Raw genomic sequence first — 72089 nt, 5'->3', positions numbered from 1 at the left:
AAAGGCCTTATAAGGAGGCAGGTTCCAGGCCGAGTATGCGACAGGGGCGCCAACATTCGATACCTTGCCTCTGAGTATCATTTCAAGCCGGTTCACCAAGTCTACAGCAGGAATTCTTCTGTTGGCAACCCGGGTTGAGTCAGCTAGACCTCGGTACAGGTAGGCCGGGTATGCCCTATCCTTCAACGACTGAATGTTCTTGAAAACAAAATCAGCAACCACAGCCTCTGCAGTCAGACCCCTCTCCTTCAGCAGTCCAACCTCAGCCAGCAAAGCCCCTGCCTCAGCCACCTCCTGGTCCGTGGGAGACTCGGTCCAACTCGGAGTACGAACATCCGGCTGTCTCCCTGACCATGGGGGAGAGAATTTCCGTGGTTCTCAACAATAAACCACTCCAAGCGCCATCCTTTGATACTATCCTTGAGTGGGATTTCAAGATAGTCAGTCTTCCTCCCACGGCGCATCTCCAAACTCGCACCCCCCACCAGCTGATGCTGCCCCCTGGCCATCCCAGGGCGACAGTGATACAAGTACTTCCACAGTCCAAAATGTGGCAGGACGCCAAGAAAAGCTTCGCATAAATGAACGTAAATGGAAATTTGCAGAATGGAATTGGGATTCAGATGGGTCAAATTAAGGCGATAGAAATCAAGGAGACCGCAGAAAAAGGGAGAAATAGGAAGAGCGAGACCGCGGAGAAGAAAAGGAACATAAATCACAGATTCGTGGGTATCCTCTGTTGGAACAGTGACCCCGTGGCAAATCCACCAAGAACAGAGCTCCTTCGGAGGAAGGACCCCGATGGACACGAGATGGAGAAGGTCAGGCTCAGAAACAACAGACATATGGTTACCTGCGAAAGACAACTGGCTGTTGGGGTCGATAGGGGGAATCACCGCAGCGGATGAACTCGAGGCCTTTCGCTTGGGCGCCATCTCAACTCCACCGGCGAACAGAGCGAAAGCCGAATTGCAAAAGGACAGAGAGGATCTGGAGGCAGGAAAGCAAGAACTAGGGCACGGAAAGCAAAGGCGGCTGAAAGCGCAGTACATATGGGATCTTCCCGGGTCGGATACCGTTTCCAAAAAGCACCTAGTCATCACCCGGTGGTTACTTCTAAAACACCGGCGTGCCATGTCATCACCCGACGGTTACTTCTAAAGCACCGGTGTGCCACATCATCACTCGGCTATTACCTTCAAAGTGGCCGACGCAACCCGTTCTAACTTGGATGTTATTTCTAAAATGTCGACGTTACCATCATTCACTCGGCAGTTATCTCTAAAATGCCGACGTCGTCTTCAGTCACTCGGCAGTTATCTCTAAAACGTCGACGTCGTCATAAGTCACTCGGTTGTTACCTCTAAAAGCGTCGACGTGGTCATCAGTCATTCCAACGTTGATATGGCTTCGTCATCATTTGGACGCTACTTCAGAAGCGTAAATGTTGACAATAATAACTTGGCCATCACCCCTAAAAGCGATGATATAATGCCCGAGTTACTCAGCTACTATTCCAGAGGAATCGACTTCACAGATAAGGCAAACGGAGGAATGATTCGAAAACTCCAAGTTACGATACAAGCATAACAGATAGAGAACATCACGGACAATAAATATCGCGACAATCATCAACTGACTATGAAGCAAAATGATCAACACAGGAGGAGACGAAATCATTCTTCATTAAGGGAAGTTACAGAACTTACAAATCAACTCGTTATGAGTTGATACTTCCCTACTACTACTACTACTACTACTACTACTACTACTACTACTACTACTACTACTACTACTACTACTACTACTACTACTACTACTACTACTACTACTACTACTACTACTACTACACTACACTACACTCTACTACTCTACACTACTAACTACTACTACATTATTTCATTATACTACTTCTAATCTATACTAACATCTAAAAACCAGTGGCATCTAGCCACTGGCCTTGTTGCTGCCCTTGCTGCTGCCGCCGCCGTCACTGCCCCTGCTGCCGCCACCGTTGCTGCCCCTGCTGCCGCCACCGTTGCCGCCCTTGCTGCCGCCGTCACCGCCCCTGCCGCTGTCGCTGTCGTCACCGTCGCCTCCGTCGTCGTCGTCTCCGCCATCACCGCCGCCGCCCTCCTCGGACGAGTCTGAAGAGTCCTCCTCGTCCGAGGAGTACTCCGACTCATCCGAGCCCTCGAGCCCGGAGCGCTCGACGGCCCGGATGTAAGTCCAGACCTCTGCGGCAATCCTCTGGGAGTCGTCTGAAATGTCAGACGACACCGGGGGAGAGACAGGAGCCAGAGACCCCTCGGACTCGGAGGAGAACTCCTCCTCCGAGTATTCCGAGTCGCCAAAGTCCTCCGATGGAGGAGTCGGCTCGCGCTTGCGTTTGTTACTCTTGCCCATGGTGGAAATGAAGGGAGAAGAAGAAAGCAAGCAGCAGAGAACAACAAGAGATGTGAAAAAACCGGAGAGGCAAAGGCACTATTTATAGAAGAAGAAGGCAACCGCTCACCTCCTACCACGGTCACTGAACAGTCGCAAAATATTCAATATACGCTTCAACCCGTCTGAAGATACGTCAGGCGGCTGACGCCGTTTCACGCAACGCAACACCCATTGGGACTCCAGTCAACTGCGCGGGTGATATGATTACACCCGCCGTCACATCACATTACTACTCAGAAGCAGCCGGCTAAAACACTCAGCGTACCAAGCCGTCCCTTGCCCACACCCATTGGGGGGGACGCCCAGGAATTATCAGTATATTTTTCAAAACTGTCACATCCATGCAGGGCATGCAATGAATACCTCAAGACAAAAATGAGATATCAGTAAGGATCAAAGAAAAGCCAAATATAGCAGGTGAAGTACAAAGTCTGACCGACAGAAGCGACATGAAGACTAGCCAGGGGACGTCCATCGAACGTCCAATCAGTCGCAGATCAAATAAATTGCACCACCTAGCAAGATATGGGTAGATCACGAACTCGGCCTCAAAGACAAAATACATGCTGACCTCTAAAGCATAATATCGATGACATAATGCTGACCTCTAAGGCATTCGGAAAAAGAAAGGATGACTCTCAGCAAAAGGACACGAAATGAAGACCTTCGAGTGGATTATTTTCAAAAATCCACTCGAAGCTCGGGGGCTACACCCATTGGGTGCACCTCCGGTGCACCCCATGAATCGCCATTTCAAGTCAAGATAATGCTAACTTCTAAAGCATATGGCAAGATCAAAGGCAAGGCTGACCTCCAACAAAGTGCAAACGGAAAATAAAAATGATTTCTGATGAAGACCTTCGAGTGGATTATTTTCAAAAATCCGCTCGAAGCTCGGGGGCTACACCCATTGGGTGCACCTCCGGTGCACCCAATGAAGTTCAGGGTCCTACAGTACGAAATGCTGATCTCCAAGGCACGAGTGTGAGACAGAGCACCAGTTTTCGAGTGATCAAAGCAGAAGGAGACAGTAAGAAATCGTTTTTACCAAACTATCCGGAAAGCATTTCTTGTCATAAACGAAGACCGCAAGCTGGACCTAGGATCTTTGGGCCGATTATCTCAAAATCAACCCAAAGATCGGGGGCTTGTGGAGGACAGATATCCCCCGGGTCTACTGGAAGGATAAAAGACCTCACGAAAGGCCCAAGGGCCCAATAAATCATAAGGTCATCCCTTTATGGGCCTGGGGAAGAACAACCAGTGAAGCAGATTGACATAAGGCCGGATCGGTGCGAGCCCGGATGGCCCAACAACGTTGAGCAAGCAACCACAATAGAGACCCGACTTTCCCGCGCTGGAGCCCCGTACAACGGAACCAGGCGAGGATAAGTCGGCAGAACTATAGGAAGATAGACTCAATCAGTTCACTATCTCTTAGATGTGCATTGTTATCACATCCACATGTATTGCCTCACGATCGAATATATAAGGCCTAGGGGGCACCCCTTCAGAACGATCGATCTCACTACTCAGCCATCCACCCCAACTCTCTACGTTCTAGCTTTAGAGAGCTCCCTTGTAATCCACCACATAAAGCATACTCACCAGGACGTAGGGTGTTACGCATCTCAAAGCGGCCCGAACCTGTAAACATTGTCCATTGTTCCTCGTGCATCCGGCACGAACCATTTAGCTACAGTCGGCGACACCGTCCTACTCCTAAAAACACCTTGAGGGGCAACCCCGGGTGTGCGGTCGGACCCAAAACACCGACAGAGGGCCCACGCTAACCTCGGTTGGATCCCCTGGTCACACAATGCTATATAAAATGATTAAGGGATCGAAGGAAAAGCTAACGCTAGTACTCGCCCAAAACCCTAATCCACATAGAGGACCCATCGCCTAGGCGTCAGATTAACTGGAAGCGCGACAATCAACAACGACCTAGCTCTCGGTACCTGTTGTTCCTCTACAAGGCAATGGAGGTGACGCCGGCGGCAGCCACACTCCACCAACACCAAGCCAGGACGCATCAACACACCAACAACAAAGGTATGTTCCCCAATTTCTCTTATTTGAATAGATCTGTCGGGGACCATAATTAGGGGTACCCTCAAGGCTCCTAATTCTCAGCTGGTAACCCCCATCAGCACAAAGCTGCAAAGGCCTGATGGGTGCGACTAAGTCAAGGATCGGTCCATTCGAGGGACCCGATCACGCCTCGCCCGAGCCCAGCTTCGGGCAAGGGCAGCCGACCCCGGAGGATCTACGTCTCGCCCGAGGCCCCCTCCAGCAACGGACATACTTTCGGCTCGTCCGAGGCCCAGCCTTCACCAAGAAGCAACCTTGGCCAAATCGCCACGCCAACCGACCAAATCGCAGGAGCATTTAATGCAAAGGTGGCCTGACACCTTTATCCTGACGCGCGCCCTCCGGTCGACAGAGCCGAAGTGACCGCAGTCACTTCGCCGCTCCATTGACCGGTCTGACAAGAGGACAGCGCCGACTGCGCCGCTCCGACTGCTGTGCCACTCGACAGAGTGAGGGTGACAGCAGCCAAGTCCGGCCCTAGGCGCCATGGGAAACTCTGCTCCGCCCGACCCCAGGGCTCGGACTCGGGCTCAGCCCCGGAAGACGACGAACTCCGCTCCACCCGACCCCAGGGCTCGGACTCGGGCTCAGCCCTAGAAGACGACGAACTCCGCTCCGCCCAACCCCAGGGCTCGGACTCGGGCTCAGCCCCGGAAGACGACGAACTCCGCTCCGCCCGACCCCAGGGCTCGGACTCGGGCTCAGCCCCGGAAGACGACGAACTCCGCTTCGCCCGACCCCAGGGCTTGGACTCGGGCTCAGCCCCGGAAGACGACGAACTCCGCTTCGCCCGACCCCAGGGCTCGGACTCAGCCCTGGCCTCAGCCGACGGTCTCCGCCTCGCCCGACCTAGGGGCTTGGACTCGACCTCGGCCTCGGAAGACAGACTCGACCTCGACCTCGGAGGAGCCTCCACATCGCCCAACCCAGGGCACAGACCGACCGCGTCAACAGGAGGCGCCATCATTACCCTACCCCAAGCTGACTCAGGCTACGGGGAACAAGACCGGCGTCCCATCTGGCTCGCTCCGCCAGACAAGTAATGATGGCACCCGGCACGCTCTATGACGACGGCGGCTCTCAGCCCCCTTACGGAAGCAAGAGGACGTCAGCAAGGACTCGACAGCCCCGACAGCTGTCCTTCCACCAGGCTCCAGCGCTCCTCCGACGGCCACGACACCACACGAACCGGGTGCCAAAACCTCTCCGGCTGCCACGATGGCATGTACTTAGGGCGCTAGCTCTCCTCAGCTAGACACGTTAGCACACTGCTACACCCCCCATTGTACACCTGGATCCTTTCCTTGCGCCTATAAAAGGAAGGACCAAGGCCCTCTTATAGAGGGTTGGCCGCGCGGGGAAAGGACGGGACAGGCGCTCGCATGAGGCCGCTCGCTCCCTCCCGCGTGGACGCTTGTAACGCCCTACTGCAAGCGCACCCGACCTGGGCGCGGGACAAACACGAAGGCCGCAGGATTTCCACCTCTCACGCCCGTCTCCTCTCCGGCTGCCTTCTCCCCTTCGCGCTCCGTCTCGCGCCGACCCATCTGGGCTGGGGCACGCGGCGACAATTTACTCGTCGGTCCAGGGACCCCCGGTCTCGAAACGCCGACAGTTGGCGCGCCAGGTAGGGGCCTGCTGCGTGTTGACAAACAGCTTCCCGTCAAGCTCCAGATGGGCAGTCTCCAGCAACCTTTCCAGCCCGGGACGGTGCTCCGTTTCGGGAGTCTTGAGTTCATGTCCCTCGACGACAGCCACGACATGATATTCCTTCCCTCGCCGTGCGACAACGACAATGGCGGCCGACAGCCCGCCCGCCGGCGGCGGAATCGACGACGTCTTCCCCGCGTGGTGGAAGAACAACATTCGAGCTCACCCCGTCCCCTCCCCCGCCGATGGAGGAGGAGGCGGGGCAACCAAGGCCAAGCAGGAGGTGGCACCTCGTCGGCTGTCGAGCGAGTCGACGGCGCCGGCGCCCCAACGGGGGGCACGTCGGGCATCGACCTCGCGTCTGAGACAAAGACGAGCGCCGTCTCCCCGCAACACGCCAATCCCAAGCAAACGGACAACGCCAGCACGCTCGCGAAAGGCTTGCTGGGCGTCACCCTTGTACCTGAGACGACGGTGCAGTCAGTCCCTGACGTGACTTCGTCACCGCCCGTCGACCAAGAGGTACCCACCGATTCCCATCTCACGCCTTTTGGATTCAGCCTCGACCCGCCAAGCGACTTCGCTTTGGCGAACGCTCTCGTAGAGGCGAGTCCAAACCCTCTGGGGTATCGTATGCGGTCACCCTGGGACCGGCTGACGGACGTCTCGACCTACAGGCCCTCGGGGTCCGAGGAAGATGACGAGCCCGACTTCTGTTGGGATTTCTCCGGACTTGGTAACCCCAGTGCCATGCGGGACTTCATGACCGCATGCGACTACTGCCTTTCTGACTGTTCTGACGGTAGCCGCAGCCTCGGCGACGAGGACTGCGACCCAAGTCATGAATGTTTCCACGTCGATCTAGGGGGTCCCTCCGAAGGCAACCATCTTGGTATGCCGGAGAACGGCGATATCCCTAGGCCTGTGCCTCGTGTTGACATCCTACGGGAGCTAGTTGTGGTCCCCGTTCCGGCGGGGGGTCATGACCCACAGCTCGAGCAAATCCGCGGGGTGCAGGCCAGGCTCGACGAGGGAGCAGGAACACTTGAGCCGATCCGCCGGGACGTCGGGCAGGAATGGGCGGGCCAACCTCCGGCCGGAGAAGTGCGTCATCTACCCCAGGGTATCCAGCACCGCATCGCCGACGATGTCAGGGTAAGGCCACCACCCACTTCCAGTGGAGTCGGCCAGAACCTGGCTGCAGCGGCAATGCTCCTCCGCGTGATGCCGGAGCCATCAACCACTGAGGGGCGGCAAATTCAGGGAGAGCTCAAGAATCTCCTGGAGGGTGCCGCGGTCCGACGGGCCGAAAGCTCCGCCTCCCGAAGGCAGGGGTACCCCTCGGAACATCGCGCCGCGACTTCCCGATTCATGCGGGAAGCCTCGGTCCACACCGGGCGCACGCGCAACACAGCGCCTACGGCCTCGGGTCGCCTCGGCAACGAGCACCATCACCGCAACCGTCGGGCCCACCTCGACGAGAGGGTGCGCCGAGGCTACCACCCCAGGCGTGGGGGACGCTACGACAGCGGGGAGGATCGGAGTCCCTCGCCCGAACCACCCGGTTCGCAGGCTTTCAGCCGCGCCATACGACGGGCGCCGTTCCCGACCCGGTTCCGAACCCCAACTACTATCACAAAGTACTCGGGGGAGACGAGACCGGAACTGTGGCTCGCGGACTACCGGCTGGCCTGCCAACTGGGTGGAACGGACGATGATAACCTCATCATCCGCAACCTCCCCCTGTTCCTCTCCGACACCGCTCGCGCCTGGTTGGAGCACCTGCCTCCGGGGCAGATCTCCAACTGGGACGACCTGGTCCAAGCCTTTGTCGGCAATTTCCAGGGCACGTACGTGCGCCCTGGAAACTCCTGGGATCTCCGAAGCTGCCGACAGCAGCCGGGAGAGTCTCTCCGGGACTACATCCGGCGATTCTCGAAGCAGCGCACCGAGCTGCCCAACATCACCGATTCGGATGTCATCGGCGCGTTCCTCGCCGGCACCACCTGCCGCGACCTGGTGAGCAAGCTGGGTCGCAAGACCCCCACCAGGGCAAGCGAGCTGATGGACATCGCCACCAAGTTCGCCTCTGGCCAGGAGGCGGTTGAGGCTATCTTCCGGAAGGACAAGCAGCCCCAGGGCCGCCCACCGGAAGATGCCCCCGAGGCGTCAACTCAGCGCGGCGCCAAGAAGAAAGGCAAGAAGAAGTCGCAAGCGAAACGCGACGCCGCCGACGCGGACCTTGTCGCCGCCGCCGAGTACAAGAACCCTCGGAAACCCCCCGGAGGTGCCAACCTCTTCGACAAGATGCTCAAGGAGTCGTGCCCCTATCATCAGGGGCCCGTTAAGCACACCCTTGAGGAGTGCACCATGCTTCGGCGTCACTTCCACAGGGTCGGGCCACTCGCGGAGGGTGGCAGGGCTCGCGACGATGACAAGAAGGAAGATCACCAGGCAGGAGAGTTCCCCAAGGTCCGCGACTGCTTCATGATCTATGGAGGGCAAGCGGCGAACGCCTCGGCTCGGCACCGCAAGCAAGAGCGTCGGGAGGTCTGTTCGGCAAAGGTGGCGGCGCCAGTCTACCTAGACTGGTCCGACAAGCCCATCACCTTCGACCAAGCCGACCACCCCGACCGCGTGCCGAGCCCGGGGAAATACCCGCTCGTCGTCGACCCCGTCATCGGCGATGTCAGGCTCACCAAGGTCCTCATGGACGGAGGCAGCAGCCTCAACATCATCTACGCCGAGACCCTCGGGCTCCTGCGTGTTGATCTGTCCTCGGTCCGAGCAGGCGCTGCGCCTTTCCACGGGATCATCCCCGGGAAACGCGTCCAGCCCCTCGGACAACTCGATCTTCCCGTCTGCTTCGGGACACCCTCCAACTTCCGAAGGGAGACCCTCACGTTCGAGGTGGTCGGGTTCCGAGGAACCTACCACGCAGTACTGGGGAGGCCATGCTACGCGAAGTTCATGGCCGTCCCCAACTACACCTACCTCAAGCTCAAGATGTCGGGCCCCAACGGGGTCATCACCGTCGGTCCCACGTACCGACACGCGTTCGAATGCGACGTGGAGTGCGTGGAGTACGCCGAGGCCCTCGCCGAGTCCGAGGCCCTCATCGCCGACCTGGAGAGCCTCTCTAAGGAGGTGCCAGACGTGAAGCGCCACGCCGACAACTTTGAGCCAGCGGAGACGGTTAAATCCGTCCCCCTCGACCCCAACAGCGACGCCTCCAAGCAGATCCGGATCGGCTCCGAGCTCGATCCCAAATAGGAAGCAGTGCTCGTCGACTTTCTCCGCGCAAACGCCGACATTTTCGCGTGGAGTCCCTCGGACATGCCCGGCATACCGAGGGATGTCGCCGAGCACTCGCTGGACATCCGAGCTGGAGCCCGACCCGTGAAGCAGCCTCTGCGCCGATTCGACGAAGAAAAGCGCAGAGCCATAGGCGAGGAGATCCACAAGCTAATGGCGGCAAGGTTCATCAAAGAGGTATTCCATCCCGAATGGCTTGCCAACCCTATGCTTGTGAGAAAGAAAGGAGGGAAATGGCGGATGTGTGTAGACTACACTGGTCTAAACAAAGCATGTCCGAAGGTTCCCTACCCTCTGCCTCGCATCGACCAAATTGTGGACTCCACTGCTGGGTGCGAAACCCTGTCTTTCCTCGATGCCTACTCAGGGTATCACCAAATCAGGATGAAAGAGTCCGACCAGCTCGCGACTTCTTTCATCACACCCTTCGGCATGTACTGCTATGTCACCATGCCGTTCGGCTTGAGGAATGCGGGTGCAACGTACCAACGGTGCATGAACCATGTGTTCGGCGAACACATTGGCCGAACGGTCGAGGCCTACGTCGATGACATCGTAGTCAAGATGAGGAAAGCCTCCGACCTCCTTTCCGACCTTGAAGTGACATTCCGATGTCTCAAGGCGAAAGGCGTGAAGCTCAATCCCGAGAAGTGTGTCTTCGGGGTTCCCCGAGGCATGCTCTTGGGGTTCATCGTCTCCGAGCGGGGCATCGAGGCCAACCCGGAGAAAATCGCGGCCATCACCAGCATGGGGCCCATCAAGGACTTGAAAGGCGTACAGAGAGTCACGGGATGCCTTGCGGCTCTGAGCCGCTTCATCTCGCGCCTCGGCGAAAGAGGCCTGCCTCTGTACCGCCTCTTAAGGAAGGCCGAGTGCTTCACTTGGACCCCCGAGGCCGAGGAAGCCCTCGGGAACCTGAAGGCACTCCTCACGAACGTGCCCATCTCGGTGCCCCTCACTGCCGGAGAAGCCCTCTTGATCTACGTCGCTGCGACCACTCAGGTGGTTAGCGCCGCGATTGTGGTTGAGAGATGAGAAGAGGGGCATGCATTGCCCGTCCAGAGGCCGGTCTACTTCATCAGCGAGGTACTGCCCGAGACCAAGATCCGCTACCCACAAGTTCAGAAGCTGCTATACGCGGTGATCCTGACGCGGCGGAAGTTGCGACACTACTTCGAGTCTCATCCGGTAACTGTGGTGTCATCCTTCCCCCTGGGGGAGATCATCCAATGCCGAGAGGCCTCGGGTAGAATTGCAAAGTGGGCGGTGGAAATCATGGGCGAAGCGATCTCGTTCGCCCCTCAAAAGGCCATCAAGTCCTAGGTCTTGGCGGACTTCGTGGCTGAATGGGTCGACACCCAGCTCCCAACAGATCCGATCCAACCGGAACTCTGGACCATGTTCTTCGATGGGTCGCTGATGAAGACAGGAGCAGGCGCGGGCCTGCTCTTCATCTCGCCCCTCGGAAAGCACCTGTGCTACGTGCTACGCCTCCACTTCCCGGCGTCCAACAATGTGGCTGAGTATGAGGCTCTGGTCAACGGTTTGCGCATCACCATCGAGCTAGGGGTCCAACGCCTCGACGCTCGCGGTGACTCGCAGCTCGTCATCGACCAAGTCATGAAGAACTCCCACTGCCGCGACCCGAAGATGGAAGCCTACTACGATGAGGTTCAGCGCCTGGAAGACAAGTTCTACGGGCTCAAGCTCAACCACATCGCCCGACGCTACAACGAGACCGCGGACGAGTTGGCTAAAATAGCCTCGGGGCGAACAACGGTTCCCCCGGACGTCCTCTCCCGAGACCTACATCAACCCTCCGTCAAGACCGACGACATGCCCAAGCCCGAGGAGGCCTCGGCTCAGTCCGAGGTACCCTCGGCTCAGTCCGAGGTACCTTCGGCACAGTACGAGGTACCCTCGGCTCGGCCCGAGGTACCCTCGGCCCCCGAGGGTGAAGCACTGCGCATCGAGGAGGAGCGAAGCGAGGTCACGCCTAATCGAAACTGGCAGACCCCGTACCTGCAATATCTCCACCGAGGAGAGCTACCCCTCGACCGAGCCGAAGCTCGGCGGTTGGCGCGGTGCGCCAAGTCGTTCGTCTTGCTGGGAGATGGGAAGGAGCTCTACCACCGCAGCCCCTTAGGCATCCTCCAGCGATGCATTTCCATCGCTGAAGGCCAGGAGCTCCTACAAGAGATACACTCGGGGGCTTGCGGCCATCACGTAGCACCTCGAGCCCTTGTCGGAAACGCCTTCCGGCAAGGTTTCTACTGGCCGACGGTGGTGGCCGACGCCACTAGAATTGTCCGCACCTGCGAAGGGTGTCAGTTCTACGCAAGGCAGACCCACCTGCCCGCTCAGGCCCTGCAGACGATACCCATCACCTGGCCTTTTGCTGTGTGGGGTCTGGACCTCGTCGGCCCCTTGCAGAAGGCACCCGGGGGCTACACGCACCTGTTGGTCGCCATCGACAAATTCTCCAAGTGGATCGAGGTCCGACCCCTAAACAGCATCAGGTCCGAACAGGCGGTGGCGTTCTTCACCAACATCATCCATCGCTTTGGGGTCCTGAACTCCATCATCACCGACAACGGCACCCAGTTTATCGGCAGAAAGTTCCTGGACTTCTGCGAGGATCACCACATCCGGGTGGACTGGGCCGCCGTGGCTCACCCCATGACGAATGGGCAAGTAGAGTGTGCCAACGGCATGATTCTACAAGGACTCAAGCCTCGGATCTACAACGACCTCAACAAGTTTGGCAAGCGATGGATGAAGGAAGTCCCCTCGGTGGTCTGGAGTCTGAGGACAACGCCGAGCCGAGCCACGGGCTTCACGCCGTTCTTTCTAGTCTATGGGGCCGAGGCCATCTTGCCCACAGACTTAGAACACGGTTCCCCGAGGATGAGGGCCTATGCCGACCAAAGCAACCAAGCTAATCGAGAAGACTCGCTGGACCAGCTGGAAGAGGCTCGGGACATGGCCTTACTACACTCGGCGCGGTACCAGCAGTCCCTGCGACGCTACCACGCCCGAGGGGTCCGGTCCCGAGACCTCCAGGTGGGCGACCTGGTGCTTCGGCTGCGACAAGACGCCCGAGGGCGGCACAAACTCACGCCTCCCTGGGAAGGGCCGTTCGTCGTCGCCAAAGTTCTGAAGCCCGGAACGTACAAGCTGGCCAACAGTCAAGGTGAGGTCTACAACAACGCTTGGAACATCCAACAGCTACGTCGCTTCTACCCTTAAGATGCTTTCAAGTTGTTCGTATACCTCGTTCCCACATAAAGTTTAGTCATCAAGGAAGGGTCAGTCTTGCCTCGGCAAAGCCCGACCCTCCCTCGGGGGCTAAAAGGGGGGAACCCCCTCTGCGTCGAAATTTTCCTCGAAAAAAGATCCTTTCTGCCAGAATGTCTTTCGTGCTTTTCGACTACTTCGAAAGTGGATCCTGAAAACGACGGAGTACACGTAAGCAGCCAAGGCTGACCGAGCCGAGGGACTCCTACGCCTCTGGGATATGGATACCTCACTCATCACCTTCTGCGATAAGTAACTCGTGTTCGGATAAGTGATTTCGCGGACCGGACAAGTCTTCACGCTCAAAAGCTCCTCTGCCGAAGCGATTCTTCGGGCCTTCTTGACTGCGTCGGTGACAGAACCCTATGGACGGGCAAGAGTGCGCGTAAGCGGCAAGGCCGACCGAGCCGAGGGATTCCTACGCCTCCGGGATACGGATACCTCATTCATCACCTTCCATGAAAAGCAACTCTCGCTCGCACAGACAATTCTGTTACCGACGAAAAAGTCTAGATACTCGAAACAAGAGGAAAAGAAGCGCAGCTTTACAACACGACGATGGTGTGTTTGGGCCTCGGCGGCCGCGGAAAACACACGCTACAAGATAATCCGATCCTGCAGACTCGGATCTTGACAGTTGAAGGGAGCAGCAGCACCCTCGGCGTCAACTACACCTTCGGCGAGGTCCGACCTAGCCTCGGACGGCGACGTGGTCCGAGGATCTCCACTCTGAAGGACGACATCATCACCATGCCCAGGCCTTCGCCGCCAGGGTCTTCTCTAGGAATCCGGCTCGAGCAGACGGCTCGGCCGGCTGTCCCCCGAAGACATCAGCCCGAGGCCTCGGCAACTCAATTCCGGCGTCGGTCCCGCCAGTGGACGACCCGGCCAGGCTCCGGCCGACCGAGTCTTCTTTTCGAGCCAACTCTGCCTCTGTTCGAGCTGACACCGCTACCCCTGGCTTTGGCTCATCGAAGAGCGACCGAGGGGTTCCTTTAACTAAGCAAGAGAAGCCTCGGACAGCACGGCCGACCGAGCCGAGGGACTCCTACGCCTCCGGGATACGGATACCTCACTCGTCACCTTTGCACGGGGCGACTCACGCTTGGTGAAGCGGTTCAGATAACCAACAGGCGAGTCTTAGTGCTCGAGAATGAGGAAAAAACACGGCTCCGCGCCAAAAATACATACATGTTCAGGCCCCGACAGCCATAATGAACAAAAGACCGGCATTCAAGATGCCATTACAAACGGAACCCTGGTTCCACCTCCGCAGGTACAAACAACCCCACACGATTGGGGGGCCTGCGGAGCAACAGAAGACCGACAAACGGCTTGCCGTCGCCCGCTCCAGCAGCGGCGGCGACGACGACTTCTGCTCTGGGGGCCGAACAGCAGCAGCGATGACCTCAGGGCGGATGCTGCTGCAATGAGGCCCTCGCCCATGCCCTCACTCGAGAGGCAGGGACGGGCAGAAGGTCGTAGAGCTGAGGTCAGTCCGTGGACGGCACCGGCTATCTCGTCGGCAGAAGAACCTCTTCCAGCTGCCGTGGCAGAAGGTGGCGCCGGGAGCGGCTCCGGAGCCACTCGGGACAGAGAGCCAGGCACGCGGCAGCTGCCGGCGCCACGGACGGCGAACGCCCTTCCCCCCGATCACTGAGGGAAGGAGCGGGCCGCCGCCCGCGTAGGGACCGACCCCAACTCGGCACACTCCCCTCCCCATCACTGATGATGAAAATCCTTGAAGCTGAGGGAGGGGCAGAGGCCGTAGCCCGGCTCGCTTTTCCCCGCCATCGAACTGGAGGTCACCGTCTTGGGTGACCGCCGGCGAGGGGGTGCAGCCGGGCTGCATGATGAAAATCCTTGAAGCCGAACGATGGCTGAAAGGTACCAACTTCCACGAAGTTGCGTTCCTCCAACGACAAGGCGGAAGGATTGCGGGTGTCCCCCATCCGGGGGCTCGGAAGGTGGAAAGACACGATGCATAAGGGAGCACGAAGACATGGTCGCCTTTCAAGGGGGTCACCCTCCTTTTAAAGGCGACTCTCCCTACTTGCGTCCCCAGCCGTCGTGGGCTGAGTCTTCTCCAACACGCTCCAAGGTCCTCCCCCTACGACGCGGGGGCTGGGTTCCACGCGTCATGCAAACTGGCCCAGGGCAGAAGAAGCCAAACCGCCGCGCGCGGTGCATGCAACCGCCCAGCAGTTACAAGCATTCCTCCACTTTCGCCCAGACCAGCGGGTGAAAGGGCGGGCAACCATGCAGGCGACATGCAACCGCGCCAAGTGGGCGCACCCCCTCCGACTTCCAACGCACCCAGCATGGAGGCCCAGGCCCACGCGTCATGCAACCGGCGCGCCGATTGCTACGCGCGAGCAACTGCACCGCCACTCGCGCCACTACCACGCCTCCTCGACTGCGGATTCAGTACCGCGACTCGAGGCAACCCTGCGTACGACCCAGCAGTGCCAGCCAGGCGCGACGGTCAATACGGCCAAAAATGGGCCGGCAGTAATGGCGGTGGCAGGCGGGCAGGAGCAGCGGTCACGTCGTCAGCCAAGCTCACGTCCCATCCAGGGACAGCGAGAGAAACCTCTCTCACGGCGTGAAGAAGGCGCGCCCGTGTTCCGTTCCTCGAACGGCTCGCGCACGCGCAACGGCCGCCTCGCGAACCACTCGCCCCGTCGCATTAACTCCGCGGCGGGACAGGCGGCGCCTCTGGCAGGGGAAGCGAGCGACGCTTCGCCTTCGCCATAATGACCGCGTCAAAAAAGGTACGCCACGTCATTTGATTTCGTATCCTTTTCCTTTTCCTCTTTCTCTCTCTTACAACAGGGACCGGGAAAGGGGGATACCTCGAAAAGGATCCTTCTCCGTGAAGGAAACAGGCCCCGAGCCTCCCTACTGATCAGAGGTTCAAAGGCTGGCCCCTCGGAGGGGTTTAACAGCCGCCTCAGAGCGCGTGGGCTCCACACCCACTACTGGTCAGAGGTTCGAAGGCCAGCCCCTCGGAAGGGTTCAACAGCCGCCTCAGGCCACTCGGGCTCCGCGCCCACTACTGATTAGGGGTTCGTAGGCTGGCCCTCGAAGGGTTCACAGCCGCCCCAGACATAGAGCGAGGGATGACCCTGGGTACGTTCGATACATAACCAAGGCTCGGGCTACGCTCCTGAGGTACCCTAGGACATTTCCGAGACCAGCGGGAACGATCTTGTAACGGAATCCCATCAGAGGGAGGCATCGAGCCCTCGGACCCCGTCGACAGGGGACCAGGTCCGAAGATCACCCGCAGGTACTTTTGAACGCGCCTCCGGGCCTCTAGCCGACCCCTAACAAATGGGGCACGGGCGTCCACTCGGATTACCCGCCAGCAGCTCACCGGAGACACCATGTTCGACGCCCTCCGAGGGCAACATGGCGCTTTCCCCCCTCCTCCTTGCGGAAAGGCGACACATGGGCGTATGTAAAAAAGTCGAGTCTGCCCTTGACCGTCCTCTCGCCCTGTGCAGAGGCTCGGGGGCTGCTCTCGCAAACCCGGCTCCGGCCAAACCGTTGACAGCGTCAACATACCAGCTCGAGAACTTGGGACCCGACCGTGCACCCGGGCTACGGCCAGCTCGCATGAGGGAACAACCAGACCAGCCGAAGCATTGCGCGAGGCATTAAGACCTCAGAGGAGTCAAACCACTCCTCCGAGGCCTTGGGGGCTACACCCGGCGGGTGCGCTCGCGCGCACCCACCGGAACAAAACACAACCGAGAAAGGCTGGTCCCCTTGCAAAAAAGTGCGACGAAAGCCTCCAAGCGAGTATTAACACTCCCTTCGAGGCTCGGGGGCTACTGTCGGGGACCATAATTAGGGGTACCCTCAAGGCTCCTAATTCTCAGCTGGTAACCCCCATCAGCACAAAGCTGCAAAGGCCTGATGGGTGCGACTAAGTCAAGGATCGCTCCATTCGAGGGACCCGATCACGCCTCGCCCGAGCCCAGCTTCGGGCAAGGGCAGCCGACCCCGGAGGATCTACGTCTCGCCCGAGGCCCCCTCCAGCAACGGACATACTTTTGGCTCGTCCGAGGCCCAGCCTTCACCAAGAAGCAACCTTGGCCAAATCGCCACGCCAACCGACCAAATCGCAGGAGCATTTAATGCAAAGGTGGCCTGACACCTTTATCCTGACGCGCGCCCTCCGGTCGACAGAGCCGAAGTGACCGCAGTCACTTCGCCGCTCCACTGACCGGTCTGACAAGAGGACAGCGCCGCCTGCGCCGCTCCGACTGTTGTGTCACTCGACAGAGTGAGGCTGACAGCAGCCAAGTCCGGCCCTAGGCGCCATGGGAAACTCCGCTCCGCCCGACCCAGGGCTCGGACTCGGGCTCAGCCCCGGAAGACGACGAACTCCGCTCCGCCCTACCCCAGGGCTCAGACTCGGGCTCAGCCCCGGAAGACGACGAACTCTGCTCCGCCCGACCCCAGGGCTCGGACTCGGGCTCAGCCCCGGAAGACGACGAACTCCGCTCCGCCCGACCCTAGGGCTCGGACTTGGGCTCAGCCCCGGAAGACGACGAACTCCGCTCCGCCCGACCCCAGGGCTCGGACTCGGGCTCAGCCCCGGAAGACGACGAACTCCGCTCCGCCCGACCCCAGGGCTCGGACTCGGGCTCAGCCCCGAAAGACGACGAACTCCGCTCCGCCCGACCCCAGGGCTCGGACTCGGGCTCAGCCCCGGAAGACGACGAACTCCGCTTCGCCCGACCCCAGGGCTCGGACTCGGGCTCAGCCCCGGAAGACGACGAACTCCGCTCCGCCCGACCCCAGGGCTCGGACTCGGGCTCAGCCCCGGAAGACGACGAACTCCGCTTCGCCCGACCCCAGGGCTCGGACTCGGGCTCAGCCCCGGAAGACGACGAACTCCGCTTCGCCCGACCCCAGGGCTCGGACTCGGGCTCAGCCCCGGAAGACGACGAACTCCGCTTCGCCCGACCCCAGGGCTCGGACTCGGGCTCAGCCCCGGAAGACGATGAACTCCGCTTCGCCCGACCCCAGGGCTCGGACTCGGGCTCAGCCCCGGAAGACGACGAACTCCGCTTTGCCCGACCCCAGGGCTCGGACTCAGCCCTGGCCTCAGCCGATGGTCTCCGCCTCGCCCGACCCAGGGGCTCGGACTCGACCTCGGCCTCGGAAGACAGACTCGACCTCGACCTCGGAGGAGCCTCCACATCGCCCAACCCAGGGCACGGACCGACCGCGTCAACAGGAGGCGCCATCATTACCCTACCCCAAGCTGACTCAGGCTACGGGGAACAAGACCGGCGTCCCATCTGGCTCGCTCCGCCAGACAAGTAATGATGGCGCCCCGCACACTCTATGACGACGGCGGCTCTCAGCCCCCTTACGGAAGCAAGAGGACGTCAGCAAGGACTCGACAGCCCCGACAGCTGTCCTTCCGCCAGACTCCAGCGCTCCTCCGACGGCCACGACACCACACGAACCGGGTGCCAAAACCTCTCCGGCTGCCACGATGGCATGTACTTAGGGCGCTAGCTCTCCTCAGCTAGACACGTTAGCACACTGCTACACCCCCATTGTACACCTGGATCCTTTCCTTGCGCCTATAAAAGGAAGGACCAGGGCCCTCTTACAGAGGGTTGGCCGCGAGGGGAAAGGACGGGACAGGCGCTCGCGTGAGGCCGCTCGCTCCCTCCCGCGTGGACGCTTGTAACCCCCTACTGCAAGCGCACCCGACCTGGGCGCGGGACAAACACGAAGGCCGCGGGATTTCCACCTCTCACGCCCGTCTCCTCTCCGGCCGCCTTCCCCCCTTCGCGCTCCGTCTCGCGCCGACCCATCTGGGCTGGGGCACGCGGTGACAATTTACTCGTCGGTCCAGGGACCCCCCGGTCTCGAAACGCCGACAAGATCTACTCGTCATCGGGGATTTCCGAGTTAGGGATTGGTATTCTAGAGGCTTAGGAATCGATCCTAGGCACCATAGAATCTAACAAGATAAACCATACGATACATTGCGTTGTTGTCGGTTCACTGGACTATCAGTCTAAGAGGTCTCAACTGAGCTCAAGACTTCGATAAGACTATCTACACGTCGTGAGTTGCCAAATGCCACCTAGCTTTTTACATGTAGGTCTAGATGTTCGAACTGCTGTAGCTGCAATCCATAAAGACAAAACATTGTAAAAGCAATAGAAGCCGATATAGATTAAAACCTAGCAAATAAGGCTACCTCACAAACTGGCACGTTTTTGTACTTGGTGCGCCAATAAAGTTTTGATCCGATGATGTCCATTTCACGTGTGAGAATGAGATGCTTGGCACCTTCAACAGTTCGTGTCATACGCTGCAAGCCCTTATAGTCGTAGCTCCGATGAATGACCTATGCATACACAAGTGTCACTCGTTGGTTGATAACATCACTAAACAATTATCTATGTGTACACAAGTGTCACCCGTTGCAACGCACGATCATATTCCTAGTTGTTTATATGTACTTTGTTCGACTATATCTTATATCTAATTTTAAAATTAAATTTATATTTGTGTTTCTGATATTTTCATAAATAAGAAATTTTATAATTCTTTTTAAATATTTTTTATAAAAAATTATTTTGTTTATATAAGGTTGAATTATTTTAAAACATATTTTCTATTTATCACATCTATTTATAAATATAATAAATTTGGATAAGTCGCAAAAGCAGAGCTCATGCTGATTTTAAATCTATACTATAAAAAACTGCTTTTTCAAATCAACTACAGGAAAGTTGAACCTTTTTAATTGAACTTCTGCCTTTTCAAACAGAAGCTGATTCAAAAAGCTAAACCAAACGTACATTAATAGCAAAACTTCTAATTCAGCACAAAGGCAAGTTCCATCAGACCGACATGTTACTTTACCCTAAACCTTTGCAGTTTGCACTGCCACCGCGAAGGCACACAGCCGCCGTTTCTTTTACTTGCGCTCGGCACGCAGGCGACGGCTGCGGCGCTCAGGTTGGGGTTCTCATCGACGGCGTCAGCGGCTTCCCCTCCCGCCTCTCGCCAGTCGCTTCGCGCCCTCGCCTCCGGTCCTCCGCACACTGGCCGGTGACCCTGCGTGCGTACCTCTCTCTCTCTCTCCTCCCGCCTCCGGTGGTTCGTTAACGGCGCCCAACCCCGGCGGCTGCGCCGCGCGCGGCTTGAGGGCAGAGGGAGCCAGCAGCCGCTGCTCCACCAAGCGGTCGCGCCGCTTTGGGAGCGCTTATGCCCCCAAAGCGAAGCGTTACCCGTCCTCTTAGCGCTTCAGCGCGCTGAAGCGTGCGCTTAGTGCCCCGCCTTTTGGAACCCTAGAATTAGCCATTGCGTGTAGTGTGGAGGAAGTGGTGCCAAGCAAATGATAAGAGGGAAGGCATCACATAATCTGAAGTGCTATGGAAAACAACTATCCACTGCCTTGAATATACCCAAAGATTTAGCCTTGAAAGGAAAACAACTATTCACATGCCTGAACCTTGATTTGTGGTTTCTATTAGGTTTCAACTCTAGCCTACTGTAATTTGCTTGGCACTAAAAGGCTTTGTTGTTGTTGTTGTTGTTGTTGTAGTCATTCGTTCAATTTTCACCATTTTTAGATCTAATATTGATATTATGTCTCTTGACATGTTCCATTTTAACAAGCAGATAGTATTATCTGATTTTCCTGGAGGCCACATTTTAAGGACTGAGGTTACAATGGCAGATGCCAGCCCTAGAACAGAAACATCAACAGATGATACTGACGACAATAACGGGGTAAGTCTGGATTAATCTTGATCTGGGGTGTTCAATGTAAATAATATTTTCTGGTTATGTGATGTGACCCAATAATATTTCTAAAGTATTGTGTGAATCATCATTAGTGTTTACAATTACAATATGATTCCAAACATCACTTTCAGTTCAAAACCATATATGTACCAATGCTTCCAAGTAGTTATGTGAAATACGTTATTGCGGTTAAATGTTTTGAGAAAGAGCAGCAGTAAAAGTCCAATAGGCAAGGTGAACTGTACATACAATGGACATATATATTTTCTTATAAGGTAGTTCTGTAGCTTGCTGTTGCTTCAGTTATTTGTAATTTGTAAAGATGGATGACGACACATGTGTGCTGAAACATTCAGTATAAAGTGGTCTATGCTAGGAAGTACCAGTTATGTTTAGTTTCTTATTAAAAATCATTGTGTTGTGGAATTGCTCTTGCAACGCATGGTACATTGGAGGTTTCATGTAAATCGCATCAGAAGTTCAGGGCTCATGAGTAGGTGATGAGATCACTTTAGGAAATCTCTACAATAAAACTTTGGGACAATATTCCCATAGCACTGTGTAGTGCATGGACTAGTAACATAATCTACAACATTAGGGAGTCCTGAAACTGAAAAAACATCATGAGCAGTTGGATTTGCATATTTTTCCATGACGGACAAACTGAATTTCATTACTTAGCAGCAACGAATTACAGTGCAAACAACAGTATTGTACTACCGATATGCCACACTGAACTGAACATGAAGGGTTCAGCCAACAGGCAAATCTTACCCCCCAGAAAGCACCACAGGGACCAACCAACAGCTCTTATGCAAATAACAGCAACAACGAAAATACGTCCTATAAAACTGGTGATATTGCATGCCCAGTAAGGCAAAATCAGAACACAGGCTGAGCTCACAAAAAACGAACTGTCCCATTCCAAAACGACGCCACTCCACTTCAGATGACTGCCAGTCTGTTGTTGTCCACCTTCACTTCTCCCTTCTGGTGGAAATGGGTTGCCACCGCCATCAGCACTTGCGCCCCATGCGCCAGCTGCGTAGGTTCTCCGTCCTTCTGCAATCCTGTCCAATATGATAATAATGCAGAAAACAAACATAAGATCTCGGTGGGAGCTTTGATTATTTTCTCCTCGAAACAAACATCGTTTTTTGTTTTCCATATAGCTCAGCAAACATGGTCAATCCCACACCATACAATTGCTTTCCTCTTGGTAAACACCAGGAAACCCATGGTCAGAACTGTGCAAAAGAAACAGGTCTAACATTTACTCCAAAGACATAAGCCAGAATACTTCAAATATATTTACTTGTGGGAAATTCAAAAAACAAATGTTGCATTGATTTCTCTTCTAGGCAAAAGGCACAGGAATGATGTCCTTTCCATTACTTCTTGAACGGATTGTCTTTTGTCAGCATAACATTCTGAAACATAAGCCACATGAGCACTTTAATTTTTAATGGGAACTTGACCTTCCAGATTTGTTTGTGAAACACGTCGTGACTGTTGCGATTAAGATGATTGTATGTGAAACTAACCGAGAGCAAGCCCCTCTTTTCCCACTTCCAAACAGAGAACTTATCCTTCAGGGAAACCGTTCCACACCATATGTCATTGCAGAAATCAATATTCATGCTATTTTCCAGTTTCATGATTCTTTCTTTAATTTAGATGTGTTTTATTTTGATAAAATCATTCCACACAGGGGAATTTGTTAGAGGAAAGAAAACCCTAATCGAGGTTGGCTATATTGTGTATATATATTAGAAAAGGAGTACATGGGCTGGGCAAAGGCCCATAACACTTAGACTGTTTATAATAACAGACACAAGCATCTAGCACCCCCCCTCGCGGTCAAAACTCTATCCACGACTGATGTTGATACCGGACCGAAATTCTGAGAACAATGAGGGAAGACCCTTGGTGAAGATGTTGGCAAACTGTGAGCTTGTCGGGGCATGATGGAAACAGACATCCCTGGTAGCAACATGCTCATGAACAAAGTGAAGGTCGATCTCGACATGCTTCGTGTGTTGATGCTGGATGGGGTTGACGGAGAGGTACTTTGGAGCACGAACGAGGCTGCGGTAAACGGTTGGGTCACTGACAGGAGCACCGTCGCCAAATAGCTTTCCTTGAGTGTCCACTAGGGTCCAACTTGCTTGATTATTTCTAGGGTGTACTGCCACTACTAGAGGAAAGGCCCTTGAAGCTACGCTCAATGGCAATCTCTAGAAAGTGAAGGGGGCTCAAATCCGTCATGGCGAACTCATGCTAAATAGGGGCGATGATTCGGTGTTGGAGAGCCGAAGAGGAGGCAGTGAGCACGTTATCATCAACATAGAGGAATAGGAGGTACATGGTGTCACTACCACGTCGGTAGATGAACAAAGATGCGTCTGATTTAACCTTAACAAAACCAAGAGCATATATGTGGCAAAGCGGCTGTACCAAGCGCAATGGGCTTGCTTCAGACCATAGAAGGACTTCTTGAGCTTCCAAACTGAGGTGAGTAGGACCAACAAAGCCAGTAGGATGATTGCAGTAGACAGTCTAAGTGAGGGTCTCATGAAGGCATTCTTGACATCCAACTGATGAACTGGCCAAGAATGGGATAGTGCCAAAGTGAGGACGGTAGCAAGCTTCACGACGGGACTTACCGCCCATCGTAGTCAACACCAGGACGTTGAGTAAACCCCGAAGAACCCAGTGGGCCTTGTACCGATCTAGGGAGCCACCCCCCCTTTCGCTTATGTGTCCAAGCCCACTTGCTAGTCATCACATTGCTGCGTAGGGGACAAGGCACCAGATCCCAGGTGTAATTGGCAAGGAGGGTCTGGAACTCTTCCTCTATAGCACAACATCACTGGGATCAACAAGGGCGCTATGGACGGAAGACAATACGGGAGAGACTGATAGTGAGGTGGTCGCGGAGAGGACGAGGCAATCAACAGGGGGAAGGACCTCAGCGTCCTGGTGGGTCGTCATCGGGTGGATGTGACGAGGGTCGTGATGAAGAATAGGGGTGATACATTGTCGGCTTAGTGCGAGAGCGGGGCGATGTACCTGCCCGGGCACGTCATTGATAGACATGCACAAGTTGGGCGTAGCGACGAGGAACCGACATAGGTGTGGGCACTGGAGAGAGCCCTAGAGGTGGGGGCGATGTCGAAGGAGAGGCCACCAGGTCCGAAGGTAGGGCCACAGGGGGCCTAGGGGCCCAACATGTGTTGATGGGGTGGCACACAGGTTGGCGAGGGGTGGCGAGGTAGCTTGAAGGGAGTCCTGGGGCGCAGGAGCCACGAGGGGCACTCGGGCCACTGACTGAAACGGTGTAGGGGAACCTGTAGGTGGAAAAACAAACGATGGCTGACCAGAGGACGCCACAGAGTCAGGATCATGGAGAAAATATAACTTAGGAAGGGAGGTGGGGGGGCTGGGTGGTAGTTAAGAAGGGGAATTCGTCTCGTCGAAGATGACGTGACACGAGATCAAGAGGCAATGAGTGGTGAGGTCAAGACACCGACACTCTTTGTGATTAGGGGAGTACTCGAGGAAAACACAACGAGCAGAGTGAGGAGCAAGCTTATGGGGAGCCGTGGCAAAAAGGTTGGGGTAGCATGCACACCCAAAAACACGAAGATGATTATAAGAGGGAGTGGTGCCAAAAAGAGCAAAGTGGGTGTGGGTGCACGAGTCGCCGTAGTAGGAAGGCGATTGAGGTAGGTGGTAGTGTGGAGGCTTTCAGCCTAGTAGCGAGCAGGAACGGATGCCTGAAATAGTAGGGAACACATGACGTTATTAGTGGTGCGAATCATGCGCTTAGCCTTGCCATTCTGAGGGGAAGTGTAGGGTCAGGACATCCAGAGCTAGATTACATGGGAGGAAAAAAGGATCAAGAGGAGTTACCAAACTCACAACCATTGTCACACTGGATGGCCTTAGGCCCTGTTTGGCACAGCTTATTTTCAGCTTCTTCACAAATTTAAGCTGAAGTTCTGCCAAACAGACAGCTTCTGCAGAAGCTTATCAGTTCAGCTGCTTCTCAAAATGAACTAAAAGTAGCCAACAAGCAGAATCTGCTTTTTACCAGCTTATCAGGTAAGCTGCTTTTTCAACAAGCAGCAGCTGTGCCAAACAGGACCTTAATGGTGCAACCAAACTAAGTGGAAACCCAAGTGAGGAAGTGGAGAAGAGTCGCATAAGTGTTGACTGGAGGAGGCTAAAAGCTTTTTATTTTAAAAAGAAAATTGATGTGATGGATAAACATTACAAGGTGTTGACTTAGTTGATTTTTTTAGTAAAGCCTAGGAAAAGGTGAAAATCTGTGATATATAGACAGAAATGAACGATTCATTGAGCTTGATGATTATGCTTTCATCGGCAGCTTGAACCAGGCAGAGGTGGTCTTGTTGCTTCTGACTCCAGTGACAGATCCAAAGACAAACATGGAGATCAAAAGGTGCAGGTTTGAAATAGCATTCTTGTTCTCATTCCATGTTTCTGCTGTTTCTTTTACTTATATTTGATTTTGCAGACATTGCGTCGCCTTGCTCAAAATCGTGAGGCTGCAAGGAAGAGCCGACTAAGGAAGAAGGTATGTGTATTTTAGTTTCTACATCTTTGTACTTAAAAGTGTTTGTTTGGATATTAGTTTTAGTATATTTTTTTGAAGCAACACTTTATGTTTCTATAGACCTCTACTTGGCATAGCAGTGCTTTTATGTTCAGGTATATGGTTTTCTTTTTTTGGGGACTTGTTACTGAGTATCATTGTACACAAAGTATATTGCATATATATTTTTTGTTGTTGTTTGTATAAGTACTTTGCATGAGGGGGATTGAAAGATGTGCTTGCTGAAGTCTGGAATGCAAATCTAGCAAAAGGGAAGTATAAAAATTGTTATTAGTTTACTTTCATATGGAACTTTAATTGAGTTCCATGGAAGTTACTTTTACTCTAATATAGTAAGCGTTAACGTAACTTTTTTTGTGGAAAGTTAACACTTCCATGTTCATTTTCAGTTCTCAGAGCTGACATTTCCTTCTGGGGGTTTGCTCTAGTGGTCCTTTACTCCTTTATATGAGAACTTCATGGATCTTATAGCAGGACTAGTAACTTGTAATTAGGGACAAATTTGATAGGGCCCGGGATCCTATGCAGCCGTGAAGTTGTACGAGTAGGAGAGCTATGGTCAGGGCTTGTACCCCCGGTGCATAGGAGCTGTGGTCACGCATAGGGAGCAGGCGACCAAGAGAGGGAGACGTGAGAGATGGCGCTTGAGGCCAAGCAAGATAATTGCCTTGCTTACCTTATTCCTAACTGTTTAGAGGTATTTGTTCTCTCCTAACAAGAATCAATCATGATCCTATTTTTATGAAAACAGTACAAAATATCTAATAAAGGAAATTCTCGGCATTTCACCTCTAACCGGCGGCGTGGCTTGGCCACTAGCGCGGCTCCGACCTACATGTGATGCTGGTCATAACACAAATTCATCTTCATAGCATAATTAGTCTATTACTTATTATCCATAATTTCTCTTTATGCACCTTGTTGTACTAGTACTCCCTCCGTCCACAAAAGGATGCAATTCTCACTTTTCAATGAGTCAAACGATTTGAAGTTTGACCAGTTATATAAAAAAGTATTAATAGTTATGATAAAAAATAAGTACCATTTAAATAGTTATGAAAAATATCTCAGTACGTGTGTGTGTTAGCGAGTGTATGTGTGTTTGTTTTCTCTTTGTATGCTTCAGGCCACGTGCCTTTTTCCTCTCCTTTTAATATAATGATACACAACTCTCCTGCATATCCGAGAAAAAATAGTTATAAAAAATATCTTAGTACTAAATCTAGTTGGAGACATAAATGTTATTCCTATTCACTATTACTTGGTCAAAGATAAGCTAGTTTGACTTGCATTTCCCATAGCTGTACACTTTTGTGGACAGAGGGAGTACTGGATCATGGATGTATTCTGTTTGTGAAGATCCAGCCTTAATTGGGGAACTCTTGGGTTTGCACAAGAGTCGTAATTCAATATAATATGTTCAGCAGCTGGCAGCTGCACCAGCAGTAAGCTGATGGAGCCATCTAGGTTTAAATTCTATCTCAATAGAGAGCATGCTTTATTCATTCATTAAATCATTATTGATGTTTGTGATGAATACTATTTGCTTTATTTGGTCATACACCACACGGTCTCAACCAACAGTATGAACTTACTGCAAGTTTTGTTGTATCGTTAGACCAGGTTCATATTCTCAACATGTTTGTAAATTCAAACTTGAATAGTGAGGGCAAGAAGTCTATCCTAGAGATAAGTAAGGTTATCCCGGGATTACAATCAATTCTAAACCAATCATATCCGGAGTTGCATAATATACTCTGATATGCCTAATATACTCTAACACTAAGTAATACAAATCAATGTTGACTTACCTTTGTCATTATTAACTACTGTTTTAAGATTTCTGTAAGGGGCCATTTGGATCCCTTCATTTTGAAGGAATTGGAATTTACTTAATATAGTACTCCCTTTGTACCATTACAATGTTCGTTTTATCTTCTTTTTTGTGTGTCCATATTCAAATAGATAACAATGAATCTAGACACATATAATACACATGCATCAAATATTTCATGAATCAATTAACACCGTAAAACGAATACCATTTTGGGACGGAGGGAGTAGGTTATTTGGTTTGGAATTTGACATTCCACTACTTTCCAAAGTTTAGATATAAGCCTACCCCAAATTCTTAGGACGAGGTGGTGGAAATTGATTTTATGTATCACTAGTCCATGTTTCTACTCTGCAACTTATGACACGCTCTTCGGCTCGCTCCTCTATAGTAGAAATGTAGCACATAAATATCTCTCTCATATGACAAACAGTGGTATACAAATATATTATGTATAAAACCATATTAACTTAATTGATACTCCCTCCATCCCAAAATAGTATTCTTTTTGGCTCTTGATTTTTATGTCTACATTCAACTAGATGATGATGAATATATACACATATATAGGACACATACACCAAGTATTACATGAATCCACGAAAAGGCCAAAACAAATTTTATTTTGGGACAGAGGAAGTATATGCCTAAATTACGATTATTAGAATGGAATTCAATTCCAAAGATCCAAACAGGGCCTAAGAGGATTGCAGAAGCAAGTGGCAAGGACCCCTCTAAAATTTCTGATGTAGATTGCTAATGGACATTACTGTGGTATTAATTGGTAATTTGGCTATTTTACAGGCATATGTTCAACAGTTGGAGAATAGCAGGCTAAAACTTACCCAACTAGAGCAAGAGCTGCAAAGAGCTCGTCAGCAGGTTACTCCTATGTCATGTCGCATTTTACAGCCCTGTGTCCTATTGACTAAATTGAAGTTTGCTTAAGATATTTTCTCTCACAGGGCATTTTTATATCTAGTTCAGTTGATCAGTCACACTCCATGAGTGGAAATGGTAATCATCACTTTGCATGCATAACGTTTGCTTGCTCACTACCGTAGAAGCACTCAGGCAGTAATTCTTTTTTATGGGGAAAATGCATTTTCTTACAGGGGCATTGGCCTTTGATATGGAGTATGCGAGGTGGTTGGAAGAGCACAATCGGCAAATTAGTGAACTAAGGGCTGGTGTCAGTGCTCATGCAAGTGATACTGATCTTCGAAGTGTTGTTGATAAGATCATGTCACACTATGATGAGATTTTTAGGCTCAAAGGCAATGCAGCCAAGGCAGATGTTTTTCACGTCTTATCTGGCATGTGGAAGACACCGGCGGAGAGGTGTTTTTTGTGGCTAGGAGGTTTCCGACCATCTGAGGTTTTAAAGGTATATGCAATGTGTTTATTATCTCTTGGGTTCTACTGGAGTAGCAATGCACTTTTTGTTAATACATGAAGTTTGTTTTCTTTCCAAGCACTGGTGATTTCATTGTTGGGTTGCTGATAAAATATGCAACTGCAGCTTCTTTCGACACAACTTGAACCTCTCACCGAACAGCAGCTGTCAGGGATAAGCAACCTTCAGCAATCTTCACAGCAGGCTGAGGATGCTCTTTCACAAGGAATGGAGGCCCTTCAGCAATCATTGGCCGAAACCTTGGCTGGGTCTCTTTCGTCTTCTGGATCAACAGGAAATGTGGCAAACTACATGGGTCAAATGGCCATGGCTATGGGAAAACTTGGAACGCTTGAGAATTTCCTTCGTCAGGTATTAACCCTCTTTTCCAAATGCATCTTTGTGACATAGATAAAGGGTTCTGTGAATGATTGTACTCCCTCCCAAAAAGAATGCTCATCTTGCATTTCAGGGATAGCTTTTTTAAGTTTGGCCAGACAGAAAAAAGTACTAAACTACTAATATTTATTTATGAATGCGTAGTAAGTATCGTTAAGTTAATCATGAAATATATATTGATAATAAACTCATTTGTACCTTCAATTGTTGGTACTATTCTTTATAAACCCAATAGCACTTAAAAAGATTTGATTATTTAATATGAGGGCATTAGACTTGAATATATATAGCGATATACATGATAGAGACCGTGTATAGAACAATAACTTTATATATGAGATGAAATAAAACACCGACATATGCAGAGACATCTAGCAATGACACTTATGTATGAAACTGAACTGAATACGACAAGGACAACCTGCGGTGCCTAAATCCTGCTACTTCTCTTTGTTGTATGTATCAAGGCTGACAACCTGCGGCTGCAGACTCTACAACAGATGCAAAGGATCCTGACCACTAGACAGTCAGCTCGGGCGCTACTTGTGATAAGTGATTACTCTTCACGTCTCCGTGCCCTAAGCTCTCTCTGGCTTGCTCGGCCCAAGGAATAGCAAGAACATGCTATTTGACTGCAATACTTTTCACAATTTGGTTTTCAATGGTCAGGAGATTTGACAAGGCTGCGACAGACTTGATTCGGACATATCTGCACATACTATGACCCAAATGGAAGGGGATGTTCATGTAGCTTAGGCTGCTTAGCTTTGTAGTTAAGTGTTGTTGATGTATCATTACCAACTGCTGTAAAATTCTCACTCTGTATGCCCCTGATTTGCAGCGAACCATTAGAATGCACATTGATGTTCACCTGTCGATTTTTTTTGTTCACTCTTAGGAACACATAATGCTCTGCCCAGTATCATCTAACCAGGGTATATGGCTGATTCACCGCACTAAAACTTGCATAGTTGATCATTCAGCATTGCTGCCATTGTCGTTTTGTATGTTTTCCCTCGTCATGCGTGAGGGGGAACCGCACCATTTACTTTGTTAATATAATATTTGTTGGTTTACCAAATTAGATTAGCAATTGGCATATGTGGAACAGCATCGTATTATGATCCTTGTGCTTGTGCAGCTGCTCAACAGCCTAGCCAGAATGCGTTGGACATGTTCTTATCTAATAGATGTGTGAGGGCTGCGGGCCGCCTGGCAAGCTAAGGGGAGAGCAAGATAGGGTGCAGGTGTAGCTGAGCTCGGCTCGGTGGGATGAGTTTGGCTTGGCTCGCCCAATGCAGAGGTGAGACTCTGCTCATGAGTCACATCTTAGTAAATATTATATATATATATATATTAAATTAATAGTATTTAAATATGAAATATAGAAGTATTATTCAATATTATGAGCAATCTAAAATTTGTATTATCATATATACATCATTAAATATTAAGAAATGAACCGATAAACTAATATGTTTCAGCATATTGATTAATTCAGCATAGTTGATGCAACTCGCGAACTAGCTTGCTCGAGGCTCACGAGTTGAGTCGAGCTGCTCTAAGGTCGAGTCAGCTCGTGAGCTTCGAGCTTATATTCTAGCCCCCTAGAGCAGGAGAAGCTTATATTCTAGCCCCCTAGAGCAGGAGATAGGACAAGCTAGGGCCTAGGACAACCACGAGGCCTCTGGTGCGCTAGCCTCTCCCTACCCCGAGGTTTATTTGGCCATAAATAGTGGTCGTGTACCTGTGTGAGGCAGGGGCAGTAATGACCCATGGGACGCGGGCAGCCATGTCCCATGGGAAGCGATGGTCGTTGCTGGTGTGCTTGTCCTTGAGGCTTTGTTTGGTTGCATATGGCTTGGAGGAGATTGAGGGAGATTAAATTTCCTTCTATTCATTTTGAGTAAAAAGGGGATTTAATCCCCTTCAATTCTGAAAGTCGCCTAGAGGGGGGTGAATAGGCGGAATCTGAAAATTATAAACTTAAAGCACAACTACAAGTCGGGGTTAGCGTAAGAATAAAATCCGAGTCCGAGAGAGAGGGTGAAAAACAAATCAAAGGCAAATGAAGCGGATGACACAGTGATTTGTTTTACCGAGGTTCGGTTCTTGCAAACCTAGTCCCCGTTGAGGTGGTCACAAAGACCGGGTCTCTTTCAACCCTTTCCCTCTCAAACGGTCACCTAGACCGAGTGAGCTTTCTTCCTTGATTTTCCGGGTCACTTAGACCCCACAAGGACCACCACACAATTGGTGTCTCTTGCTTTGCTTACAAGGCTTTGAGAGTAAGAATGAGAGAAAAAAGAAAGCCAACCAAGCAACAAGAGCAACAAAAGAGCACAAGTCGATCTTCTCACAAGTCCTAAAATCTAGAGTTGAATTGTGGACTTTGATTTGATCGGAGGCTTTGATTTGTGTCTTGGAGTGTTGTGTATTGCTCTTGTATTGAATGAGGAGTAGTGAATGCTTGGATGGTTGTAGAGGAGGTGGTTGGGGGTATTTATAGCCCCAACCACCAATTCAATCGTTGTGGAAGGCTGCTATCGATAGGCGCACCGGACAGTCCGGTGCGCCAGCCACGTCACCCAAGCGTTAGGGTTCTGACGGTTTCGACCGTTGGAGTTCTGACATCTTGGGGCACCGAACAGTCCAGTCCGGTGCGCCTCTGGCGCCTGCTCTGACTTCTGCCACAAACTGTAGCTCTGTCAGGGCACTGTGCAGTCGACCGTTGCGCTGCTAGCCGTTGCTCCGCTTGGTGCACCGGACAGTCCGGTGGCACACCAGACAGTCCGGTGAATTATAGCGGAGTGCGCCTGGAGAAACCCGAAGCTGAGGAGTTCATACTGTACGGTCCCTGGTGCACCGGACACTGTCAGGTGGTGCACCAGACACTGTCCGGTGGCACACCGGACAGTCCGGTGCGCCAGACCAGGGCAGCCTTCGGTTTCTTTTGCTCCTTTCTTTTGAACCCTAACTTGTTCTTTTTATTGGTTTGTGTTGAACCTTTGGCACCTGTAGAACATATAGTCTAGAGCAAACTAGTTAGTCCAATTATTTGTGTTGGGCATTTCAACCACCAAAATTATTTAGGAAAAGGTTTGACCCTATTTCCCTTTCAATCTCCCCCTTTTTGGTGATTGATGCCTGAAAGTCGCCTAGAGGGGTGGTGAATAGGCAAATCTGAAATTTATAAAGTTTAAGCACAACTACAAGCCAGGGTTAGCGTTAGAAATAAAGTCGAGTTCGAAAGAGAGGGCGAAAAACAAATCACAAGCAAATAGCGAGAGTGACACGATGATTTGTTTTACCGAGGTTCGGTTCTTGCAAACCTACTCCCCGTTGAGGTGGTCACAAAGACCGGGTCTCTTTCAACCCTTTCCCTCTCAAACGATCACTTAGACCGAGTGATCTTTTCTCCTCAATCAATTGGGACACTTAGTCCCCACAAGGACCACCACACAATTGGTGTCTCTTGCTTTGATTACAAAGATCTTGGGAACAAGAGATGGGGAAGAAGAAAAGCGATCCAAGCGCAATAGCTCAAAAGAACACGACAAAACTCTCTCTTCTAGTCACTATTGCTTTGAGTGGGTTTGGGACTTGGAGAGATTTTGATTCACTCTAATTGTGTCTTGTATTGAATGCACTAGCTCTTGTATTGAATATGTTGGCTGAAAACTTGGATCCTTGAAGTGTGGTGGTTGGGGGTATTTATAGCCCCAACCACCAAAGTGGCCGTTGGGGAAGGCTGCTGTCGAAGGGCGCACCGGACAGTCCGGTGCGCCACCGGACACTTCCGGTGCGCCAGCCACGTCACCCAACCGTTGGGGTTCGACCGATGGAGCTCTGACAAGTGGGGCCACCAGACAGTCCGGTGGTGCACCGGACAGTCACTGTTCACTGTTCAGTGCGCCTTCTGGCGCCTGCTCTGACTTCTGCGCGCGCAGTCCGCACTGTAGCTTCACTGTTCACTTTTGCAGACGACCATTGGCGCTGTTAGCCGTTGCTCCGCTTGGCACACCGGACAGTCCGGTGCTACACCGGACAATCCGGTGAATTATAGCGGAGTAGCTCCCCGAAAACCGAAGCTAGCAAGTTGGAGTTGATCCACCCTGGTGCACCGGACACTGTCCGGTGGTGCACCGGACAGTCCGGTGCGCCAGACCAGGGCAGCCTTCGGTTCTCTTTTGCTCCTTTCTTTTGAACCCTTTCTTGGACTTTTTATTGGTTTGTGTTGAACCTTTGGCACCTGTAGAACTTATAATCTAGAGCAAACTAGTTAGTCCAATTATTTGTATTGGGCAATTCAACCACCAAAATCATTTAGGAAAAGGTTTAACCCTATTTCCCTTTCAATCTCCCCCTTTTTGGTGATTGATGCCAACACAAACCAAAGCAAATATATAAGTGCAGAATTGAACTAGTTTGCATAAGGTAAGTGCAAAGGTTACTTGGAATTAAACCAATTTATACATTCATAGGATATGCATGGATTGCTTTCTTCATTTTAACATTTTGGACCACGCTTGCACCATTTGTTTTGTTTTTGCAAATGTTTTGGAAATTCTTTTTCAAAGTCTTTTTGCAAATAGTCAAAGGTATATGAATAAGATCCGAGAAGCATTTTCAAGATTTGAAATTTTCTCCCCCTGTTTCAAATGCTTTTCCTTTGACTAAACAAAACTCCCCCTTAATGAAATTCTCCTCTTAGTGTTCAAGATGGTTTTAGATATTAATTTTGAAAGAGGTCATACCAATTTGAAATTATATAAAAAATAAGATACCAATTGAAAAACTTCTTTAATACAAATTGAAAGACTACATTTTTGAAATTGGTGGTGGTGCGTTCCTTTTGCTTTGGGCTAATACTTTCTCCCCCTTTGGCATGAATCGCCAAAAACAGATACTTTGTGAGTGAAATATAAGCCCTTTTACTTTCTCTCCCCATTTGGCAAACAAGATATGAGTGAAGGATTATACCAAAGTGGAGAGCGATGCGGAGTGACGGCGAAGGGTAGATAACATGATGGAGTGGAGTGGAAGCCTTGTCTTCGCCAAAGACTCCATTTCCCTTTCAATCTATGACTTGTCATGAAATGCACTTGAAAACACATTAGTCATAACACATGAAAGAGATATGATCAAAGGTATATAAATGAGCTATGTGTGCAAGGTATCAATCAGAATTTCTAGAATCAAGAATGTTTAGCTCATGCCTAAGTTTGGTAAAGGTTCTCATCTAATGGTTTGGTAAAGGTATCGACTAATTGTTCTTTGGTGCTAACATAAGCAATCTCGATATCCCCCTTTGTTGGTGATCCCTCATCTAATGGTTTGGTAAAGATATCGGCTAATTGTTCTTTGGTGCTAACAAAAGTGATACCGAATGGCTATGTGCTTAGTGCGGCTGTGCTCAACGGGATTATCCGCCATGCGGATTGCACTCTCATTATCACTTAGGAGAGGGACTTTGGTTAATTTATTACCATAATCCCTAAGGGTTTGCCTCATCCAAAGCAACTGCGCGCAACAATGGCCTGCGGCAATGTACTCGGCTTCGGCGGTAGAAAGAGCTACTGAATTTTGTTTCTTTGAAGCCCAAGACACCAGGGATCTTCCCAAGAACTGACAAGTCCCTGATGTGCTCTTTCTATCAATTTTACACCCTGCCCAATCAACATCTGAATAACCTATTAAATCAAAGGTGGATCCCTTAGGGTACCAAAGACCAAACTTAGGTGTATAAACTAAATATCTCAAGATTCGTTTCACGGCCCTAAGGTGAACCTCCTTAGGATTGGCTTGGAATCTTGCACACATGCATACGGAAAGCATAATATCTGGTCAAGATGCACATAAATAGAGTAAAGATTCTATCATCGACCGGTATACCTTTTGAGTTACGAATTTACCTCCCGTGTCGAGGTCGAGATGCCCATTAGTTCCCATGGGTGTCTTGATGGGCTTGGCATCCTTCATCCTGAACTTGGTGAGTATGTCTTGAATGTTGAGAGCACCTAGATGGGGGGTGAATAGGTGATCCTGTAAAAACTTGAAACTTAATGCCAAAAACTTGATTAGGTGTTAGAGCAATAAAGCCAAGTGGCTAGAGAGGACTCCTTGCGAAACACAATAACCACAAAAGATCAACACAGAGAGACACAATGGTTTATCCCGTGGTTCGGCCAAGTCCAACACTTGACTACTTCACGTTGTGGCGTCCCAACGGACGAGGGTTGCACTCAACCCCTTTCAAGCAGTCCAAAGACCAACTTGAATACCACTGTATTTCTCTTCCTTTTACTATATCCCGTTTGCGAGGAATCTCCACAACTTGGAGTCTCTCGCCCTTACAAAAGATGATCACAAATGAGCACGAAAGTAAGGATGGGATGAGCAACACACACAAGTCCACAGCAATACGCACACACACACACACGACCAAGACTTGAGCTGATATGACCACGCCATCAAGCAACACGTTACAACCCCCAAGTCATACTACATCAACTCAAGTACAACCAACATCACCACCGACCCAAGTCTTTGATGGACCAATTACACGTAGCCGAGCTAAGAAGCTACAGCAAGAGGTGCACGCGCTACTTTATGAATTTCGATTAAACACTAATGAAAATTTTATGCTACCTAAGTCGTGTATGTTGATATTACTTAGGTTCACCAAAGAGGAAGGACAAAACATATCAAAGGCGAATCAGCAAGAAGAGCTATGTCCGAGTCAGTCCAGCGCTACAGAACCGTCCAGAAGAAACAGTTATATCTTTTGATTCCCAAAAGCTATGAAGGTCCATAAGTACTTTTCGGAAAGCTCTTGAAGTCTAGTTTCCAATGCTTCTAAAGCCGACTTAACCACATCTACCAGAAAGGCAGCCGACCTACTTTAGTGCTGACTGGTCAGAAGGTCAACAGTCTGCTTGATGACCAAGTTTTCGTATTAAACTGCATCATTCTACGAAGTTTCATTAAGCATGCTATATATGGTGAGAAAGCTTATCAAGTTAGCTTTCCAATGCAACCAGTCCCACGTCATTTGAAGATTCCTAGAAGAAGTTATTGCCAAAATACTGAAGGCTGCGGAGAAGTCAAACAACCACACGAAAATCAGCTCTGCAGATCTTCCGAAGAGGCTCCTTCACATTAGCTCGTGAAAATACTTTTGTTTTGTGTTTATACCTCGCTAAGGCTGGTTGTTACTAGTATAAATACCCCCCCTATGTCTATGATGTAAGGCAGCTTATGATAATCTAAAACAGAACCCCTTTGTTCAGCTGTGTGCTAACAAATATTGAGAATGATCTCTACCCCTTTGCTCTTGTGAATTCCTTCGCGGGATTGCAGAAGCGGCGACTTCATCCACTCCCAATTGGTGCTCCTACTCCCTTCGAGGTCTCCTCGATTGATTATAGGCTGTGTTGGTTGGTTCTTTGAGAGTGTGGTTGGGCGAATCCTCGATTCAGGCTGCCGGTTAAAGACGGTGGTTGGCTTCGAGTTTTATTTGTCAGGTTGCACTAGTTATCACTGCTTGCAGCAAGTTATCTTGGCTTCTTTGAAGCTAGTTATCTGAAGATTGATCCTACGTCGTGAAGATCGGGCATCGTGACGCATCATCTGGTATCAAAGCCTCAGTTGCCACGGTAGGATTCTTTACCCTTAGCTACATATATTTTGTGTTCGTCCTATCCACCAAAAAGCCATAAAATATTTTGTTATAGCCCTTTGTTTCAATCTGTTGTTCCAGTGAGTTTTGTTAAGTTTCAGTCCTTAGAGTCTTTGTTTAGTTGCTGGTCACTCTATCCTTTGTGTTCCCTTTGAGCCTCTTATATATATCTAAAAATATCCACAAAAAGAAAAATCTGAAAACTCTCATCATTTCCTTCGCGTTAACTTTGATCCTATTTAAGTTATAACAGCTGGTTGAGTTCTTTGTTAAGTATTATAAAGTGTGCAATATCATATCAGATCTCTGTGTTTAGTTCGATAAAAAAAAGAGTATCGAAAAAAAAGAGAAGAAAGAAAAGTACCAAAAAAAAGTGTTGAACAAGATTGTGAAAGAAACATAGAACAATCATTTTGTTTATGTGCACAAGTGCTGAAAATTTTTATCAAGTTGTTCAACCAGCTTGCTGTCATCATTTGGTGCAAAATTTTGGTTGGATCTGATTGCAACACTTGCATTCCAATCATACTCCTTGTCTGCATCAAATCTGAAATTTCTTGCGCGTGTGTTTGATCTATTTGCATCCCTCGTATCTTGTGGTCAGCACTAGGCAGGGAACTTCTAGTTGGATGGTTATTTAACTTTACAACAACTTGGATTCAGATTGCATTCCTTGTTTACTATTCCCCCACCAAGCTCCACATATAAGCCATCGTAATCGGTACTCTGGTCTTGTATTCGCTTAACCATCACTTTCTTGTTACCACCACACATTTTTCGTGCAACCCGCAGGGACCTCATAAGAGCTTTGGTTGGTAAGAGTGGTGAGGTTGTGAGATTCTATATAGCTTCATATTCCACCTATATTTGTTGCCGTGTTGCCACTAACTTCGCAGGAAGATGGATCCCAACGTTGAGATTGAAGAATGTGTCACCCTGATACAATTCAATGAGCTCAAACAAAGCATAGAAGCCAAGCAAGATCTGTTGGCACAAGATCTTTAGACACTTATGGCTGAAATCAGAGGTCGTCATCGACTCCCTGACGGTGTAAGAAACCATGATGAAGATGGGGAAGAAGGTGAAGGAAATTATTCTAGAAGAGCAAGTGAACATGGGAGGAGAAATCAAGGTGCTGCATATGGTAGAGGAAGAGGTCGGAATCGAAGAAATAATGACAATGAAGAATCTGAATTTGGGGATGACCAGTCTCAACATCGCTATGGTCGTCGTCATCATAGAGGTGTCAACCAAGAAGAGAGATTTGGGAAACTTAAGTTTACCATGCCAAAATTTGATGGTAGATCTGATCCTGAAGATTATTTCACATGGGAATTGAAGGTGGAGAAAATCTTCCGCCTACATAATTATTCAGAGGAGAAGAAACTCGCAATGGCATCTCTTGAGTTTGAGGGATATGCTCTGATTTGGTGGGAGCAACTTCTTCGTGATCGTGAAGAAGATGGAGAGGACCCTATTGTTACTTGGCAAGAGATGAAGCAAGAAATGAGAATTCGTTTTGTGCCGAAGCATTATCGGCGTGATCTTTTTGATAAATTGCAGAATTTGAGGCAAGGAAGTTTCTCTGTTGAGGAGTATTATAAGGAGATGGAGAAGGCCATGATTAGAGCCAATGTGTATGAAGACGAAGAGCAAACCATTGCACGTTTCATGGCTGGGTTACACCGCAACATTCAGCATATTGTTGAGTTTCAGCCGTACCAAAGTCTTATTGATTTGGTACATCAAGCCACCAAAGCTGAACGCCAGCTGCAACAAGATGCTAAGAGCAGCAAGCCCTTGTCATATGGTGCACGAACCATGACTGGAGGAAGCAAATCGATCTCAAGGTTTACTGCTGCATCCTCAGCAACAAAAGGTTCAACACGAGGCTTGCGATCCAATATTCAAGGCAATTATAGTGGAAAGAACGGTGCTACTCCAAACACGAGTTATAAACCAGCCGCATCCACTTCAACATCAGTGGGTTCAACAACCAAGAGTAGTGGTATTCAGTGCTTCAAGTGTGGAGGTCGTGGTCATGTCATAAAGGAGTGTCCAAATAATCGTGTGATCCTTGTGACTGATGATGGAGAATATACATCAGCTAGTGAAGAGGAAGCTGAAGCAGGAAATGAAGATGACATTGATAAATCTGAAGAACATACGGGATGTGAATTTGAGCATGGTACTACTTTTGTGGTTACACAAATCTTGAGTGTTCAAATGAAAGAAGCTGAAATTGGACATCGACATAATCTTTTTCAAACACGAGCAAAAGTGCAAGACAAAGTAGTAAAGGTGATCATTGATGGAGGGAGCTGCCATAATCTTGCAAGTCGTGAGATGGTTGAAATGCTTGGTTTGAAGTTGCAGCGACACCCTCATCCATATCATGTCCAATGGTTGAACAAATCGGGAGATATCAAGATTGATTATAAGGTAAAAGTTCCGTTCAAGATTGGAGAGTATGTTGACACAGTGGAGTGCGATGTTGCACCCATGTCTGTGTGTCACATGCTGCTAGGAAGACCTTGGCAATATGACCGATATTCTCAGCATTATGGAATAACAAATCAGTACACGCTAGATCTGAAAGGGAGAAAGTTTGTACTTAAGCCTATGACCCCTCAACAAATCATGGCTGAACACTTACAAAAGAAAACTGAAATTAGTATAGCAAGTAGAGGAGGAGAAGAGCAAAAGAAATTGAGTGCCATCCACAATTCGGTGAGTGAGTGCTACAAGCCAAAATCCAAAGATAAAAAGAAGGAAGAGGGAGAACATCTAGTTATGCTAGCCACAAAATCTGAGCTGAGAGAAGTGAGGAACAACCCATATCAAGTGCTCTTTGTACTTGTGAACAAAGATGTTTTGATTTCTCCTAACGACATAACATCTCTTCCTAGTGTTGTGGCTGATCTTTTGCAGGACTTTGAAGACGTGTTTCCACAAGAAACATGTCGGGGACCATAATTAGGGGTACCCTCAAGACGCCTAATTCTCAGCTGGTAACCCCCATCAGCATAAAGCTGCAGAGGCCTGATGGGTGTGATTAAGTCAGGGATCAGTCCATACGAGTGACTCGATCACGCTTCGCCCGAGCCTAGCCTCGGCCAAGGGCAGCCGACCTCGAGGGACTTCCGTCTCGCCCGAGGCCCCCCTTTTAACGGCGGACGCATCTCCGGCTCGCCCGAGGCCTTGGCTTCGCTGAGAAGCAACCCTGAACAAATCGCCGCACCGACTGACCGAGTTGCAGGAGCATTTAACGCAAAGGTGGCCTGACACCTTTATCCTGACGCGCGCCCCCCGGCAGAGCCGAAGTGACCGCCGTCACTCCGCCGCACCACTGACCGGTCTGACAGAAGGACAGCGCCGCCTGCGCCACTCCGACTGCAGTGCCACTCAACAGAGTGAGTCTGACAGGCAGTCAGGCCTTGCCAAGGGCGCCATAGGAAGCTCCGCTCCGCCCGACCCAGGGCTCGGACTCGGGCTAAGACCCGGAAGACGGCGAACTCCGCTCCGCCCGACCCCAGGGCTCGGACTCGGGCTAAGACCCGGAAGACGACGAACTCCGCTTCGCCCGACCCCAGGGCTCGGACTCGGGCTCAGACCCGGAAGACGACAAACTCCGCTCCGCCCGACCCCAGGGCTCGGACTCGGGCTAAGACCCGGAAGACGGCGAACTCCGCTCCGCCCGACCCCAGGGCTCGGACTCGGGCTAAGACCCGGAAGACGACGAACTCCGCTTCGCCCGACCCCAGGGCTCGGACTCCGCCCGGGCCTCTGCCGAACGATCTCCGCCTCGCCCGACCCGGGGGCTCGGGCTCGGCCTCGGCCACGGAAGACAGACTCGACCCCGGCTTCGGAGGAGCCCCCACGTCGCCCGACCTAGGGCACAGGCCCGCCACGTCAACAGGAAGCGCCATCATCATCCTACCCCGAGCCGACTCGGGTCATGGAGAACAAGACCGGTGTCCCATCTGGCTAGCTCCGCCAGATGGGCAATGATGGCGCCCCACAAGCTCTGTGACGACGGCGGCTCTCAGCTCTCTTACGGAAGCAGGTGGACGTCAGCAAGGACTCGACCGCTCCGACAGCTGTCCCTCCGCCAGGCTCCGTTGCTCCTCCGACAGCCACGACATCACGCCAGCAGGGTGCCAAGATCTCTCCGGCTGCCACATTGGCATGTACTTAGGGCGCTAGCTCTCCCTCCGCTAGACACGTAGCACTCTGCTACACCCCCATTGTACACCTGGATCCTCTCCTTACGCCTATAAAAGGAAGGACCAGGGCCTTCTTAGAAAAGGTTGGCCGCGCGGGACGAGGACGGGACAGGCGCTCTCTTAGGGCCGCTCGCTTCCCTCACCCGCGTGGACGCTTGTAACCCCCCTACTGCAAGCGCACCCGACCTGGGCGCGGGACGAACACGAAGGCCGCGGGATCTCCACCTCTCTCACGCCCGTCTCCGGCCACCTCGCTTCTCCCCCCTTCGCGCTCGCCCACGCGCTCGACCCATCTGGGCTGGGGCACGCGGCACACTCACTCATCGGCTCGGGGACCCCCCGGTCTCAAAACGCCGACAGTTGGCGCGCCAGGTAGGGGCCTGCTGCGTGCCGACGAACAGCTTCCCGTCAAGCTCCAGATGGGCAGTCTCCAGCAACCTCTCCGGCCCGGGATGGTGCTCCGTTTCGGGAGTCTCGAGTTCATGTCGTTCGATGGCAGCTACGACATGATACTCCTTCCACCGCCACGCGACAACGACAATGGCGGCCGACAACCCGCCCACCGGCGGCGGAACCGACGACATCTTCCCCGCGTGGTGGAAGAACAACGTTCGAGCTCGCCCCATCCTCTCCCCCGTCAACGGGGAAGGAGGCGGGGCAACCAAGGCCAAGCGGGAGGCCGCGCTTCGTCGGCCGTCGAGCGAATCGACGTTCCCAGCGCCCCAACGGAGGGCACGCCGGGCGTCGACCTCGCGTTCGAGACGAAGGCAGGCGCCGTCCCCCCGCGACACGCTGATCCCGAGCAAGAAGACGACGCCGGCGCACTCGCGGAGAGCTTGCAGGACGTCGCCCTCGTACCTGAGACGACGGTGCAACCAGTCCCCGATGTGACTACGTCGCTCCTCGTCGACCAAAAGGTACTGACTAACTCCCATCTTACGTCATTTCGACTCGGCCTCAACCCGCCAAGCGACCTCGCTTTGGCGGGCGCTCTCATTGAGGCGAGTGCAACCCCACTGGGGTTTCGTATGCGGTCGCCTTGGGACCGATTGATGGACGTCTCGACCTACGGGCCCTCTGGGTCCGAGGAAGATGACGATCCCAGCATCTGTTGGGATTTCTCTGGATTTGGCAACCCCAGTGCCATGCGGGACTCCATGACCGCATGTGACTACTGCCTCTCCGACTGTTCCGACGGAAGCCACAGCCTTGATGACGAGGACTGCGGCCCAAGCTGCGAATGTTTCCACGTCGAGCTAGGGGATCCCTCCGAAGGCAACCATCTTGGCATGCCGGAGGACGGTGATTTTCCTAGGCCGGCGCCTCGCGCCGACATCCCGCGGGAGCTAGCTGTGGTCCCCGTTCCGGCGGGGGGTCACGACCCACAACTCGAGCAAGTCCGCGGGGCGCAGGCTAGGCTCGACGAGGGAACAGGGGCGCTTGAGACGATCCACCGGGACGTCGGGCAGGCATGGGCGGGCCAACCCCCGGCCGGAGAAATACGTCACCTGCCCCAAGGTCTCCAGCACCGCGTCGCCAACGATGTCAGGCTCAGGCCGCCGCCCGCATCCAGCGGGGTTGGTCAGAACCTGGCAGCCGCAGCGATGCTCCTCCGCACGATGCCGGAGCCATCAACCACCGAGGGTCGGCGAATCCAGGGAGAGCTCAAGAATCTCCTGGAAGGCGCTGCGGCCCGACGGGCCGAGAGCACTGCCTCCCGAAGGCAGGGATACCCCTCGGAGCCTCACGCCGCGACTTCCCGATTTATGCGGGAAGCCTCGGTCTACACCGGGCGCACGCGCAACACCGCGCCTGCGGCCCCGGGCCACCTCGGCAACGAGCACCATCGACGCGACCGTCGGGCCCACCTCAACGAAAGGGTGCGCCGAGGCTACCACCCTAGGCGTGGGGGGCGCTACGACAGCGGGGAGGATCGGAGTCCCTCGCCCGAACCACCTGGTCCGTAGGCCTTCAGTCGGGCCATCCGACGGGCGCCGTTCCCGACCCGGTTCCGACCCCCGACTACTATCACAAAGTACTCGGGGGAAACGAGGCCGGAACTGTGGCTCGTGGACTACCGCCTGGCCTGCCAACTGGGTGGAATGGACGACGACAACCTCATCATCCGCAACCTTCCCCTGTTCCTCTCCGACACTGCTCGCGCCTGGCTGGAGCACCTGCCTCCGGGGCAGATCTCCAACTGGGACGACTTGGTCCAAGCCTTCGCCGGCAATTTCCAGGGCACGTACATGCGCCCCGGAAATTCCTGGGACCTTTGGAGCTGCCGGCAACAGCCGGGAGAGTCGCTCCGGGACTACATCCGGCGATTCTCGAAGCAGCGCACCGAGCTGCCCAACATCACCGACTCGGATGTCATCGGCGCGTTCCTTGCCGGCACCACCTGCCGCGACCTGGTGAGTAAGTTGGGTCGCAAGACCCCCACCAGGGCGAGCGAGCTGATGGACATCGCCACCAAGTTCGCCTCTGGCCAGGAGGCGGTTGAGGCTATCTTCCGAAAGGACAATCAGCCCCAGGGCCGCCCATCGGAAGGGGCTCCCGAGGCGTCTACTCCGCGCGGCGCCAAGAGGAAGGGCAAGAAGAAGTCGCAATCGAAACGCGACGCCGCTGACGCGGACCTTGTCGCCGCCGCCGAGTACAAGAACCCTCGGAAGCCCCCCGGAGGTGCTAACCTCTTCGACAAGATGCTCAAGGAGCCGTGCCCCTACCATCAGGGGCCCGTTAAGCACACTCTCGAGGAGTGCGTCATGCTTCGGCGCCACTTCCACAGGGCCGGGCCACCCGCGGAGGGTGGCAGGGCCCACGACGACGACAAGAAAGAAAGAAGATCACCAAGCAGGAGAGTTCCCCGAGGTCCGCGACTGCTTCATGATCTACGGTGGGCATGCGGCGAATACCTCGGCTCGGCATCGCAAGCAAGAGCGCCGGGAGGTCTGCTCGGTGAAGGTGGCGGCGCCAGTCTACCTAGACTGGTCCGACAAGCCCATCACCTTCGACCAGGCTGACCACCCCGACCATGTGCCGAGCCCGGGGAAATACCCGCTCGTCGTCGACCCCATCGTCGGCAACGTCAGGCTCACCAAGGTCCTGATGGATGGGGGCAGCTGCCTCAACATCATCTACGCCGAGACCCTCAAGCTCCTGCGCGTTGATCTATCCTCCGTCCGAGCAGGCGCTGCGCCCTTCCACGGGATCATCCCTGGGAAGCGCGTCCAGCCCCTCGGACGACTCGACCTCCCCGTCTGCTTCGGAACGCCCTCCAACTTCCGAAGGGAGACCTTGACGTTCGAGGTGGTCGGGTTCCGAGGAACCTACCACGCGGTACTGGGAAGGCCATGCTACGCGAAGTTCATGGCCGTCCCCAACTACACCTACCTGAAGCTCAAGATGCCGGGCCCCAACGGGGTCATCACCGTCGGCCCCACGTACAAACACGCGTTCGAATGCGACGTGGAGTGCGTGGAGTACGCCGAGGCCCTTGCCGAGTCCGAGGCCCTCATCGCCGACCTGGAGAACCTCTCCAAAGAGGTGCCAGACGTGAAGCGTCATGCCGGCAACTTCGAGCCAGCGGAGACGGTTAAGGCCGTCCCACTCAACCCCAGTGGCGACACCTCCAAGCAGATCCGGATTGGTTCCGGGCTCGACCCCAAATAGGAAGCAGTGCTCGTCGACTTTCTCCGCGCAAACGCCGACGTCTTTGCGTGGAGTCCCTCGGACATGCCCGACATACCGAGGGATGTCGCCGAGCACTCGCTGGATATTCGGGCCGGAGCCCGACCCGTCAGGCAGCCTCTGCGCCGATTCGACGAGGAGAAGCGCAGAGTGATAGGCGAGGAGATCCACAAGCTAATGGCAGCAGGGTTCATCAAAGAGGTATTCCATCCCGAATGGCTTGCCAACCCTGTGCTTGTGAGAAAAAAAGGGGGGAAATGGCGGATGTGTGTAGACTACACTGGTCTCAACAAAGCATGTCCGAAGGTTCCCTACCCTCTGCCTCGCATCGATCAAATCGTGGATTCCACTACTGGGTGCGAAACCCTGTCCTTCCTCGATGCCTACTCAGGGTATCACCAGATCCGGATGAAAGAGTCCGACCAACTCGCGACTTCTTTCATCACGCCGTTCGGCATGTACTGCTATGTCACCATGCCGTTCGGTCTGAGGAATGCGGGCGCGACGTACCAGCGGTGCATGAACCATGTGTTCAGCGAACACATCGGTCGCACAGTCGAGGCCTACGTCGATGACATCGTAGTCAAGACAAGGAAGGCTTCCGACCTCCTCTCCGACCTTGGAGTGACATTCCGATGTCTCAAGGCGAAAGGAGTCAAGCTCAATCCTGAGAAGTGTGTCTTCGGGGTGCCCCGGGGCATGCTCCTGGGGTTCATCGTCTCCGAGCGAGGCATCGAAGCCAACCCGGAGAAGATCGCAGCTATCACCAGCATGGGACCCATCAAGGACTTAAAAGGCGTACAGAGGGTCATGGGATGCCTCGCGGCCCTGAGCCGCTTCATCTCACGCCTCGGCGAAAGAGGTCTGCCTCTGTATCGCCTCTTAAGGAAGGCCGAGAGTTTCGCTTGGACCCCTGAGGCCGAGGAAGCCCTCAGGAACCTGAAGGCGCTCCTTACAAAGGCGCCTGTCTTGGTGCCCCCAGCTGATGGAGAAGCCCTCTTGGTCTACGTCGCCGCTACCACTCAGGTGGTTAGCGCCGCGATTGTAGTTGAGAGGCAAGAAGAAGGGCATGCATTGCCCGTTTAGAGGCTAGTCTACTTCGTCAGCGAAGTATTGTCCGAGACCAAGATCCGCTACCCGCAAGTTCAGAAGCTGCTGTATGCTGTGATCCTGACAAGGCGGAAGTTACGACACTACTTCGAGTCTCATCCGGTAACTGTGGTGTCATCCTTCCCCCTAGGGGAGATCATCCAGTGCCGAGAGGCCTCGGGCAGGATCGCAAAGTGGGCAGTGGAAATCATGGGCGAAACGATCTCGTTCGCCCCTCGGAAAGCCATCAAGTCCCAGGTGTTGGCGGACTTCGTAGCTGAATGGGTCGACACCCAGCTGCCGACGGCTCCGATCCAACCGGAGCTCTGGACCATGTTTTTCGACGGGTCGCTGATGAAGACGGGAGCCGGCGCGGGCCTGCTCTTCATCTCACCCCTCGGGAAGCACCTACGCTACGTGTTACGCCTCCATTTCCCGGCGTCCAACAATGTGGCCGAGTACGAAGCTCTGGTCAACGGGTTGCGGATCGCCATCGAGCTAGGGGTCAGACGCCTCGACGCCCGCGGTGACTCGCAGCTCGTCATCGACCAAGTCATGAAGAACTCCCACTGCCGCGACCCGAAGATGGAGGCCTACTGCGATGAGGCTCGGCGCCTGGAAGACAAGTTCTTCGGGCTCGAGCTCAACCACATCGCTCGGCGCTACAACGAGACTGCAGACGAGCTGGCTAAAATAGCCTCGGGGCGAACGACGGTCCCCCCGGACGTCTTCTCCCGGGATCTGCACCAACCCTCCGTCAAGGTCGACGACTCGCCCGAGCCCGAGGCACCCTCGGCTCAGCCCGAGGCACCCTCGACTCAGCCCGAGGCGCCCTCGGTTCGGCCCGAGGTACCCTCGGCCCCAGGGGCCGAGGCACTGCACGTCGAGGAGGAGCAGAGCGGGGCCACGCCTGATCGAAATTGGTAGGCCCCGTACCTGCGATATCTCCGCCAGGGAGAGCTACCCCTCGACCAAGCCGAGGCTCGGCGGGTAGCTCGACGCGCCAAGTCGTTCGTCTTGCTGGGCGATGAGGAGGAGCTCTACCACCGGAGCCCCTCGGGCATCCTCCAGCGATGCATCTCCATCGCCGAAGGTCAGGAACTCCTGCAAGAAATACACTCGAGGGCTTGCGGCCATCATGCAGCGCCTCGAGCCCTTGTCGGGAATGCCTTCCGGCAAGGCTTCTACTGGCCAACGGCGGTGGCTGACGCCACTAGAATTGTCCGCACCTGCGAAGGGTGCCAATTCTATGCGAAGCAGACCCACCTGCCCGCTCAGGCTCTGCAGACGATACCCATCACCTGGCCCTTCGCTGTATGGGGTTTGGACCTCGTCGGTCCCTTGCAGAAGGCGCCCGGGGGCTACACGCACCTGCTGGTCGCCATCGACAAATTCTCCAAGTGGATCGAGGTCCGACCCCTGAACAGCATCAGGTCCGAGCAGGCGGTGGCGTTCTTCACCAACATCATCCATCGCTTCGGGGTCCCAAACTCCATCATCACCGACAACGGTACCCAGTTCACCGGCAGAAAATTCTTGGATTTTTGCGAGGATCACCACATCCGGGTGGACTGGGCTGCCGTGGCTCATCCCATGTCGAATGGGCAAGTAGAGCGTGCCAACGACATGATTCTACAAGGGCTCAAGCCTCGGATTTACAACGGCCTCAACAAATTCGGCAAGCGATGGATGAAGGAACTCCCCTCGGTGGTCTGGAGCCTGAGGACGACGCCGAGCCGAGCCACGGGTTTCACGCCGTTCTTCCTGGTCCACGGGGCCGAGGCCATCTTACCCACTGACCTGGAATACGGCTCCCCGAGGATGAGGGCCTACAACGATCAAAGCAACCAAGCTAGCCGAGAAGAATCGCTGGACCAGCTGGAAGAGGCTCGGGACAAGGCCTTACTACACTCGGCGCGGTACCAGCAGTCCCTGCGACGCTACCACGCCCGAGGGGTCCGGTCCCGAGACCTCCAGGTGGGCGATCTGGTGCTTCGGCTGCGGCAAGACGCCCGAGGGAGGCACAAGCTCACGCCCCCCTGGGAGGGGCCATTCGTCATCGCCAAAGTCCTGAAGCCCGGAACATACAAGCTGGCCAACAATCAAGGCGAGATCTACGGCAACGCTTGAAACATCAAACAGCTACGTCGCTTCTACCCTTAAGATGTTTTCAAGTTGTTCATATACCTCGCACCCACGCAAAGTTTAGTCATCAAGGAAGGGTCGGCCTCGCCTCGGCAAAGCCCGACCCTCCCTCGGGGGCTAAAAGGGGGGAGACCCCCTCCACGTCGAAATTTTCCTCGAAAAAGGATCTCTTTTTAGCAGAATTTCTTTCGTGCTTTTTGACTACTTCGAAAAGCGGATCCTGGAAACGACGGAGTACACGTAAGCAGCCAAGGCTGACCGAGCCGAGGGACTCCTACGCCTCCGGGATACGGATAACTCACTCATCACCTTCTGCGATAAGTAACTCGCGTTCGGATAAAGTGATTCCGCGGACCGAACAAGTCTTCACGTTCGGAAGCTCTTCTGCCGAGGCGGTCCTTCAAGCCTTCTCGACTGAATCGGTGACAGGGCCTCGTGGACGGGCGAAAGTACGCGTAAGCGGCAAGGCCGACCGAACCGAGGGACTCCCACGCCTCTGGGATACGGATACCTCACTCATCACCTTCCGCGAGAAGCAACTCTCGCCCACACAAACATCCCTGTTACCGACGGAAAGTCCAGATGCTCGGAATAAGAGGAAAAGAGACGCGGCTTTACAACGCAGCGAGGGTGTGTTTTCTGGCCTCGGCGGCCGCAGAAGGCACACGCTACAAGATAATCTGATCCTGCAGGCTCGGATCTTCACGCTGGAAGGGGGCTGTAGCACCCTCGGCATCGACGGCGCCTTCAGCAAGATCCGACCCAGCCTCGGACGGCGACGCGGTCCGGGGACTTCTCCGGGAATCCGGCCCGAGCAGGCGGCTCAGCCGGTTACCCCTGGGGCCTCGGCCAACCATCTTCTAAGGGCGCCAGCCCGACCCGAGGCCTCGGCTGATCAACTCCGGCGTCAGCCCCGCTGACGGGCAACCCGGCTAGGCTTCGGCCAACCAAGTTCCCATTTTCGAGCCAACTCCGCCTCTGTTCGTACTGATATCGCTACCCCTGGCCTCGGCTCATCGAAGAGCGGCCAAGGGGTCCCTTTAACTGAGCTAGAGGAGCCTCAGACAACAAGGCCGATCGAGCCGAGGGACTCCTACGCCTCCGGGATACGGATACCTCACTCGTCACCTTGACACGGGGCGACTCATGCTTGGTGAAGCGTTTCAGATAATCAACAGGCGAGACTTAGCGCTCGAAAATAAGGAAAAAACACGGCTCTGTGTCGAAATTACATACATGTTCAGGCCTCGACAGCCACAATGAACAAAAACACTGGCATTCAAGGTGCCATCACAAACGGAACTCCGGTTCCGTCCCCGCGGGTACGAGCGACCTCGGGCCTGCGGGGTGACGAACATCGGGAGGCTCGCCAGCGACCTCTGCAGCAGCAGCCATGGTCCCGGGTGGACGCGGCCACCGGAGGGCTCTTGTTCGCGGTCCCGCTCAAGGGACGCGAACCAACCATCAAAGCTAAAGAGCAGGCTGCTCCCAAGCGCTCCGGCAGATCCTCGCTGCCGTCCTCGCCGCGAATGCGAGGGAAAGGACGGAATGTTGCATCCTAGCTGGATAGCAACAGTTCGCCTTCCCCGGCATGACTGGAGGACGTCTCCGTCGCAGCGCGGGAGGACGATTGCCACCACCAGAAGCTGGAAGAGGAGGTGGTTCGCCAACCCGCGCAGGAGGTAGAGCCCCGGCTCACCTCGCTCCCCGCCCCAGCGAGGATGACGAACACCCCCGATGCTGGGGACGGGATCACAGCCTGGTTTGCCTCTCCCCATCCAGGGGCTGGAGGTCATCGTCTTGGGTGACCACCGGCGGAGGGGAGCAACCAGGCTGTGTGATGAAAATCCTTGAAGCCGAACGATGGCTAAAAGGTACCAACTCCCACGGAGTTGCGTTCCTCCAACGAGGAGGCGGAAAGACGGCGGATACCCCCCATCCGGGGCCTTGGAAGATGGAAAGACACGACGCATAAGGGAGGAAGGAAACATGGTTGCCTTCCGAAAGGGGTCGCCCCCCTTTTAAAGGCAACTCTCCCTACGTGCGCCCCCAAACGCCACGGGCTGAGTCTTCTCCAACACGCTCCAAGGCCCTCCCCTGCGGCTCGGGGGCTGGGTCCCGCATGTCATGCAAACCGGCTCAGAGCAGAAGAAGCCAAACCGCCGCGCGCGGTGCACGCGACCGCCCAGCGGTTACAAGCGACCCCCCACTTTTGCCCAGACCAACGGGCGGAAGGGGCGGGCAGCCATGCAGGCGGCATGCAACCGCGCCAGGTGGACGCGCTTCTCCGACTTCTGACACGCCAGCTTGGAGGCCCAGGCCCACGCGTCACGCAACCAGCGCGCCAGTTGCTGCATGCAAGCAACCGCACCGCCACTTGCACCACCGTCGCACCTCTTCGGTTGCGGAACCTATGCCGCGACTCGAGGCGACCCAGCGCACGACCCAGCAGCGCCAGCCTGGCGCGACGGTCAATGCGGCCGAAAGTGGGCCAGCAGTAATGACGGTGGCAGGCGGGCGGGAGCAGCGGTCACGTCGTCAGCCAGGCTCACGTCCCATCCAGGGACAGCAAGAGAACCTCCTCCCACGGCGTGAAGACGGTGCGCCCGTGATCCGTTCCTCGAACGGCTCGCGCACGCGCAACGGCCACCCCGCCAACCACTCGCCCCGTCGCATTAACTCCGCGGCGGGACAGGCGGCGCCTCTGGCAGGAGCGGCGGGCGACGCTTCGCCTTCGCCGTAATTACCGTGCCAAAAAAGGTACGCCACGTCGTTCGATTTCGTATCCTTTCCCTTTTTCCTCTTTCTCTATCTCTTGCAACAGGGACCGGGAAAGGGGGATACCCCGAAAAGGATCCTTCTCTGCGAAGGAACCGGGCTCCGAGCCCCCCCTACTGATCAGAGGTTCGAAGGCTGGCCCTCCGAAGGGTTCAACAGTCGCCTCAGATCGCGTGGGCCCGACACCCACTACTGGTCAGGGGTTCGAAGGCCGGCCCCCCGAAGGGCTCCATGGCCGCCTCAGGCTACTCGGGCTTCGCGCCCATTACTGATCAGGGGTTCGAAGGCTGGCCCCCGAAGGGTTCACAGTCGCCTCAGACACCGAGCGAGGGATGACCAGGGGTACGTTCGATACATAACCGAGGCTCGGGCTGCGCTCCCGAGGTACCCTAGGACATTTCCGAGACCAGCGGGAACGATCTTGTAATGGAATCCCATCGGAGGGAGGCATCGAGCCCTCGGACCCCGTCGCCAGGGGACCGGGTCCGGCAGATCACCCGCAGGTACTTTTGGGTGTGCCTCTGGGCCCCTAGCCGACCCCCAACGAACGGGGCACGGACGTCCACTCGGATCACCCGCTTGCAGCTCACCGGAGACACAATGTTCGGTGCCCATCGAGGGTAACATGGCGCTCTCCCCCCCTCCTCCTTGCGGAAAGGCGATGCAGGGGCGTATGTAAAAAAGCCGAGTCTGTCCCTGATCGTCCTCTCGCCCTGTGCGGAGGCTCGGGGGCTGCTCTCGCAAACCCGGCTCCGGCCAGACCGTTGACAGCGTCAACATACCAGCCTGAGAGCTTGGGCCCCGACCGTGCACCCGGGCTACGGCCAGTTCGCATGAGGGAACAACCAGACCAGCCGAAGCATTACGCAAGGCATTAAGACCTCGAAGGAGTGAAACCACTCCTCCGAGGCCTCGGGGGCTACACCCGGCGGGTGCGCTCGCGCGCACCCACCGGAACAAAATGCAACCGAGAAAGGCTGGTCCCCTTGCAAAAAAGTGCGACGAAAGCCTCCAAGCGAGTGCTAACACTCCCTTCGAGGCTCGGGGGCTACTGTCGGGGACCATAATTAGGGGTACCCTCAAGACGCCTAATTCTCAGCTGGTAACCCCCATCAGCATAAAGCTGTAGAGGCCTGATGGGTGCGATTAAGTCAGGGATCAGTCCATACGAGTGACTCGATCACGCTTCGCCCGAGCCTAGCCTCGGCCAAGGGCAGCCGATGTCGAGGGACTTCCGTCTCGCCCGAGGCCCCCCTTTTAACGGCGGACGCATCTCCGGCTCGCCCGAGGCCTTGGCTTCGCTGAGAAGCAACCCTGACCAAATCGCCGCACCGACTGACCGAGTTGCAGGAGCATTTAACGCAAAGGTGGCCTGACACCTTTATCCTGACGCGCGCCCCCCGGCAGAGCCGAAGTGACCGCCATCACTCCGCCGCACCACTGACCGGTCTGACAGAAGGACAGCGCCGCCTGCGCCACTCCGACTGCAGTGCCACTCAACAGAGTGAGTCTGACAGGCAGTCAGGCCTTGCCAAGGGCGCCATAGGAAGCTCCGCTCCGCCCAACCCAGGGCTCGGACTTGGGCTAAGACCCGGAAGACGGCGAACTCCGCTGCGCCCGACCCCAGGGCTCGGACTCGGGCTAAGACCCGGAAGACGACGAACTCCGCTTCGCCCGACCCCAGGGCTCGGACTTGGGCTCAGACCCGGAAGACGACAAACTCCGCTCCGCCCGACCCCAGGGCTCGGACTCGGGCTAAGACCCGGAAGACGGCGAACTCCGCTCCGCCCGACCCCAGGGCTCGGACTCGGGCTAAGACCCGGAAGACGACGAACTCCGCTTCGCCCGACCCCAGGGCTCGGACTCCGCCCGGGCCTCTGCCGAACGATCTCCGCCTCGCCCGACCCGGGGGCTCGGGCTCGGCCTCGGCCACGGAAGACAGACTCGACCCCGGCTTCGGAGGAGCCCCCACGTCGCCCGACCTAGGGCACAGGCCCGCCACGTCAACAGGAAGCGCCATCATCATCCTACCCCGAGCCGACTCGGGTCATGGAGAACAAGACCGGTGTCCCATCTGGCTAGCTCCGCCAGATGGGCAATGATGGCGCCCCACAAGCTCTGTGACGACGGCGGCTCTCAGCTCTCTTACGGAAGCAGGTGGACGTCAGCAAGGACTCGACCGCTCCGACAGCTGTCCCTCCGCCAGGCTCCGTTGCTCCTCCGACAGCCACGACATCACGCCAGCAGGGTGCCAAGATCTCTCCGGCTGCCACATTGGCATGTACTTAGGGCGCTAGCTCTCCCTCCGCTAGACACGTAGCACTCTGCTACACCCCCATTGTACACCTGGATCCTCTGCTTACGCCTATAAAAGGAAGGACCAGGGCCTTCTTAGAAAAGGTTGGCCGCGCGGGACGAGGACGGGATAGGCGCTCTCTTAGGGCCGCTCGCTTCCCTCACCCGCGTGGACGCTTGTAACCCCCCTACTGCAAGCGCACCCGACCTGGGCGCGGGACGAACACGAAGGCCGCGGGATCTCCACCTCTCTCACGCCCGTCTCCGGCCACCTCGCTTCTCCCCCCTTCACGCTCGCCCACGCGCTCGACCCATCTGGGCTGGGGCACGCGGCACACTCACTCGTCGGCTCGGGGACCCCCCCGGTCTCGAAACGCCGACAAAACACCGACTGGACTACCTCCAATTCGAGGGATTGAGCATCAAATCGATCTTATTCCAGGGGCTGCACTTCCTAACCGTCCACCATATCGAACCAATCCTGAAGAAACTAAGGAAATACAAAGGCAAGTGCCAGAACTTCTTGATAAAGGTTTTGTTCGTGAAAGTTTACGCCCTTGTGTTGTTCCTGTGATTTTAGTACCTAAAAAAGATGGATCTTGGAGGATGTGTGTTGATTGTAGAGCTATAAATAATATTACCGTTCGCTATTGCCATCCTATTCCACGGCTAGATGATATGCTTGATGAATTAAGTGGTTCCACAATTTTTACTAAAATTGATTTGAGAAGTGGATACCATCAAATAAGACTGAAAACTAGAGACGAATGGAAGACTGCATTTAAAATAAAATTTGGGTTGTATGAATGGTTAGTGATGCCATTTGGTTTGATAAAAGCTCCTAGTACTTTTATGAGATTAATGAACCATGTCTTACGAGTTTTCATTGAAAAATTTGTTGTTGTCTACTTCAATGATATTCTAATTTACAGCAAATCTTTTGATGAACACGTGAAACACATTCGGCAAGTTTTAGATGAGCTTAGAAAGGAGAAATTGTTTGCTAATCTTGAGAAGTGCAGTTTTTGCATAGACCATGTTGTGTTTCTTGGCTTTGTTGTTTCAGCAAAAGGAATAGAGGTGGATAAATCCAAGGTGAAAGCAATCAAGGATTGGCCAGCTCCAATGAATGAAAGAACCAATATGGAAGCGTCCAAGCATGCTGCATATATAAAAAAGATACATGAGAAGACCAATGAAGCAATTGAGCTCAAAGCACTGCACAAGGCAACAAGCATGAACAAGCATAGGAAGAAAGTGTTATTTGAACCGAGAGACTTGGTTTGGAATCACTTGCGCAAGGAGTGTTTTCCTGATCAGCACAAATCCAAATTGATGCCACGAGGGAATGGTCCATTTCGTGTTCTTGCCAAGATCAATGATAATGCATACAAGATAGATCTTCCACCAAGCCATGGCGTGAGCAACACGTTCAATGTTGCTGACCTCTTACCATATACAAGTGAAGACATTTCAGAGTCGAGGACGACTCCTTTTCAAGGGGAGGAGGATGATATGACCACGCCATCAAGCAACACGTTACAACCCCCAAGTCATACTACATCAACTCAAGTACAACCAACATCATCACCGACCCAAGTCTTTGATGGACCAATTACACGTAGCCGAGCTAAGAAGCTACAGCAAGAGGTGCACGCGCTACTTTATGAATTTCGATTAAACACTAATGAGAATTTTATGCTACCTAAGTCGTGTATGTTGATATTACTTAGGTTCACCAAAGAGGAAGGACAAAACATATCAAAGGCGAATCAGCAAGAAGAGCTATGTCCGAGTCAGTCCAGCGCTACAGAACCGTCCAGAAGAAACAGTCATATCTTTTGATTCCCAAAAGCTATGAAGGTCCATAAGTACTTTTTGGAAAGCTCTTGAAGTCTAGTTTCCAATGCTTCTAAAGCCGACTTAACCACATCTACCAGAAAGGCAGCCGACCTACTTTAGTGCTGACTGGTCAGAAGGTCAACAGTCTGCTTGATGACCAAGTTTTCGTATTAAACTGCATCATTCTACGAAGTTTCATTAAGCATGCTATATATGGTGAGAAAGCTTATCAAGTTAGCTTTCCAATGCAACTAGTCCCACGTCATTTGAAGATTCCTAGAAGAAGTTATTGCCAAAATACTGAAGGCTGCGCAGAAGTCAAACAGCCACACGAAAATCAGCTCTGCAGATCTTCCGAAGAGGCTCCTTCACATTAGCTCGTGAAAATACTTTTGTTTTGTGTTTATACCTCGCTAAGGCTGGTTGTTACTAGTATAAATACCCCCCTATGTCTATGATGTAAGGCAGCTTATGATAATCTGAAACAGAACCCCTTTGTTCAGCTGTGTGCTAACAAATATTGAGAGTGATCTCTACCCCTTTGCTCTTGTGAATTCCTTCGCGGGATTGCAGAAGCGGCGGCTTCATCTGCTCCCAATTGGTGCTCCTACTCCCTTCGAGGTCTCCTCGATTGATTGTAGGCTGTGTTGGTTGGTTCTTTGAGAGTGTGGTTGGGCGAATCCTCGATTCAGGCTGCCGGTTAAAGACGGTGGTTGGCTTCTTGTTTTATTTGTCAGGTTGCACTAGTTATCGCTGCTTGCAGCAAGTTATCTTGGCTTCTTTGAAGCTAGTTATCTGAAGATTGATCCTACGTCGTGAAGATCGGGCATCGTGACGCATCATGAGCTCAAATGAATATCTCAAGTTCTCACTAGAATGGAGCTCAAATCACTAAGAATGTCAAACGAGTGCGCAAGAACGAAGTGTGAATGATCAAGAATGCTCAAAGTGTGCTTGGGTGCCTCCTCCATGCGCCTAGGGGTCCCTTTTATAGCCCTAAGGCAGCTAGGAGCCGTTGAGAGCATTCCAGGAAGGCAATTCTTGCCTTCTGTCGACTGGCGCACCGGACAGTCCGGTGCACCACCGGACACTGTTCGGTGCAGATTTCTTTCCTATTTTGGCGCAGCCAACCGTTGGCTCGGCCGACCGTTGGCTCACCGGACGGTCCGGTGCACATCGGACAGTCCGGTGAATTTTAGCCGTACGCCGCCGACGATTTCCCGAGGGCGGCCTTTTCACCAGAGCCAGCCTGGCGTACCGGACATTGTCCGGTGCATCACCAGATAGTCCGGTGCACCCAGACTGAGCAGAGTCTTGGCTGCTTGGGCCAAGTCTTTTCCAATTGTATTTTCTCTAATTCTAGCACTTTAGACAAATATGTTAGTACACAAAAACCAATGTACTAAGTCTAGAATCATACCTTTGTATTGATTTGTACTTTGTCCACCCTTTGGCATATACACATTCCCTTAATGTGTGTTGGGCACTTAATCACCAAAATCTTATAGAAATGGCCCAAGGGCACATTTCCCTTTCAATCTCCCCCTTTTTGGTGATTTATGCCAAAAAAGCAACTAAAGGAAGTGCAACATCAATGCAAATGAGAACACAAATTTGTTTTGATTCAAATTTGGCATATTTGGATCATTCTTTGCCACCACTTGGTTTGTTTTTGCAAATCAAACTCAATTTCCTATCTCTAAGTCAAATTCACTTGTTGAGGCATAGAGAAAGGTATTCCAAAAGAAATTGATTACTGATTCAAAAACTCCCCCTATTTCCCATAATCAAACATTCTCCCCACAAGGGACCAACTTTTGACAAAAAGAGACATTTAGAATTTTGACAAATCAAAAGTCCTAACTCTACTATTTTCAAAATTCTCAAGTGGTAGCTGATCCATTTGTTGCTTTGGCCCTTAATTTCTCCCCCTTTGGCATCAAGCACCAAAACGTGATCATTTTTGGCCCTAAAACCCCATTGCCTCACCAAAAGTGTCAATTAAGAGCAAAAGGCAATAAGATCATAGAGATGAACTTGGAGTAAGTTACCCTCTTATCGGAGTGCAGTGGAAGTCTTTCATGGTCCAAGTCCACCTTTCCCTTTCAATGCACCTTTGAGACTAATTTAAGAACACTCAAGCACATGGTTAGTCCCAAAGAGTCAAGTTGTAGCACATCTCCCCCTAAATATGTGCATCACTTGCAAATGGACTTGTGAGGTCCGGGGAGTGCTTGTACAACTTGAGCATCATAAATACACAACAAAATGCATATGAACATGATCAACGCATAAAACACATGTATGCTATAAATCAATCCAAGTTCCGCGAATCTAAGACATTTAGCTCACTACGCAGCCTACAAAAGGTCTTCTCATCTAGAGGCTTGGTAAAGATATCGGCTAGCTGGTTCTCGGTGCTAACATAAAACACTTCGATATCTCTCTTTTGCTGATGGTCTCTTAAAAAGTGATGCCGGATGTCTATGTGCTTAGTGCGGCTGTGTTCAACAGGATTATCCGCCATGCGAATAGCACTCTCATTATCACATAGGAGTGGGACTTTGCTCAGATTGTAGCCAAAGTCCCGGAGGGTTTGCCTCATCCAAAGTAGTTGCGCGCAACACTGTCCTGCGGCAACATACTCGGCCTCAGCGGTGGATAGGGCAACGGAAGTTTGTTTCTTAGAACTCCAGGACACCAGGGACCTTCCTAAGAATTGGCACGTCCCTGATGTACTCTTCCTATCGACCTTACATCCACCATAATCGGAGTCTGAGTATCCAATTAAGTCAAAGGTAGACCCCTTTGGATACCAGATCCCGAAGCAAGGCGTAGCGACTAAATATCTAAGAATTCGCTTCACGGCCACTAAGTGACACTCCCTTGGATCAGATTGAAATCTAGCACACATGCATACACTAAGCATAATATCCGGTCTACTAGCACATAAGTAAAGCAAGGAACCTATCATAGACCGGTATGCTTTTTGATCAACGGACTTACCTCCCTTGTTGAGGTCGACGTGTCCGTCCGTTCCCATTGGAGTCTTTGCGGGCTTGGCGTCCTTCATCCCAAACCGCTTGATCAAGTCTTGCGTGTACTTCATTTGGGAGATGAAAGTGTCGTCCTTGAGTTGCTTCACTTGGAACCCAAGGAAGTAGTTCAACTCGCCCATCATCGACATTTCGAACTTTTGAGTCATCACCCTGCTAAATTCTTCACAAGACTTTTGGTTAGTAGAACCAAATATTATGTCATCGACATAAATTTGGCACACAAATAAGTCACCATCACAAGTCTTAGTGAATAAAGTCGGATCGGCTTTCCCAACCTTGAAAGCATTAGCAATTAAAAAGTCTCTAAGGCATTCATACCATGCTCTTGGGGCTTGCTTAAGTCCATAGAGCGCCTTAGAAAGCTTACACACGTGGTCGGGGTACCGTTCATCCTCAAAGCCATGGGGTTGCTCTATGTACACCTCCTCCTTGATTGGCCCGTTGAGGAAAGCGCTCTTTACATCCATTTGGAACAACCTGAAAGAATGGTGAGCGGCATAGGCTAACAATAGCGAATTGACTCTAGCCTAGCCACAGGAGCAAAAGTCTCCTCAAAGTCCAAACCTGCGACTTGGGCATAACCTTTTGCCACAAGTCTAGCCTTGTTCCTTGTCACCACTCCGTGCTCGTCTTGTTTGTTGCGGAACACCCACTTGGTTCCCACAACGTTTTGCTTGGGACGTGGCACCAGTGTCCAAACTTCATTTCTCTTGAAATTGTTGAGCTCCTCCTGCATGGCCAACACCCAGTCCGGATCTAGCAAGGCCTCTTCTACCCTGAAAGGCTCAATAGAAGAGACAAAAGAGTAATGCTCACAAAAATTAACTAATCTAGAGCGAGTAGTTACTCCCTTGCTAATATCACCCAATATCTGATCGACGGGATGATTCCTTTGAATCATCGCTCGAACTTGAGTCGGAGGGGCTTGAGGTGCTTCTTCCTCCATAGCATGATCATCTTGTGCTCCCCCTTGATCACACGCCTCTTCTTGATGAACCTGTTCATCGTCTTGAGTTGGGGGTTGCACCATTGTTGAGGAAGAAGGTTGATCTTGCTCTTGGTGTTCCTGTGGTCGCACATCTCCAATCGCCATGGTGCGTATTGCGGCCGTTGGAACGTCTTCTTCATCTACATCATCAAGATCAACAACTTGCTCTCTTGGAGAGCCATTAGTCTCATCAAATACAACGTCGCTAGAGACTTCAACCAAACCCAATGATTTGTTGAAGACCCTATACGCCTTTGTATTTGAGTCATAACCTAACAAAAACCCTTCTACTGCTTTGGGAGCAAATTTAGAATTCCTACCTTTATTCACTAAAATGTAGCATTTACTCCCAAATACATGAAAGTATGAAACATTGGGTTTGTTACCGGTTAGAAGCTCATACGAAGTCTTCTTGAGGAGGCGATGAAGGTAGACCCGGTTTATGGCGTGGCAAGCCGTGTTCACGGCTTCCGACCAAAACCTCTCGGGCGTCTTGAACTCTCCAAGCATCGTCCTTGCCATGTCGATGAGCGTCCTGTTCTTCCTCTCTACCACACCATTTTGCTGTGGTGTGTAGGGAGCGGAGAACTCGTGCTTGATTCCTTCCTCCTCAAGGTACTCCTCCACTTGAAGGTTCTTGAACTCGGACCCGTTGTCGCTCCTTATCTTCTTCACCTTGAGCTCAAATTCATTTTGAGCTCTCCTTAGAAAGCGCTTGAGGGTCCCTTGGGTTTCAGATTTATCCTGCAAAAAGAATACCCAAGTGAAGCGGGAAAAATCATCAACAATTACTAAACCATACTTACTTCCCCCGATGCTAAGGTAGGCGACGGGTCCGAAGAGGTCCATATGTAGCAGCTCCAGGGGTCTTGATGTGGTCATCATGTTCTTGTTGTGATGAGCATTTCCCACTTGTTTACCTGCTTGACAAGCTGCACAAGGTCTATCTTTTTCAAAAGACACATTTGTTAGACCTAACACATGTTCACCCTTTAGAAGTTTGTGAAGGTTCTTCATCCCCACATGTGCTAAACGGCGATGCCACAACCAGCCCATGCTAGTCTTAGCAATGAAGCATGCATCTAGACCGACCTCCTCTTTTGCAAAATCAACTAAATAAAGTTTGTCGTCTAGTACACCCTTAAAAGCTAATGAACCAGCACTCCTAAAGACCGACACATCTACATTCATGAATAAGCAATTATATCCCATATTACAAAGTTGACTAACAAACAACAAGTTATATCCGAGCGATTCTACTAAAAACACATTAGAAATGGAATGCTCGGATGAAATTGCTATTTTTCCTAGTCCTTTAACCTTGCCTTGGTTCCCATCATCGAATATGATTGAATCTTGGGAATCTTTGTTCTTGACGTAGGAGGTGAACATCTTCTTCTCCCCTGTCATGTGGTTTGTGCATCCGCTGTCGATAATCCAGCTTGAGCCCCCGGATGCATAAACCTGCAAGGCAATTTAGGCTTGGGTCTTAGGTACCCAACTCTTGTTGGGTCCTACAAGGTTAGTAACAATGGTCTTAGGGACCCAAATGCAAGTTTTATCTCCCTTGCATTTTGCCCCTAATTTCCTAGCAATCACCTTCTTATCCTTTTTACAAATTGCAAAGGAAGCATTGCAAGCATGATAAATTGTAGAAGGTTCATTAACTATTTTCCTAGGAACATGAGCAACATTTCTCCTGGGCATATGATGGATGACATTTTTCCTAAGCATATCTCTACCATGCACATAGGAAGAACTTGAAGCAAACATTGCATTTGAATAATAAGCATTACAACTCCTATCATGATGAACATTTCTAGAGAATTTCCTATCATAAATAAATGCATGATTCTTTTGAACACTATTAGCCATAGGGGCCTTCCCTTTCTCCTTGGCGGGAATGGGAGCCTTATGACTTGTTAAGTTCTTGGCTTCTCTCTTAAAGCCAAGCCCATCCTTAATTGAGGGGTGTCTACCAATCGTGTAGGCATCCCTTGCAAATTTTAATTTATCGAATTCACTTTTGCTAGTCTTAAGTTGAGCATTAAGACTAGTCACTTCATCATTTTATTTAGAAATGGCAGCTAGGTGTTCACTACAAGCATCAACATTAAAATCCTTACACCTATTGCAAATCACAACATGTTCTTCACAAGAGGTTGATTTATTAGCTATTTCTAACTTAGCATTCAAATCATCATTGATACTCCTTAAGCTAGAAATGGATTCATGGCATGTAGACAATTCATGTGAAAGCATTTCGTTTCTTTTAACTTCTAAAGCAAGAGAATTTTGTGCACTTACAAATTTATCATGCTCTTCATATAAAAGATCTTCTTGCTTTTCTAAAAGTCTATTCTTGTCATTCAAAGCATCAATCAATTCATTGATCTTGTCAATTTTAGTTCTATCTAATCCTTTGAATAAACATGCATAGTCTATTTCATCATCACTAGACTCATCATCACTTGAAGAAGCATATGTAATAGTACTTCTAGTATTTACCTTCTTCTCCTTTGCCATGAGGCATGTGTGATGCTCGTTGGGAAAGAGGGCCGACTTGTTGAAGGCTGAGGCGGCGAGTCCTTCATTGTCGGAGTCGGACGAGGAGCAATCCGAATCCCACTCCTTTCCAAGGTGTGCCTCGCCCTTCGCCTTTTTGTAGGTCTTCTTCTTTTCCCACTTTCCGCTCTTCCCTTGTTCCTGGTCACTATCATTATCGGGACAGTTAGCAATAAAGTGACCAATCTTACCACACTTGAAGCAGGAGCGCTTCCCCTTCGTCTTGCTCTTGTTGGGATGCTCCTTGCGACCTTTGAGCGCCATCTTGAAACGCTTGATGATGAGGGCCATTTCTTCCTCGTTAAGTCCGGCCGCCTCAACTTGCACCACCTTGCTAGGTAGCGCCTCCCTGCTCCTTGTTGCTTTGAGAGCAACGGTTTGAGGCTCGTGGATTGGGTCATTGAACGCATCATCAACGTATCTTGCCTCCTTGATCATCATCCGCCCGCTCACAAACTTCCCAAGTATTTCTTCGGGCGTCATCTTGATGTACCTAGGATTCTCACGAATAGAGTTACCAAGATGAGGATCAAGGACGGTGAAGGACCTTAGCATAAGTCGGACGACGTCGTGGTCCATCCATCGCGTGCTTCCATAGCTCCTTATTTTGTTGACGAGGGTCTTGAGCCTGTTGTACGTTTGGGTTGGCTCTTCCCCCATGATCATTGCGAACCTTCCTAGTTCGCCTTCCACCAACTCCATCTTGGTGAGCATGGTGACGTCATTTCCCTCATGCGAGATCTTGAGGGTGTCCCAGATCTGTTTGGCGTTGTCCAAGCCGCTCCCCTTATTGTACTCTTCCCTGCACAAGGATGCTAAAAGAATAGTAGTAGCTTGTGCATTTTTATGGATTTGTTCATTGATAAACATGGAGTTATCGGAACTATCAAATTGCATCCCATTTTCTACTATCTCCCATATACTTGGATGAAGAGAAAACAAGTGGCTACGCATTTTGTGACTCCAAAATCCGTAGTCCTCTCCATCAAAGTGTGGGGGTTTACCAAGTGGAATGGAAAGCAAATGAGCATTTGAATTATGCGGAATACGAGAGTAATCAAAAGAAAAGTTCGAGTTAACCATTTTCTTTTTTCTCCTCGTATTCGTCGTCCTTTTGAGAAGAGGAAGGTTCGTCGCTGTCGTAGTAGACAACCTTCCTGATGCGCCTCTTCTTCTTTCCATCTTTCTTCTTTTGACTCGAGCCGGAGTCATTGACTTTGTCGTCCCTTGGCTCGTTGAAGATGGACTCCTTCTCATTGTCGTTGACCACCATCCCCTTTCCCTTAGGATCCATCTCTTCGGGCGATTAGTCCCTTTCTTGAAGAGAACGACTCTGATACCAATTGAGAGCACCTAGAGGGGGGGTGAATAGGTGATCCTGTAAAAACTTGAAACTTAATGCTAAAAACTTGATTAGGTATTAGAGCAATAAAGCCAAGTGGGTAGAGAGGAGTCCTTGAGAAACACAATAACCACAAAAGATCAACACAGAGAGGCACAATGGTTTATCCTGTGGTTCGGCCAAGTCCAACACTTGCCTACTCCACGTTGTGGCGTCCCAACGGACGAGGGTTGCACTCAACCCCTTTCAAGCGGTCCAAAGACCAACTTGAATACCACGGTATTTCTCTTCCTTTTACTATATCCCGTTTGCGAGGAATCTCCACAACTTGGAGTCTCTCGCCCTTACAAAAGATGATCACAAATGAGAACGGAAGTAAGGATGGGATGAGCAACACACACAAGTCCACAGCAATACGCACACACACACGACCAAGACTTGAGCTCAAATGAATATCTCAAGTTCTCACTAGAACGGAGCTCAAATCACTAAGAATGTCAAACGAGTGCGCAAGAACGAAGTGTGAATGATCAAGAATGCTCAAAGTGTGCTTGGGTGCCTCCTCCATGGGCCTAGGGGTCCCTTTTATAGCTCCAAGGCAGCTAGGAGCCGTTGAGAGCATTCCAGGAAGGCAATTCTTGCCTTCTGCCGACTAGCGCACCGGACAGTCCGGTGCACCATCGAACACTGTCCGGTGCGGATTTCTTTCCTATTTTGGCGCAGCCGACCGTTGAAGGTTTGGAGCCGTTGGCGCACCGGACACTGTCCGGTGCACACCGGACAGTCCGGTGCCCCCTTCAGACAGTTGGCCCGGCCACGCGTCACGCGTGGATTGCGCGACCGACCGTTGGCTCACCGGACGGTCCGGTGCACATCGGACAGTCCGATGAATTTTAGCCGCATGCCGCCGACGATTTCCCGAGGGCGTCCTTTTCACCAGAGCCAGCCTGGCGCACCGGACACTGTCCGGTGCACCACCGGACAGTCCGGTGCACCTAGACTGAGTAGAGTCTTGGCTGCTTGAGCCAAGTCTTTTCTAATTGTCTTTTCTCTGATTCTAGCACTTTAGACAAATATGTTAGTACACAAAAACCAATGTACTAAGTCTAGAATCATACCTTTGTATTGATTTGTACTTTGTCCACCCTTTGGCATATACACATTCCCTTAATGTGTGTTGGGCACTTAATCACCAAAATCTTATAGAAATGGCCCAAGGGCACATTTCCCTTTCAAATGTACTTCGTTTGGCTGATGAAGGTGCCCTCTTGGAGTTGCTTCACTTGAAATCCTAAGAAGTACTTCAACTCCCCCATCATAGACATCTCGAATTTTTGAATCATGATCCTACTAAACTCTTCACAAGTAGATTTGTTAGTAGACCCAAATATGATATCATCAACATAAATTTGGCATACAAACAAATCATTTGCAAATGTTTTAGTAAAGATAGTAGGATCGGCTTTTCCGACTTTGAAGCCATTAGCGATAAGGAAATCTCTTAGGCATTCATACCATGCTCTTGGGGCTTGCTTGAGCCCATAAAGCGCCTTAGAGAGTTTGTAAACATGGTTAGGATACTCAATATCTTCAAAGCTGGGAGGTTGCTCAACATAGACCTCCTCCTTGATTGGTCCGTTGAGGAAGGCACTTTTCACGTCCATTTGGTGAAGCTTAAAGCCATGGTAAGTAGCATAGGCAAGTAATATGCGAATTGACTCAAGCCTAGCTACCGGTGCATAGGTTTCACCGAAATCCAAACCTTCGACTTGTGAATATCCCTTGGCCACAAGTCGGGCTTTATTCCTTGTCACCACACCATGCTCATCTTGCTTGTTGCAGAAGACCCGCTTGGTTCCTACAACATTTTGGTTAGGACGTGGAACAAGATGCCAAACCTCATTCCTCGTGAAGTTGTTGAGTTCCTCTTGCATCGCCAACACCCAATCTGAATCCCTTAATGCATCTTCCACCCTGTATGGCTCAATAGAAGACACAAAGGAGTAATGTTCACAAAAATGAGCAACACGAGATCGAGTGGTTACCCCCTTATAAATATCGCCGAGGATGGAGTTCACGGGGTGATCTCGTTGTATTGCTTGGTGGACTCTTGGATGTGGTGGTCTTGGACCCTCATCATCTTCCTTGTCTTGATCATGGGCATCTCCCCCTTGATCATTGTCCTCCTCTTGAGGTGGCTCTTCTTGATCTTCATTTTCATCCTCTTAAGCTTGATCCTCATCTTGAGTTGGTGGAGATGCTTGTATGGAAGATGACGGTTGATCTTGTGCATGTGGAGGATTTCGGATTCCTTAGGACACACATCCCCAATGGACATGTTCCTTAGTGCCACGCATGGAGCCTCTTCATCATCTAGCTCATCAAGATCAACTTGCTCTACTTGAGAGCCGTTAGTCTCATCAAACACAATGTCACAAGAAACTTCAACTAGTCCAGTGGACTTGTTAAAGACTCTATATGCCCTTGTGTTTGAATCATAACCAAGTAAAAAACCTTCTACAGCCTTAGGAGCAAATTTTGATTTTCTACCTCTTTTAACAAGAATAAAGCATTTGCTACCAAAGACTCTAAAATATGAAACATTGGGCTTTTTACCGGTTAGGAGTTCATACGATGTCTTCTTGAGGATTTGGTGAAGGTAGAGACGGTTGATGGTGTAGCAAGCGGTGTTGATTGCTTCCGCCCAAAACCGGTCCGAAATCTTGTACTCATCAAGCATGGTCCTCACCATGTCAAGTAGAGTTCTATTCTTCCTCTCCACTACACCATTTTGTTGTGGCGTGTAGGGAGAAGAGAACTCATGCTTGATGCCCTCTTCCTCAAGAAAGCCTTCTATTTGTGAGTTTTTGAACTCCGTTCTGTTGTCGCTTCTAATCTTTTTGATCCTTAAGCCGAACTCATTTTGAACCCATCTCAAGAATCCCTTTAAGGTCTCTTGGGTTTGAGATTTATCCTGCAAAAAGAACACCCAAGTGAAGCGAGAATAATCATCCACAATAACTAGACAGTACTTACTCCCGTCGATGCTTATGTAAGCAATCGGGTCGAATAGGTCCATGTGGAGTAGCTCAAGTGGCCTATCAGTCGTCATGATGTTCTTGTGTGGATGATGAACACCAACTTGCTTCCCTGCTTGACATGCGCTACAAATCATGTCTTTCTCAAAATGAACATTTGTTAGTCCCAAAATGTGCTCTCCCTTTAGAAGCTTATGAAGATTCTTCATCCCAACATGGGCTAGTCAGCGATGCCAGAGCCAACCCATATTAGTCTTAGCAATTAAGCAAGTGTCGAGTTCAGCTCTATTAAAATCAACTAAGTATAGCTGACCCTCTAACACTCCCTTAAATGCTACTGGATCATCACTTCTTCTAAAGACAGTAACACCTATATCCATATAAAGACAATTGTAGCCCATTTTGCATAATTGAGAAACTGAAAGCAAATTGTAATATAAAGAATCTACAAGAAAAACATTGGAAATAGAATGGTCAGGTGATATAGCTATTTTACCAAGTCCTTTGACCAAACCTTGATTTCCATCCCCGAATGTGATAGCTCTTTGGGGATCATGGTTTTTCTCATAGGAGGAGAACATCCTTTTCTCCCCTGTCATGTGGTTTGTGCACCCGCTATCAATGATCCAACTTGAGCCCCCAGATGCATAAACCTACAAAACAAGTTTAGGCCTTGTTCTTAGGTACCCAAACGGTCTTGGGTCCTTTGACATTAGAAACAAGCACCTTGGGTACCCAAACACAAGTCTTTGAGCCCTTGTGTTTGGCCCCAACATATTTGACAACTAATTTGCCTGATTTGTTAGTTGAAACATATGAAGCATCAAAAGTCTTAAATGAAATGTTATGATCATTTGATGCAGTAGGAGTTTTCTTTTTAGGCAATTTAATATGGGTAGAACGCCTAGAGCTAGAAGCCTCATTCTTATAAATAAAAGTATGATGGGAAATAGAATGAGTCTTCTTAGCATGAATTCTCCTAATCTTATCCTTAGGATAACCAGCAGGATATAAAATATAGCCCTCGTTATCCTGAGGCATGGGAGCCTTGCCCTTAACAAAATTAGACAATCTTTTAGGGGCATTGAGCTTGACATTGCCTCCCTGTTGGAAGCCAATGCCATCCTTAATGCCAGGGCGTCTCCCACTATAAAGCATACTACGAGCAAATTTAAATTTTTCATTCTCTAATTCATGCTCGGCAATTTTAGCATCTAATTTTGCTATATGATCATTTTGTTGTTTAATCATAGAAATGTGATCATGAATAGCATCAACATTAATATCTCTACATCTAGTACAAATAGTAACATGCTCAATGGTAGATGTAGAGGGTTTGCAAACATTTAATTCATCAATCTTAGCATGTAACATGACATTCTCATTTTTAAGATTAGAAACAATATCATTGCAAACATTTAAATTTTTAGCCTTAGTAATCAATTTTTCATTTTCTATCTTAAGGCTAGCAATTGATTCATTCAACTTGTCAATCTTAGCAATCAAATTAGTATTATCATTTCTAAGTTTGACAAGAGAATCATCACAAACATTTAAATTCTCAACCTTAGCAATTAATTTAGCATTTTTATTTCTAAGGTTGGAAATAGTATCATGGCAAGTGCTTAGCTCACAAGTTAATTTTTCACATTTTTCTACTTCCTGAGCATAAGCATTTTTAACCTTAACATGCTTCTTGTTTTCTTTAATAAGGAAGTCCTCTTGGCTATCCAAGAGTTCATCCTTCTCATGAATAGCTCCTATCAATTCATTTAGTTTTTCTTTTTGTTGCATGTTGAGGTTGGCAAAAAGGGCAAGCAAATTATCTTCATCATCACTAGAGTTATCCTCATCACTAGATGTTGCATATTTAGTGGAGGCTCTAGATTTTACCTTCTTTTTGCCGTCCTTTGCCATGAGGCACTTGTGGCCGACGTTGGGGAAGAGAAGACCCTTGTTGACGGCGATGTTGGCGGCGTCCTCGTCGAAGGAGGAGTCAGTGGAGCTCTCGTCGGAGTCCCACTCCCGACAAACATGGGCATCACCGCCCTTCTTCTTGTAATACTTCTTCTCCTTCCTTCTTCCCTTCTTGTCGTCGCCCCTGTCACTATCACTTGATAATGAACATTTAGCAATGAAATGACCGGGCTTACCACACTTGTAGCAAACTTTCTTGGAGCGGGGCTTGTAGTCCTTCCCCCTGCTTTGCTTGAGGATTTGGCGGAAGCTCTTGATGATGAGCGACATCTCCTCATTGTCGAGCTTGGAGGCGTCGATGGGGAGCCTACTTGATGTAGACTCTTCTTTCTTCTCCTCCGTCGCTTTGAAGGCGACGGGTTGCACCTCGGGTGTAGAGGTGGTGCCTCGCTCGATTATTTGTTTGGAGCCTTTGATCATCAACTCAAAGCTCACAAACTTCCCTATAACCTCCTCGGGAGACATTAGCTTGTATCTAAGATCACCACAAATTAATTGAACTTGTGTAGGATTAAAAAATACAAGTGATCTTAGAATAACCCTGAATTTGGTGCTCCCGAGGTTGCGCACTTGGTTCACCAAAGTCTTTAGCCGGTTGTACATGGCTTGTGGATCCTCCCCTTGGTTGAGCATGAATCGACCGAGCTCCCCCTCGATCGTTTCCCGCTTGGTGATCTTGGTCACCTCATCTCCTTCGTGCGCGGTCTTGAGTACGTACCAAATCTCTTTGGCACTCTTCAACCCTTGCACCTTATTATACTCCTCTCGACTTAGAGAGGCGAGGAGTATAGTAGTGGCTTGGGAGTTGAAGTGCCGGATTTGGGCTACCTCGTCCGAGTCATAGCCTTCATCCCCCACGGATGGTTCCTGTGCTCCAAATTCAACAATGTCCCAAATGCTAGCGTGGAGTGAGGTTAGATGGTGCCTCATTTTATCACTCCATATACAATAATCTTCACCGTTAAAAACCGGTGGTTTGCCTAGTGGGACGGAAAGTAAAGGAGTGCGTTTGGAAATGCGAAGATAGCGTAAGGGGATCTTACTAAACTTCTTGCGCTCATGGCGCTTAGAAGTGACAGACGGCGTGTTGGAGCCGGAGGTGGAAGGCAACGAAGAGTCGGTCTCGTAGTAGACCACTTTCTTCATTTTCTTCTTCTTGTCGCCACTCCGGTGTGACTTGACGCGGGGAGGTGATTCCTCCCTTTTGTTGCCGGACTCTCCCGATGGAGCTTTCCCGTGGCTTGTGGCGGGCTTCTCGTCGGTCACCATCTCCTTCTTGTCGTGAGCTCCCGACATCACATCGAGCGGTTAGGCTCTAATGAAGTATCGAGCTCTGATACCAATTGAAAGTCGCTTAGAGGGGAGGTGAATAGGCAAATCTAAATCTATAAATTTTAAGCACAACTACAAGCCGGGGTTAGCATTAGAAATAAAGTCGAGTTCGAAAGAGAGGGCTAAAAACAAATCATAAGAAAATAGCGAGAGTGACACGATGATTTGTTTTACAGAGGTTCGGTTCTTGCAAACCTACTCCCTGTTGAGGTGGTCACAAAGACCAGGTCTCTTTCAACCCTTTCCCTCTCTCAAACGGTCACTTAGACCGAGTGAGCTTTTCTCCTCAATCAATTGGGACACTTAGTCCCCACAAGGACCACCACACAATTGGTGTCTCTTGCTTTGATTACAAAGATCTTGGGAACAAGAGATGGGGAAGAAGAAAAGCGATTCAAGCGCAAGAGCTCAAAAGAACACGACAAAACTCTCTCTTCTAGTCACTATTGCTTTGAGTGGAATTGAGACTTGGAGAGATTTTGATTCACTCTAATTGTGTCTTGTATTGAATGCACTAGCTCTTGTATTGAATGTGTTGGCTGAAAACTTGGATCCTTGAAGTGTGGTGGTTGGGGGTATTTATAGCCCCAACCACCAAAGTGGTTGTTGGGGAAGGCTGCTGTCGAAGGGCGCACCAGACAGTCCGGTGCGCCACCATACACTGTCCGATGTGCCAGCCACATCACCCAACCGTTGGGGTTCGACCGTTGGAGCTCTGACAATTGGGGCCATCGGACAGTCCGGTGGTGCACCGGACAGTCACTGTTCACTGTCCGGTGCGCCTTCTGGCGCCTGCTCTGACTTCTGCGCGCGCAGTCCGCATTGTAGCTTCACTGTTCACTTTTGCAGACGATCGTTGGCGCTGTTAGCCGTTGCTCCGCTTGGCACACCAGACAGTCCGGTGCCACACCGGACAGTCCGGTGAATTATAGCGGAGTGGTTTCCCGAAAACCCGAAGCTAGCAAGTTGGAGTTGATCCACCCTGGTGCACCGGACACTGTCCGATGGTGTCGGGTACCGTAATTAGGGGTACCCCCAATACTCCTAAACGCGGCTGGAAAACATCTTAAGAACAAACCATAAATAGCTGATAAAGCGCGGTTCAAGTCAGGGCCTCGTCTACCAAGGGACGCAACCTCATCCGAGCCCAGCCTCGACCTCGGGCGGGAACAGTAGTCCTGGGCGGAATCACGCCTCGCCCGAGGGCCTCCTCAGGCAGTGAGCGCACCCTCGGCTCGCCTGAAGCCTAGCTTCGGCGAACTTTGTCGTGCAGCGACCTCGGCCGGATCGCCCTACCAACCGACCGTATCGCATGCGCATTTAATACGGAGATCGCCTGACACCTTATCCTGACACGCGTGCCTCAGTCGGCAAGGTCGAAGTGACCGCAGTCACTTTGCCCCTTTACTGACCTTTCTGACAGGGAAACATCACTATTCGCCCCGCTCCGGCTACTGTGCCAACCACCAGGGCAAGACTAGCAACAGTAAGTCGTGATCTCTCCCGAGTTCAGCCTCGGGCGCAACAGGGAGCTCCGCCTCGCCCGACCTCAGGCCTCAGCCTCAGCCTCGGCCTCGGGAGAAGGTCTCCGCCTCGCCCGACCCAGGCCTCGGCCTCAGGAGGAGTCACAACCTCGCCTGACCTCAGCCTCGGCCTCAGGAGAAGTCTCCACCTCGCCCGACCTGGGCCTCGGACCGACTATGCTACAGGGGATACATCATTACCCTACCCCTAGCTAGCTTCCTCAGGCTACGAAGGAACAAGACCGGTGTCCCATCTAAGGTTACTCCGGTAACAGGTAATGATGGTTCCCCACGTGCATCCATGACATCAAGGGTTCTCAGCTCCCTACGGAAGCAAGACAACGTCAGCAGGATCCATGCTGCACCGACAGCTGTGCTTCTACAGGGCACAAGACACTTCTCCGACAGCCACGTTAGCACGTGTACAGGGCTCAAGGCGCTTCTCCGCCAGCCACGTTAACGCACAGCTACACCCCCATTGTACAGCTGGGCATCTCCTTGTATTTATAAAAGGGATGTCCAGAGCCTTCCTAAGAGAAAAAGGGGAGAGAGGGGGGCGAACGTTCACGTTAAGACAGGTTCACGTGGACACATGTTCATGTGGACACAGGTGGACGTTGACACAAAGACGTTGACATAGTGGGAGGCAGGACAGACGAGATAGGCAGAGAGGACGCACGCAGGGACTCTCTCTCCTTCTCGCTCTCGCCCTCGCTCTCTCGCGACGCTTGTAACCCCTACTACGAGCACCCCGGTGCGAGATAACATAAGCCTCATTTCCCTCTTGTGTTCCATCTTGCATCAACCCATCTAAGCAAGGGCACGCAGCAACAAATTCACTGGTTGGTTGACGGTCCTCGCGGGTCCGAAATGCCAACAGTTGGCGCGCCAGGTAGGGGCTCGCTGCGTGTTAACGAATACTTTCCCGTTGAGTTCCAGATGTGTATCCTTCAGCAACCTCTTCGGCCCGGGACGGTGCTCCGCTTCGGGAGTCTTGAGTTCGTGTCCCGCGACGGCAGCTACGACATGGTACTTCTCCCCTCACAGCACGACAGCAACAACGGTCGTCAGCTCGCCTGGCGGCGGCGAACTCGATGACGACTTCCCCCTGTGGCAGAAGAGGAACACTCGGGTTTGCCCCGCCACCCTCCTCGCCGGAGGAGGAGGAGATGGGGCAACCGTGGCCATGCAGGAGGCGGCACCTCGTCGGCTGTCGGGCCAGAGCGAGTCAACGACACCGGCACCCCTGCGGGGGCCATGTCGGGTGTTGTCCTCGCACCTGAGACAACGACGGGTGTCGCTTCCCCGCAACGCGCCAACCCCGAGCAGATTGATGACGCCAGCACCCTCGCAAAGGACTTGCTGGGTGTTAGCCTCGTACCTGAGATAACGGTGTAGTCTGTCCCCGACGCGACTTTACCACCTTCCATCGACCAAGAGGTACCGTCCGTTTTCCACCCTGTCCCTTTTAGATTCAGCTTCGTTCCACCAAGCGACCCCGCTTCGGTAAGCGCTTTCGCAAGGGCATACCCTAACCTTCTAGGGTACCATATGTGGTCATCCTGGGACCGACTGATGGCCGTCTCAACCTACGGACCTGTGGGTTCCGAGGAAGAGGACGACTCCGACTTCGGTTGGGATTTCTCC

General features: G+C 51.6%; 1 protein-coding gene across 2 annotated transcripts; it reads left to right on the top strand.

The window, feature by feature from the left end:
- Positions 1 to 19692: 19692 nt before the first annotated feature.
- Positions 19693 to 29947, top strand: LOC100193779 (uncharacterized). 2 transcript variants are annotated; one of them, XM_008656172.3, is made up of 9 exons: positions 19693 to 19912; positions 20476 to 20586; positions 24995 to 25069; positions 25145 to 25204; positions 27882 to 27959; positions 28043 to 28094; positions 28193 to 28464; positions 28600 to 28845; positions 29361 to 29750. In XM_008656172.3, the coding sequence occupies exons 2-9, from the start codon at positions 20527 to 20529 to the stop codon at positions 29484 to 29486; spliced, it is 969 nt and encodes a 322-aa protein (XP_008654394.1). In that variant the 5' UTR covers positions 19693 to 19912; positions 20476 to 20526; the 3' UTR covers positions 29487 to 29750. The 2 variants fall into 2 exon arrangements, with proteins under 2 accessions (XP_008654394.1, NP_001132337.1); NM_001138865.1 differs by having other exon boundaries at positions 19758 to 19912; positions 29340 to 29947.
- The last annotated feature ends 42142 nt before the right edge of the window (positions 29948 to 72089 follow it).

Source organism: Zea mays, chromosome 8, assembly GCF_902167145.1.
Source record: "Zea mays cultivar B73 chromosome 8, Zm-B73-REFERENCE-NAM-5.0, whole genome shotgun sequence".
Classification (NCBI taxonomy): domain Eukaryota; kingdom Viridiplantae; phylum Streptophyta; class Magnoliopsida; order Poales; family Poaceae; genus Zea; species Zea mays.
The sequence above is the reverse complement of the archived record's forward strand: the minus strand, read 5'-3'. Positions and strand labels throughout refer to the sequence as shown.

Coding starts and splice junctions, on each gene's coding strand:
- LOC100193779 (NM_001138865.1), top strand. CDS start 20,527: ATGGCAGATGCCAGCCCTAGAACAGAAACATCAACAGATGATACTGAC. Junction 25,205..27,881: donor AGAGCCGACTAAGGAAGAAG/GTATGTGTATTT, acceptor GCTATTTTACAG/GCATATGTTCAACAGTTGGA. Junction 28,846..29,339: donor TTGAGAATTTCCTTCGTCAG/GTATTAACCCTC, acceptor GTATGTATCAAG/GCTGACAACCTGCGGCTGCA.